Source organism: Phascolarctos cinereus, unplaced genomic scaffold (assembly GCF_003287225.1).
Source record: "Phascolarctos cinereus isolate Bilbo 61053 unplaced genomic scaffold, phaCin_HiC Scaffold_4;HRSCAF=312, whole genome shotgun sequence".
In the NCBI taxonomy this organism is placed as follows: domain Eukaryota; kingdom Metazoa; phylum Chordata; class Mammalia; order Diprotodontia; family Phascolarctidae; genus Phascolarctos; species Phascolarctos cinereus.
In genome coordinates this window covers 536,493,440-536,565,528 of record NW_027555847.1, presented here as the reverse complement: position 1 = coordinate 536,565,528, position 72,089 = coordinate 536,493,440, and positions in this window count along the sequence as shown.

Below are 72,089 nucleotides of genomic sequence, written 5' to 3'. Positions count from 1 at the left end.
TTTGTACTTGGTAGACTTTTATCAAGAGTTTGTTGTTCAGTCATGTCCGACTCTTTGTGACCCCACAGACCATATTGTCCATGGGGTTTTTCCCCAAAGGTACTGGAGTGGTTTGCAATTTCCTTCTCTAGTGGATTAAGGCAAACAGAGGTTAAGTGACTTGCCCAAGATCACACAGTTGGTGAGTAAGGTCATATTTGAACTCAGGTCTCCCTAAATCCAAGTCCACCATCTATCCACTGAGCTACCTAGCTGGTTCCTAGGCAAACAAGTTAAATGACTGGCCCAGGGTTCCAGAGCTATTAAGTGGCTGAGAAAGCAAATGAACTTGGCACTTCCTGACTCTAGACTCAGCACTCTATCCACGGTACCACCCAAGTGACTCCAAGAGTTATCAAGAGTTACTCTCACCAAAATATTCACCATTTCAAACCAAACTGGAAAAAAGCCTTTCCAAATATAACCAAATTTAGCTGACTCTCTAGTGACAGGTAATTATAACTGTCTTATAACTGTCTTGTTATTTAAGTGTTTCCAATGCAGTAGGACCTGACAGAGTTTGTGGTTCATTAGCATCACCTTTGAGAATGTAGAGTCACCTAAAAATGGTACGGAGGCAATGAATGAACAAACATTCAGTAAAAATAAAGCTAAGAGAAAGAAAATTCAGCTAATGTGTATGATCAGACAGAAACTCTTGGAAACTGCCAGAACACCATGTAGATGATCCTAACAGAAACACTTGGGCTAATAGATTATAGACTGTTCAACTTACTGCAAGACTAGAACCTGAACTTTTTTTTTAATTTTTAATTAATTTTTTATTTTTTGGGTAGGCAATGGGGTTAAGTGACTTGCCCAGGGTCACACAGCTAGTAAGTGTTATGTGTCTGAGACTGGATTTGAACTCAGGTCCTCCTGAATCCAGGGCCAGTGTTCTATCCACTGCGCCACCTAGCTGCTCCCCCATTTTTTAAAAATAGGGATTGGTATTACCTAAATTTGAGTCTCAGTCTTTTCATCTGTATGATGAGGATCATTTGATAGCTACCTTAAAAGGTTGTTATGAAAAAAAAAAGATTGAAATAGTGCATGAAATGTGCTTTAAAAACCTTAAAGCCCTTTGTAATATGATCTATTGTGTTCTTCTCTTTTTCCCTTTTTCCTTCTTTCTCTTCTTTCCTCCCTTTCTCCTTTCTTCCTTCCTTCCCTCCCTGATTCCCTCCCTCCCTCTCTCCTTCCTTCCTTCCTTCCTTCCTTCCTTCCTTCCTTCCTTCCTTCCTTCCTTCCTTCCTTCCTTCCTTCCTTCCTTCTTTCCTCCTTTAGTATAGTGGAATCAAAAGAGACCTAAATTCATATGCAATTTCTAAGATGTATCTTTGTGACCATAGGCAAGTAACATCATTGGGTCTCAGTTTCCTCATACCAAAACCTGATGATAATATTTCCTCCTATTGCCTGTCTCACAGAGAGGTTTTGAGGAGCAAAGGAGATAATGAATGCAAAGTACCTAGTAAAATTTAAAGTACTACATAAATGTCAGCTATTATTAGACAAATGTTTTCCTCAATTTCTATCTACCAGGCTTAAAATAAATTGCTATAATAGGAGCTAGAATTGTACTTTTTCCAAAGTCTCTTTATGCTGTATAGTGAACTGGCATAGAAGTCGTAGAAATGAGCATAATAAATATTTTAAAGTCACATTCAGCTCATTTCTGCCTTGTGGTTATGTGGTTTGGGGGGAAATTAAGATATCTTTGGTTGTGTCATCTCAGTCTTGTCTGACCCTTTGTGACCGCATTTGGGGTTTTCTTGGTAAAGATACTGCAATAGTTTGCCACTTCCTTTTCCAGATGAAGAACTAAGGCAACTAGGGATAAATGACTTGCCCACGGTCACACAGCCATTAAATGTCTGAGGCCAGATTTGAACTCAGGAAGATGAATCTTCCTGACTCCAGGCTCAGCACTCTATCCACTGGGCCACCTAGCTGCCCCAAGACATTGGGTTGAAAGGCATGTGGCAGGATTGACCCTTCATGATCCCATTGCCATTTCCTTCTCCATCTCATTTTACTGATGAGGCACTGGGGTAAACAGGGTTAAGTGACTTGCTCAAGGTCACACTGCTGGTAGGTGTCTGAGGCTGAATTTGAATTGAGGTCTTCCTGACTCTAGGCCCAATGCCCTACCCACTGTGCCACATAACTGTTTTATCTTTAAGATATCTTTAACTTTCTTTTAATTACTAAATACAGGCTTAGAAAATTCCATAGAAAGATTCCTCAGTCTAGAACACTAGAATAAATCTGATATTAACACTGGTTCTGGGCTCATGCTTCCACTCAGTCTAAAAGATTTGTTCCCCAGAGCTCACTGTTACTTCTCCCCTTATGCCTCTAGAGGTTACCGTGAGGATTTGAGGATTCTCTTGCCATCAGTCACAAACCCTCATCTAGTGTGCTCCCCAATATCATTTAACCAGTTAGCATAAATTAGTTTTTACTAATCAGTAAACTAAATCAATTTAGTAAACTAATTAGGCCTAATTGGTTTAATATTACTATTATTGTTGTTGATTTTTTAGAATATGAGGGCCTGGTATCAATTCCTGTCTCTAACCATTTACAGCTCATGGTAGTATAAGTGGTGGCTAGGTGGCACAATGAGTACAGTGCTGCTCCTGGAGTTAGGAAGACTCATCTTCCTAAGTTCAAATCTTGCCTTTTGACACTTCCTAGCTGTGTGACCCTAGGCAAGTTACTTAACCCAGTCTGCTTCTGTAAAGCAAAGCTTTAAATAAACTGGAGAAGGAAATTGCAAACCACTGCAGTATCTTTGCCAAGAAAACCCCAAATAGAGTCATGAAGACCTGGACATGACTGAAAATGACTAAACAACAACAAATAGGCAAGGATATCCCACATGGGCATTTTCTATACAGCCTCTTGTTTTGTGACTAGATGTGAGTGTTAAAAGAACAGAGCACAAAAATACCAGGCGATACTCCTCCCCTCCTCCCACCCCACCATTTTTTTTTCTTGGCATAGCTGTGTAGCTCTTGGGAGTCTGGTTATCTGGGCAACTTTTGTTGTGTGGTTTGTTATCCTAGGGAAAGTATTGTGCATCAGGCTACACTGTAAAATGCCTGAAAACAGACACAGAGTAAATCAAAAGGTCAAGTGATGACTGTGTCACAAAGTCAGTAAGAGCTGCAGCCTGCAAAACATCTAAGTTTTCCTTATTTCTCATAATGTTCTTGTGTCAGATGTCTTAGGACCCTGACAAGTTTTTAAAGAGTTATTGTTTCTCAGAAGTCTGTCTTTTTAGGCTATCTATCCCGCAGTTCTTTTAAATGTCCTTCCCCCAATAACCTTACCATCCTGGTTACCCTCTTTTGGATTAAAAACAGCTTGCCAAAGTCATTTTAAAATATGTCAGAACTGTACTCAATATTTTAGATACTTTAGATATGATTTGACCATTGACTTTTTATTCTGGACACTGGAGCCAGTGACATTATATTGGTTTAGAACAGTGCTTGGCACATAGTGGACACTCAATAAATGTTGATTGATTGGTTTATTCCTCAAATTTGTGCCGTCTCACTACTGGTTCATATTGAAATTATAGCCAAGTAAAATAATCAAATTTCTTTTACATGAACCATTATTTCTCAAATTATAACAAATAAAAGAGCTACAATATAAAGCAAAACATGTAGTTTTGTAAATATATCATTTTTATAATGATTTGTTTGTGGAATTATTTCTTAGGCTTTTGCCTAAGATGTACCTAGATGAAATTATTTATAGAGAGTGTTTGTGCTAGAAGCATTTATTTAAAAAAAAAACAGTGAAAAACATCAACAGAGGATACATTATTATGAAATATTTGCAAAATCCTTAAGGCAGATATTTTAATTATATAACAGGGGGTTGTGGAGATTAACCCTCTCAGTGCTGCTTTGAGTTGTTCAAAAGTCCCAAGATACATGAGGTATGGACATAAGGATTGTGTTTGCCTGTCAGCATAGATTATACTGATTGGAAAATCTTCAGTATTTCCAGGGGCATCATATGAGACATGAGATTTGGGAAATTTCAAGGAGTGAGACGCAGAGTAGGTGAAGGAGAAGAGTAAAAATAGAGAGACACAAGGCTTCCCTGCTGGTGTTAGGTAGGGCTACAGAAGCAATAATAGTGGCAAGCAGGTTAGATTCAGATTTAGATTTTCCTTTGGCTTCTGAATGAGAACCCAGGGTAAGAAACCTTCACAGCAAGATTTATTGTTATTATGGGGAGGAGTCAACACCATTCTTTTTAGGGCTAGAAGCAGCAAGATGGTTCAGTGCATAGAGACCTGGGCCTCAAGAAAAACTAAACCAATAAACATTTATTAAGGGTCTCCTATGTGCCAGGCTCTGTGATAAGCACTAGGGATACAATTAATAAAAAGTTCCTGAAACCAGTCAGAACAGCCTGTACAGAGTGGAGCAGGTGGAAAAGTCCAGTTCTGTCCAGTATAAAGAAAGACACTGAGAGGTGTTTGGCACTCCACCCTCCAGACCACTAATCAAAAGGAGAGAAGATTGAGGGAAGGTGGTATTTGTCCAGGCTGGAGTTAGCAGTATGGTGATAAGATCAGAGGAAATGAGCTTAGCCTGGGAAGGGCATCTTGTTCCCAGCAGTTGAAACCAGGCTGGGCAGCAGCTTTACTAGCTTTGTGACTTTTTGGGGAAGTCACTTAAACTCTATCTGCCTCAACTGTGAAATGTGGATAATAATGGTGCCTAATTTCGAAGGTTTGAGAGAAATAATTATTTCTCTCACATTAATAACTAATTATTCATGGTGATTAAGATTCTTTTCTATTTCCTTTTTAGAACCTCATTGGGACCTTGCCCTAAAATTTGCCCCACCTAGACCTTCTTATCTAGGTGGAATTGTTACCAAACCCAACTAGAGAACCTTACAAAGAGAATCTAATCTAGGTTAATTTTGACCCATTGTGTTCTGTTCAGGCAAACTGGGGGGAGGGAGAGGGGTAGATCCCTTTGTATTGATGGCCCAAGGCAAAGTGACAATCAAAGTCATGTTCCCCAGCTCATCATTAGAATAGGTCTACCTCTCATTATAATATCAACTCTCACTAATTATTAACCAATTAGAATTGATTGCTACCCTTGGGAATACCCACTCTTCCATGGACATATAAACATTGAGACGCCTCCATGATTGATCTTTGGTTTAGGAAAGCAGTCCAAATGGCCATCCTTTTACTAATTATTCACTAGCCATAATTAATAAAATGACTAATCATCTAGAAATGAAGTCTCTCAAACTTTTACATGTCATAGGTTGTTATGAAGATCAAATAAAATAATATTTGTAAAGCATTTAGCCCTCCCTATGCTTGGCACATGACATGCTCTTAATTTTTTTTTCTTTTCTTTCCTTCCTTCCTTGTTAATTTCAGTGTTTAGAAACCTACATCCCCAACAGAAAGAGAAATATCACCCTTAATGCTCATGTTCCTAGCACCTTCCTTTGAATGAAATGATGGATCTTTCTCTGGTTATAGTGAAAAATACACGGGAAAAATGGAGTAGTCTCTGGAGACACAGGAGATAGTTTGTGAAAAAAAATGTTGATGAGAATGCTGTCTACTTACTTTAATTATCATTCACCTTACTTTTTGTTTTAAATAAATTTCCTTTACTTTCTTTTTTCCGAATAAATTTTTATTGATGACTTCTATTTTTCACATCATCATAGTTATCCCAGGCATCCCTCCACCTCCCAGAGAGCCATATCATAAAACAATAATTTTTTTAGAGAGGAAAAAAAATAGTGTAACTGATTAATATGTTGAAAAAGTCTGAAAACTTGTGCAGTGTGTAACACTTGTGGACCTCTTAGCTACACAAAGTGGTGGGATTAGGGCTGTCCTGTCAAATCTCTTCATTTGAGTCCTGCTGGATCTTTGTAATTTTGTTACATTTACTTTTTTTTTTTTTGGTATGTAGTTGTTCCTTTCGATTTATATTGTTGGAGTTATCATTTATATTATTTTCTTGGCTCTGCTTACTCTACTGCCCATCAATTTATATAGATCTTTCCATGCTTCTCTGTATTTATCACACACATTATTTCTTCCAGTAATATTCCATTATGTTCATGTATCACAATCTGTTTAATCTTCCCCATTTGATGGGCATCTACTTCGTTTCTAATTCCTTTCTATCACAAGTTGTACTATTTTACAGCTCCACAAACAATGTGCTATTGTACCTATCACTTCACAACCCCTTCAATATTGACTATTGCCATTTTTTGTTATTTTTGCCAATTATCAGGATATGAGATATACTATTAGGGGGGTTTAACTTATATTTATTTCTTTTGTTATTCATGATTTGTAGTATTTTTTCATGTGGTTGTGAATATTTTGCAATTCTTCTTTGGAGAACTATTTGTCAATATGCTTTGACCACTTATCTGTTTGAGAAATGGCTATTAGTCATACATGCATGCACACACACACACACAATTTATATATTAAACTCTTACCATAGAAATTTGATTACAAATATCCCCCCTCTCCCCACCTTTGACCACTTTTCTTCTTATCTTAGGTGCATTAGCCTGTGGAAAAGCTTATTGATTTCATATTATCAAAATTACCTATATTTCTATTATAATTTCTTCTATTTCTTGTTTGGTTAAGAATATATTTCCTTCCCATGGCTGTGAGGGGCATATTATCTGCTTCTTTTAATTGTTTTTGATAGTATGATCTTTAACATTAAGGTCATATACCCACTTAGAATATATTATGGAATATTGTATAAGGAATTGGTCTAAGCCTAATTTCTGCCAGACTACTTTCCAGTTTTCCCAGCAGCTTTTTTTAATTTTTAAATCAAATCAGGAGTTTTCTCCTTATGTTTTTTTTTTACTTTATTAAACACTGGATTATTGAGTTCAGTTATTTCTGATTCTCCTTTGTCTAGGCTGCTCTATTGCTCTGTCTCTTATTTTCAAGATGCTTTTGATGACTGATGCTTTATAATATAGTTTGGGGTCTGGAAGGGCTAATCTCCATTTTCACTTTTTTTTTGTTATTTCCTTGATAGTCTAAATCTTTTTTTTCCCAAGTGAATTTTGTTATTATTTTATGAAGTTTTAGGAAGCATTTCCTTAGTAATTTGATTGATATGACATTAAAAGTGTAAGTTTATTTTTAGCATTGTTATTTTTATTATATTGGCATGGCCTAGCCATGAGCACTGAATGCTCCTCTCCAGACATTTAGATTATTTTTTATTTCTTTAAGGAGCACTTTGTAATTGAATTTATACATTTATACATGAATTTTTTGTGCTTTGGTAGGTTGATTCCCAGATATGTTACACATTTTGTAGTTATTTGGAATGGAATTTCCTTTTCTATTATTTTTCCTTGGGTTTTGTTATTATAATTTAGAAATACTATTGAATTTTGAGTTTTTCTTTTTTGTATGCTGAAACTTTGCTCAAGCTATTAGTTGTCTCAGTTAGTATCATTGCTGATTCCCTGGGATCTTCCAAGTATGCCATCATATCTTAAGCAAATAGGGATAGTTTTATCCCTTCTTTACTTATCTTTATGCCTTTGATTTATTTCTCTTGTTTTGTTGCTATTGCTAGCATTTCCAGAACTATATCAAATAATACTGAGAGTGGGAATCCTTACTTCATTCCTGTATTTACCAGGAAAGGTTCTAGTTTATTTCCATTGCAAACAATACTTCCTTTTAGTCTTAGATGCTTTCTATTAAAAAAAAGTCCTTCTATGCCTATATTTTGTAATTTTTTGTTTGTTTTAGCATAAAAGAGTGTTGCATTTTGTCAGAGGCTCTATTGGTATCTATTGAGATGATAATGTGGTTTTTGAGGTTTTGATTTTTAATATGATTACGTGCATTGTCTTTATAATGTTGAATCATCCTTGCATTCTTGGTCATAATGAATGGTTCCTTGGATAAATTGTTGTAATTTGTTAGACAGGATTTTGTTTAAAAATTTTGAGTTAATATTCATTAACAATATTGGCCTATATTTTTCCCCTTTTATATTTTATTTATCTGCAGTTTAGGTAGTAGGACTATATTTGTCTCATAAAAGGATTCTAGTAGGAATCTTTCTCAATTTTTGAGAAAAACTTTATGAAGTATCAGTACTAACTGTTCTTTGAAAGTTTGATAGAATTCTCCTATGTTCTATCAGGACTAGGAGATTTTTCCTTTGGTAGTTCAATAGCTAGATTAATTTATTTTTCTGAGATTGGGTTATTTAAGCTCTCTATCTGCTCTTACATTTTGGGCATTTTATATTTTTGGAAAATTTTTAAAAATTTCTTTTGTGTTCTCAGTTTTGCTGGCACATAACTGGGCATAAAATGTCCTGATTATATTTTTTTTATTTCTTTCTTCCCCCCTGTGATTTTACTTTGCTCATTTGCTATTATTAACTTGATTTTCTGCTTTCTTCTTTTAATCAGATTAACTAAGGATTTATCAACCATATTAGAATTTTCAAAGAACAGCTTTTAGTTTTATTTATCATGTCTATATTTTTTTGTTTCAGATTTATCTGTTTCCTGTCTGATTTTTAATATCTTTTCTTTTGTACTTATTTAGGTTTATTTGTTGCTTATCTAATTTTAAAAATGCACATTCAGTTTATTAAGCCCCTCCTACCCTATTTTGTTAATACATGTTCATAGGAATATGATTTTTCCCTAAGGACTACTTTAGCTTCATCCCAGAAATTTTGGTATATTGTTTTATCATCATCATTTCTTTTACATAGTTATTAAATATTTCTGTAACTTATTTCTTGCCTCATGTTTATTTAGTATTTCATTGTCATGTCTCTACTTGGGTCTATATCAGGGGTGGGGAACCTGCAGCCTGAAGGCCACATGTGGCCTTCTAGGTCCTCAAGTGTGGCCGTTTGACTGAATCCAAACATCGCTGAACAAATCCCCTTAATAAAAGGATTTGTTCTGTAAAATTTGGACTCAGTTGAAAAGCTGCACCCAAGGACACAGAAGGCCACAGGTTCACCATCCCTGACACTGTATATCTTCTGTTTGGGGTTCCTGAACCAGTTACTATTTTTCTTTTGTTACTGCTGTAAATTATGTAGTAATTATTTATATCTTCACATTTATTTATGCTATCTCTGTGTTCTAATACATGGTCATAATCCCATTTAGAAGATACCATTAGACCTTTAATTCTATTTTTTTCCGGAAATTTGTTAGGTTCCATATTTTCCCTTTAATTTATCTTTCCATTTGTTGTTGTTCAGGTTTCAGTTGTGCCCAACTTTTTGTGACCCCATTTAGGGCTTCTTGGCAAAGATACTAAAGTGTCTTGCCATTTCCTTCTCCAGCTCATTTTACAGATAAATAAACTGAGGCAAACAGCGTTAAGTGACTTATGGAGGGTCACATAGCTAGGAACTGTCTGAGGTCACATTTGAACTCAAGAAGATGAGTCTATCTGACTCCAGGTTAGGCACTCTATCCACTGTACTGCCTAGCTGCCCTATCTTTCCATTGGACTTATTTAAAACTGAGAGGAATACTGAAGTATCCTGTCACTATTGTGTTAGTATGTCTTCTTGTAGCTCAGATAATAATTCCTTTATGAATTTAGATGGCAAGGCATTTGAAGCATATAAATTTAATGCTAATATTGGTTTATTGTTTATGCTTCCTTTGAAGCATTCCATTTGAAGCATTACTTATTTGTCCCTTTATATATTTTGAAAGTTTGTGTTTGTTTTGTCAGATAGCATGATTGTAACTTTTGTTTTCTGGATTCAATCGATAGTACATTTTCCCCATTCCCTCAGTTTAATTTTATGTATTTCTTTGTTTTTCAAATACGTTTCTTGTAAATAACAGATTTTAAGGTTTTGTTTTCTTTTCCAATCTGACACTTTTTGTTTTATTGGATTATTTAATCCATTCACATTCACAATGAGAGTTAGGTTTATATTTTCTTCTCTCTGGCTCTAATGCTTTTTTTAAAGTTTTGATTTTTTTCCCTTCCACTGCAAATACAGTACTACATTCCTTCAGCTACTTTACCTTAATCTTTTTTTTTTTTGTTAAAGATGGCCTTTTTCCTCTTGGTTCTCTTCTCTTAACCTCAGATAACTGTTTTGCTTATCAGTTCCTTTTCTTTTCTTCTTTTATATGGTTATCTAATTCTTCTTAACTTTTTTCCTCTCAATTATTCAAGTAGATTCCCCCTTCTTTCCTCCTTTTCAACTAGTCTTGTTGATTTGTTTTAAAAATTTCGTCTTTTTTGTGTCTCTTTAAAAAAAAATTCTCGTACTCCCTGTATTATCCTTCCTTTCTTTCTCTCTACTCTAGACCTTCAATATTTGGTTCATAGCCTTCATAATTATCTATGCTTTGTATTCCTCATGTTATTAAAACTTCCAAGATATCCATACATTCCAGGTTCTCCCCTTTGGATAGGTTCTGCCATTGCCTTGTAGAGTTTGTCCTGCAGAGCTCCCTTTTCCCTTGTGCTTCACTCCAAGAACAATGGCACTTCTTACAGATGTCAGAGAGGGCAGTGGCCTATGGTAGGGCCATCCCCCTACCCCCAACACATCCTTGATTATGCAGCTTACCACTGATCTATACCTTCCCTGGTTACCTTTTTTTCTCATTTGCCTCAAAATCTCTTTTCTGAGTCTATGCCCTCCCACTTCCCCAGGTTCCTGTTGCCCCCAGGAGTTTCATATCGCCTTTCTAAGGCAGTATGAATGAAATTCTTAAGCAACAAATACACCAGACCACAATGGAAGATCGTCATTTCCCTTCACAGAACATTTCTCTTTACTCCTTGCACTACCAAAGCAAGGTCTCATTTATTTTTCCCCTTATCATGGTTGCATTTGTTAATAGTTGTGGAGGAAGGTCAGTGATAGCAGGGACTCAGTGATGAGAATTTGGATAGAAACTACACTCAAATGATTTCTGGAACCTGGATATAGCAATAGGGTACTATATTTATTATAGGCATCTGTGAAACTCTGTTTCAGGTCTCATGTAGAGAATTACACAAACATACCTCCTACCTTCTGGGAACTCTTAATCCACATGAGATTTGAATGAAAAGTAAGGAGAACACAGTAACAACAAAAATAAACCTTCCATAGCAAATGGGAAGAAAGAACTATTTAGCATGACAAAGTACAGGGCCAAGGGGCCTACTTTGGCATGGCCTTTTTCAGTTTTAAATTGTAAAGATGGCCTCATTGTTCTAAGGCGCTAGTTTCTCACAATGTGTCTGGCACTATTTCGGCCTGTTCTAAGTCCTAAGGGGTATAGCTTTGGCAAGCAGTGATTAGGAAGGAAAAGAATGGGTATAAACTGATATCCTATCCATATCCCAGGCTTGGTTATGGTGAAGAAAGTTTCAAAACCATGCTTTGTTTCTTCTAAGTCTTTCTAAGAAATTGGAAGAAAATATAATTGGAAGTAGAGCAAGATAAACTGCCACGTCTCCTTCTATAGCAGCTAACACACAAGTCTCTCCAAACCGCTCACTGCTGTTATTGTGGCTGGTTCTTCCCCTGGTATCTGTGAATGACCTTCTGGGACCACCTGGGACATTTTACCCCCAAGCAAAATGGAATAAAATCACCCTACATCTCCCACAGGTTGCAAGCTGTAATAGTAGAAGCCTGAAGTTACATCATGAAGTGATTTAAGCAACTTAAAGTGTAGAATCTTTGACCTTTAACTGACTATGGCCATTGAATGATAAGGTAAGTTGGTAGAACTCAAGGACAGACTCCTCAGGTTTGAAGGTATTGATAAATTTTAACAATTTTCCTAGCACACAAAATTAATTTATTATTATTTTCAAATGAGATATTTTTAAAATTTTATTTTTAATTTACAGAATAAAAGAAGCATTTCCATAACATAGTACAATAAAAAAAAACTGATTGCAAGTGAAACTGCAGATCTACTGTGCACAACTTGCTATTCCTTTCAAATATACAACAAAATTATCATGTAAATTTCTTTTTTTTTCTTCCCTTCACCCAGCCCCCATCATAGAGATGGCTAACATTAGACACACAAACAGGTATATACACACATACATTCATATACATATACATATATATAATAGAATAAATATTTATCAGTGATGTCTCTGGATGGATATGTCCTTTATAGTTAATTTGGGTATTTATAATAGTCAAAATAACTTATTCACTCAAAGTTGTTCTTAAAACAATATTACTGTTACTATATACAATGTTCTCTTAGTTCTGCTCATTTCAGTCTTCATTATTTTCATGTTTTTCTAAAATCATTAAGCTCATCATTTCTAATAGCATAGTAGTATTCCATCACAATCATATATCCCAACTTGTCCAGCCATTCCCCAATTGCTGAGCATTCCTGCAATTTATAGTTCTTTGACACCACAAAGAGAGCTGCTATAAACATTTTAGAACATAGAAGTTCTTTTCCTTTTTTCCTAATTATTTTCGGAAATAGACCAAATAGTGGTATTGCTGGGTCAAAGGGTATAGGTAGTTTAACAGCATTTTGGGCCTAATTCCAGATTGCTCTCCAAAATGGTTGAATCAGTTCACAATTCCATCAACAATGAATTAGTGTTCCAATTTTTCCACATCATCTCCACCATTTATCACTTTCCCTTCTATCATTTTAGCCAATCTGATAGCTGTAAAATGATATCTCAAGGTTGTTTTCACTTTCATTTATCTAATCAATAACGATTATTTATTATTTTGGTCATTCAATTGTTTTTAAGTCATATCTGGCTGTTACCCTGGAGTTTTCTTGGGCAAAGATACTAGAGTGCCTTGTCATTTCCTTCTCCAGCTCATTATATAGATGAGGAAATTGAGACAAACAATTTAAGTGAATTGCCCAGGACCACAGAGCTAGTAAGTATCTGAGGCCAGATTTGAACTCAGGAAGAAGAATCTTCCTGACTCTAGGCCTGGCACTCTATCTACTGTTCTACCTAGATGCCCCTTATTATTTATAGGATAAAGTTATAAATCTTTGAATACATAATTTTCACCTAATTTTTATATGCAGATTAGTATAAATAATGTGTATTGGGGTGAGTATGTTTTTAAATGAATTATTATTATGCATAATCTGGGAAGTGGTGAGTTCAGTGTATCCAAACAGCCAAACAATGCACAGTTCAAGTAGCAGTCTGAGGAAATTTGCAGTAGATAGGTTCCTTTAAATTTTACTGCTTGGTTGGTATTTCAGTTATTTTAGAGCTAAATTTACCTGTATCATGCACAAATCCTTTGTTAACTTGCTGCCGGTGACTCCAAATTTCTGATACCAGAATTGATGCCAAGAACCTGAGCTATCAAAAGCTTTCAATGCCTTACAGCCATTAACTATTATTCTATGCTTCCCCCCCCCACCCTGGCCCCCCACCTTAGTTGTGTCTCATTAAAGGTGATACATTCAGGCTCTGAAGAGTTGAGAGCTATGACTTAAGAATAAGAGTAGGTGAAAACATCATCTTCAACTGGTATTGTTTATTTTACATGGATTGAATCATTTTGAGGAAAGTATTACATTATTTACTTATTCCTCTAAGGAGCTTAGAGTGTCTTATGTAGGATTTTCAAATGATGAATATTTTCTGAACGGCTCAACTTAGAAATAGTTTTATAAATCAGAAACTTTGGAGAAAGAAAGGAGCATCCTCCTGCTTATTTAGAGCCAGGTTATGAGTCTAGGACCTTATTTTTCCTAAGGAGACTTAGGAAAATGGATGTTGGATTTTTAGAGTAGGTGCTCTTGGAATTGTTGAGAATTCAGTTCGATGGCCATGTAATAAGGACTCAGTATTTGTCTTGTAGCTGGGACACACACACAAGTATACGTATATATACACACATTATTTATGTATGTCTGTATATGTATATACTTATACATACCTATGTGTGACATTTAATATATACATACATACACACATATACTAATATATACATTTCTGTATAAAATTATTGTCTTTGACTTGATGGAGCTTAAAATGTAGTAGAGGTAGTAACAACAAGAATAACAACAACTAGCATGTATATAGCACTTAAAATTTTTGAAAGTACTTTAGAAATTTGCCTTATTTTATCTTTGCAATGATCCTGTGAGACAAGTACTATTTTTATCTACATTTTACATTTGATAAAAGCAAGGCAGATAGCAATTAAGTGACTTGTGCAGGGTCACATGATTGTGCATGTATTTAAGAACAGATTTGAACTCAGGTCTTCCTGACTCCAGGTTGATTGCTATAACCATTGTACCACTTAATGATGTGTGATTTAAGATAGTTTCATGAGGACCCATTAAGGGTTAAGACAATGTACTAAAGACATTTGAGTGGAGTCAAAGATGGTTGTAATGTTAGTCTTGAGCTAGATTGTGGAGGGGATTAAATATCAGGCTATCAAGGTTGTACTTTATCTTATAGGCAGTAGTATGTGAGTATTTTTTTTTCTGAGCAGGAATGATAAAGTTAGACTTTAGTATTAGATTAATTTCCTGGTTTAAAAGGATCAGCTTAAGAGGAGAGAGACTGGAGAGGGAAATATGTTGGGAAACTATTACAATGATCTATTCATGAGCAATGGAGGGTTTGGACTAGGAGGAGGTTGCACTGTGACTGGGGAGGTTCAGAAGAATTGCCAGAACTTGATAATTAATTAGATATGATGGAGAAGTACAAGGGAAAAAGTCAAGAATGATGCTGAGATTTTAAGTGACTGTGAAGAGAATGGTACAACAGAAAAATTGCAGTTAGGATACAGGACATAGTTTGTTTTTGTTGTTTATTTGCTTGTTTATTTTAGGTAGAGGATGGAGATGATGGTATAGTGGAAAGAGAGCTGTCTGTATGAACAATATCAATCAAAATAGTTCCTTTCACACCTGTGTGATCTTGGGTAAGCCACTTAACCTCCCCAGGCCTCAATTAACTCATTTTTTTTAAATGAGGGGGTGGCTCTTGATGGCTTCTGAGCCTGATTATGAGTCTAACTTAGCATATCATGAATTTAAGATACTAACAGAGAATAAGATAAGCCAAAGGAGGAGAGAAAGGACATCCCAGATATAGATCAACATGTACAGTTTTTGGACATGTTGTGTCTGAAGTGGCATCCAAGTAGAGATTTCCAAAAGGTCATTAGAAATTTGGGAACAGTGGAGACGTGAAAGCTGTTATAAATTTTGGAAATATATTCATAGAGGTGAGACAGGAGGGGCACTGATGTTTAAGAAATAGGAGAAAGATGAAACAGCAAAGGACACTAAGAAGGAACAATCAGCTAGGCAACTAGGGAAGAATAAATTAATGAGTGTGGTCAAAAATACACAAAAGCTGAATGAGCTTGAAGGCTGAAAGAAAGCAATTTATGCCTTAGTTATCAGGATGACCTTGGTGAAATCAGATTCATCAAAGAGGTAAAGAAGGGAGTTGGATTGCAGTGTATTTGGAAGTGGATCATGATGGAATAGAGGTAATGAGTAAAGACCCTGTTCCTAGAAGTATAACAATAAAGGGCAAGAGAGAAATAGGATGTTGGTTTAAGGAGTTGATAGGGTCAAAGGAAAGTTTTTTTTTTTAATTTTAGTATAGATTCAAGAACCTCAGCATATTTGTTGGGAATGTATGAGAGAACAATGAAGAGTAAAAAAATCTTCAGGGAGATAGGAAGGGAAGCATTCAAAGACACAAGTGAAGGGGTTAGCCTGCTTGGCAAGTTGGACAGTGCCACTTCTGAAACCGGATGTAGGAAAGAAAAGATAGAGGAGGATATAAGGACTTTTTAGATTTAGAAAGAAGAGAGACGAGAAATCTCATAACAGATGATTTTAAGCTTCTCAGAAAAGTAGGATTTAGGGTCATGTGATGTCCATTATTTTTTGCGGTAAGTTTGTTTTCATCCTACCCTGGTGCCCAACGTAAACATTCTGGAATAATAATGTATCTGAGCAATCCCTGGACTGGGAGAGAGTACTCTTTTGTAAAAATGAATTGCCAACTCTATTAGAAGTCAGATGTACATGTAAGTTTCATTGTGAGCTTGCAACCTTCCTGGAGTGCCTATTATTATTCCATGATAAAGTACTATATCTAATTTCTAAATGAACCTTTGTATATAAAGTATAAATATGAAAGAAGAATGTTTTTGTTCTCATATCTTATTTCTAGGACTTTGGATTTTGCATGGAAGTGATGAGATAATAACAATAAGGAATATAGGTCATGATTAAGGAGGAAGAATGGTATATAGGAAAGGGCTCAAGATTTGGAGTCAGAAGTCCTAGGCTTGAATACTATCTCTTCCACTCACTGCCTAGGTAGCCATGGAGAAATCACTCATTTCTTTGGGACATAATCACCTCATTTTATGTGAAGAGGGGCCCTGACCAATAAGTCTAATCCTTATGAACATGTACAGTATGCTCGGCTGATATAATCTCCACACAGACTTCAGAACTTTTTCAGGTAACATTTCCAATATACTTACAATGTAAGTAAAAGTCTTGTGATTGAAGGCTGAACCAGAACTAAAAATGCTTATAGAAGGCACTAAACAGTTGATTCAGATATTCCCTCCAAGTTGTTTATATTTGACAAAGCTCCTGGGTGGAAAGAGAGGTTTTGGGCATCAGAATATCAACATGTGAGTGTGAATATGGTATTTGACCTTTCGAATCTTTTATTTTTTTCTACTCTTAAGTGATGCAGTATTAGACTGATCTGTGATCTTACGACCTTCAAATGTTAAGGAGAGAAAGCTGCTAGAGATCTAGGATATGGAGTCTATACTTAATTTTATGGATAGCATAGCCCAGTGAGGATTGAATTCCCAATGGACTGCTTCATCCAGAGGATGAAGGAATGTTAGTGACTCATTCACTGGCTATTCATAAGTGAACTTGGGTAAGGTGAATGCGTTGTAGAAATGACTTTAAACTTGACACTATTTTCTCCAGGTGCTGAGGTTATGCCTCTATGTGTTTGTAGAAAAACGCTTGTATTTCAGTTCTTGCTATATCTTGGCAAATAGGCTTTTATAAAAGCCAGTTGGTGTTAATTGGTGATAAAGAGGCATTGATCATTGGTGGTTAGTATAGTATGTGGAGAACACACCAGTACTGTATCCCTACAATCCTATCTTGGAGGCCTAAATCATTAGTGATACCTGAACTTGGGATACTGATCCCCGGAGTTCACAAAGGCTTCATATAAAATGAAGGAGCTGAACTCAATGTCCTTGAAGTTCTGTTCCAGTTCTAAGTCTACTGCATGGTCCTATGCTCATAGGATTACATTTATATGGGGCTTTACTGGCCCAGTTTCAACTTGGAACAATGTCATTATTGGAACATTCCTAGGATTTGTGCAGCCTTGTACTGGTCAGCATCTTTTATCCATAGCTTGGATGAAGATCCAGAGGTCATGCTTATCATGCCTGAAGAAGACATAAAGCTGATCAAGATAGCTACTATGTTTGATGATAGATACTATTAGGAAATTCCCTGTTTTCCCAAGCTAAGGCCTAGCAAGCAAGCTGTGCCCTAAGCCTGGCATAACAACAGTCCTTTGCACTCACCTTCTGTATGCTCTCACTCTCTGGCAAAATCACATAATTATTGTATTGCTTTGACCAGCACCGGGTATTCTCTGAGCTTGGACAAGCTCTGGACAAGTTCTTGTCATGAAGTGCTGCTGTGAATCAGACTTGTCACATTGTTGCTGTTACCCTCATTGTCGGGGCTACAGTTCACTGCATAGCCACTAGTATGAGTATTGAGATCTGCCCACACTAATGCAAGTCCTCCCACTAGGGGTGGAGCACTGCCATGTGTGTCTAGTTTCCCTACGTGCTTGCAAGTTGTTTTCCTTACATTGAAATCAAAGTTCTGTTTGATTCCTGACTTTCCTGAATCTAGCCTGCTCTGTTCAGCTCCAATCATCCACAGGCGAGAGGCCAGTTTGACCTGGTTGACAGTAGGCAAAAACTATTAGTGTTAAAGAGATGAGTTTTTGCAGTAATAAGGAACATAGGGTCATTGAAAAGAGTGTGAAGTTTTCCAAACATTATCCAGCCTGATTTTTACTATTTTACTCTTTGTTGTTCACTCATGTCTGTCTCTTCATGACCCTATTTGTAAGTTTTCTTGGCAAAGATACTGGAGTGATTTGCCATTCCCTTCTCCAACTTATTTTACAGAGGAGGAAATTGAGGCAAACAGGGTTAAGTGATTTGCCTAGGGTCACACAGTGTCTGAGGCCAGATTTGAACTCACAAAGATGAATCTTCTTGACTCCAGACCCAGAACTCTATCCACTGTGCCAACTAGCTGCCTTACTTTATGCATATAACTAAATTAATTTATCAGCTCTAACCACACATTTTGTTTGGCTTGGCAGTTTCTAAAATCAAGGGCATTTATTTACCAGAATGCTCAACTTACCAAGATGTGAGGTCCTTAGCAATGTCTATATCTGAAATAATGTAAAGGAATGTTTTGTTTTAGACAGAATGTTAGTGCAGAATCCCAGCTGCTGTCAAATCGGTTATTATTATACAGTCAGCACCTAAAGCAATTCTTAAAGCCTGTTACTGAGAGACTAAAGAGAGGGAAAAAGCAACATACGGGAAAATCAATATTCTTTTGCAACATGGCCAATCAGAAAAACAGTATTGAATTGGAGAGCAATAAAACATTTCACGAGCTTTTTATGTATGTGCCAGTTGAAGAAGAAAATAAAAAGCAAATGCTCTAAAGGAAGATTGAAATAGGAAGGAGCAATTCCAATTTTAATCACAGTATTCTGATGACCTTTTATAGAAGTAATCCCAACAGTATTATGCGTAACAGTGACTTTTCAAGGATGTTCAAAAGAAAGCATGTTCAAATACTATGCCATGGGATTGTATTCAATAGAGAAGAGAATAAATAGTATAGCAGGTTTTTACCATAACAAATTAATGCATATTTTAACATCTTTATTTTTAATAAGAAATCATCGAAAACTGTAAAAATTTTAAAAATTAAAAAATCAACAATTTAGATTAACTATGTCAAAGATGAGTCAGGATTAATTTCTAATGTCTGAATTAGAGAATGCTGATTGATTCGAATACAGCAAGGTTGATGGAGTTAAATATGCCTCCTGGCCTCATCCGGTGACTCACATGTTCTGGCCCCTGGTTAATGTTGTAGACATTAAATGCTTGCTGTACCCATTGTATTCGATGGCTTTTTATAGCTCACAGAATCTGGAGTTCTTCCTGTCTTTATCACCAATTCTCTTGGCAAAGTCCCCAATCATTAGGATAGATGCAGATCAACCACAAACTTTAGGCCCTGCATATACCCTTGGAAGGAACTAGATAGCATATTTCACACCTCAAGGAGTCAGAGGTAGCAAGATCACTTCAATAGGAGATTCCCTAGCCAGCAGATTAGGGAGTTCTCTTGATACCCATTATTATACATGTTTTCATCCCTAGCTAAAGGACATTCACAGGCCAGTGACTCCTACTACTCTGTACCCAGTTCATGTATATATATATAAATGTATATATACATCCTGTAATAGCAGGAACAGAAAAAGATGGGCTGAAACAATCTTTTAGTTCAAGAAACTCAGAGGGTTGGCAAGAAAGGTCCATCTCACTCGGGTGAAAGAGAGCACAGTCCAGGATGAGAAGCGTCCCAGCAAGCCAGCAGCAAGCTCCACCTCAGCAAGCCAGTAGGAGATCCTGAGCTCCAGTGTGGCAGAGCAGGCAAATGCCAACAGGACCCCCTATATACTTTAGCATAGGCAGGGAACCAGCAGACTCTGGCTTAGAGAATTACCATGTGCTTGATTGTAGCCCTGGGCAAACAGGTGTCCTCCAGCAGCCATACTTTCATATGCTTCAGCACAGCCCCTGGCAGCCAGGTAGATACATACTGTCTGGGTACCTAAACAAACAGGAGGCCACCAGAGACCTGATCATACCTACTTTTACGTAGCCACTGGGAAATGCAGAAGCACTCCACTGGGCCTCGGCATATTCCAGACACCACCAGTAGGACTCCAGATCAACACCAGATAAGCTGCCAGACCCCTACAACCTCCAGCAGTGTCATCCAACCCCGACCCCACCAAAGCACTAAGAACAAGGGTCCCTTGTTGACCTCAGGGCAACCAACATCAGTACAGCATCAGGTAAACAGTCAGGGCCTGCAGACACTAGCACAAGAAGCCAGAAGCAGTGTTCCTTCCATCCTGGGAACAGAGCACAAATTTAAAAGAAAGGGAAAAGGCCTGAAAAAGAAAGAAAGAAAGAAAGAAAGAAAGAAAGAAAGAAAGAAAGAAGAGAAGAAAGAAAGAAAGAAAGTGGGGGAGAGAATGAGCAGAAATAAAAAATAAAATAATAATTAAAATGATAACAAAAAGAACAAAATAAACAATAAAAATAAAAATAATAACAATAAAATAAAAATAAGGATAATAAAAGTATAAACAATAAAAATAACAATAAAAAAAGGAATCTGACCATAACAAAGTTATTATGGTGACATGGAAGACCAAGAAACAAACTCAGAAGATGACAGCAATGTCAAAATATCTATGGGTGAAACCCCAAAGAAAAATGGGAAGTGGTCTCAAGCATAGAAAGATCTCATAGAAGAGTTTAAAAAAAAACCTTAAAAATCATATAAAAGACATAGAAGAAAAATTGGGAAAAGAAATGTGAGTGATGCAAGAGAATTATGAAAAAAAGAGTCAACACTCTGGAAAATTGCTTAAAAAGTAGAATTGACCAAATGCAAAAGGAGACACAAAATCTAGTGAAGAAAAAAAGCTCCTTAAAGAGTACAATTGGCCAAATGGAAAGTACAAAAACCGATCGAGTAAAACAATACTTAAAAGTTAGAATTCAGCAAGTGGAAGCTAATGACTTTATGAAACATCATGAATCAATCAAACAAATTAGGAAGAAAAAATGAAAGAAAATGTAAAATATCTCTTGGGAAAAACAACTGACCTGGAAAATAGATCCAGGAGAGACAATATCAGAATCATTGGATTACCTGAAAGCCATAGTCAAAAGGAGGAGCTGCAGAGCATCTTTCAAGAAAATATCAAGCAAAACTGCCCTGATGTCCTGGACCCAAAAGTCAAAATAGTCATTGAAAGAATCCATTGACCACCTCAGCAAAGAGATCCCAAAATAAAGGCTCCAAAGAACATCATAGCCAAATTTCAGAACTGTTAGGTCAAGGAAAAAAATACTACAAGTGGCCAGAAAGAAACAATTCAAATATTGGGGAGTCACAATCAGGATCACACAGGACCTGGCAGCTGCAACATTAAAGGATCAGAGGTCATGGAACATAATATTCTAGAGGGCAAAGGAGCTAGGACTACAACCAAGAATCACTTACTTGGAAAATTAAGCATAATACATCAAGGGAATAAAATGATCATTCAATGAAATAGAAGGATTTCAAGTTTTCATCAGGAGAAGACCAGAACTAAACCAAAAAAGAAATGATCTCCAATATTCAAACCCAAGAGAAGCATAAACACATAAAAAGCGAAAAGAAAGCATAAGGGATTGATTCCATAGAGCTAAAATGGTTACATCCCTACATGGGAAGATGATACTTGCAGCTCTTAAAATTTGTGTCACTAACAGTATAGATAAAAGGAAAATACACTGACAGAGGATACAGATATAAGATAAATTTGAGGGAATGACATAAAAAAAAGAGATGAGAAAGAGGAGTACAAAGGATACAGAAAGGAGGGAGAGGTAGAATGAGGTAAATTATCTCACATGAAGAGGCAAGAAAGGCCTATTACAGTTTTGAAAGGCCATCATTATACCAAAAACTCTACAGTGCAGAGGTCTAGACAACTGTGGTCCACCAAGGAAAGTCAATCCTATTATTATAATCTCTTTGATTTCAATTTCTGCTGATATCACCCTTTTTCGAGCATTGTGTACGTCCAGATATCCTGCCTATCACTGCCTATCACTGTGAGAAATTCAAGAAAAAATATTTGTATCATTTTTATCTCAGTTATTTCAGGTAACCCATTTCCACTTGTAGAGAGGTAACTGATAAGAGGTGCTTTTCTCCCCAGGCAGTTTCAGGCTGTATTGCACATAAAGTGGTTGGAGCAGTGAAAATGACAGACCAGTTGGTGCTAGAAACCTGGGACCATGAGAATAACACCATTGGTAGGTGGCCTTCATTGATAATCAAAGATCTACTCAGTTACTGTCCAGCAAAAGCACACTTTAATGTTTCTTTAAGACTTTATGCAGTCTGTCAGGTGGCAATCCCATAAAGTTCCAGTATTTCTTTGTCTCTATATTATTTGGGAAATGTGTTCCTCTCAACTTTAATGAAAAGAAAAATAATCTATGCCCAATTTTTGACATGTTCTTAAAATTAATAAGATAAACAATTTACAACTATGTACATTTAAAGAAGGCTTTATAGTTAATAAAGTGCTTTCAAGTACAAGATCTAATTAGATTTTTGCCACAATCCTATGAAGTAGATGAGGCAGGTACAATAGTATTGTATTTGAATTTGGAATTAGTGGAGTGGCTGGGCTCAAAGTGTAGTCATTAATGGACTGTTGTCAATCAGCTTGAACAGAGGTCTCTAGTGAGGCATTCTTGCGACCTCCCTATGATCCCACTTTTTTTTTAAATGTTTTTATCAAGATTTGAATGAAACCACATCAAATTATCAGATGATATTCAGTTAGATTGTTGGAAGACAAAAATGTAATGCAAAATAGATCTCATAGGCCAAAATAATAATAGCTAGGATGTACACAGCACTTTAAAGTTTGCAAATCAATTTACATGTATTATTTCATTTTTTTCTCCACAATGATCCTATGAGGAAGATTCCTACCATTTTACAAATCTGGAAACTGAGGCTGAAAGAGTTTAAGTTACTTACCTAAGGTCATATAGATAGAAAACATCTGTGGCAGAATTTGAATTCAGGTCTTCCTGATGCCAAATACAGTGTGCTACTGCCTTTGCTACCTAGCTTCATAAATGAGGGGTCAAATCTATTAATATTAACTTTAGTATAGATAATTGTAAAGATTTATGCTGGAATTCAAAAACATCTCTTTCCTAAATACAAGATGGAGTAGATGTAAGTAGAAAATACAACCAGTTAAATCATCTGGCACATAACATTGTGATCTTTAAATGAATGTTTACTTTGGTGAGGGCATACATTATATAGGATATAATGATGCCTACTAATTTTCATAGAATTTGGAGTAAAAAAAACTCCCTTGGAATACAAAGCAATGGAAAGGAAATAGTCTTTCTTCTTTAGAATTATAGGATACATAAATGAAAGGGAAGACAATCTCATTGATAAAGCAAAGAGGCTTTAATGTAATTTATACTATACATTTTACAGAATCATAGAGGTTGAGTTAGAATAGTCTCAAAGTTCATCTAGTCCAATTGGACCCTGAACAAAAGGATAAAGGGATGACAGAGGATAAGATGGATATCCTGGAACCAATGAATATGGGCTTGGACAGAGTTTGAGAAATAGTGGAGGGTAGAAGGGGCTTGAGTGCTATAATCCATGGGGTCACAAAGAGTTGAACATGATTAAATAACTGAACAATAATAACTAGGGTCATATAGCTAATGTCTGAGGCAGGATTTGTGTTCTTGAATTCAGTTCTAGTGCCCTCTCCACCATGAAGAGGCCCAAGTTCATAGTAAATCTTTGGAAGTGTAGCTCAGTGTTTGGGAAGCTCTGAAGGAAAGTATGGGAGAGAAGAGGTATTAGACTGACTACCAAACTGAAGGTCTACAGAGCTGTTATCCTGACCTTGTTGTATGCCTGTGAAACCTAAACAGTATACCAGCACCACACCAGGAAACAAATGCTTCCATTTGAATTGTCTTAGGAAGATCACCTGGCCTGATAAGATAACAGACCCTGAAGTTCTTTCTCAAACTATTCAAACTCTACTTCAGAGAAGAGAGCGTGGCTCTGATAGGCTAGCCATATTGTTTGAATGCAAAATGTACACTTGTCAAAAAGACTGTTTTATGGAGAACTCACATAGGGCAAGTGTTCACATGGTGGTCAGAAGAAGCAATACAAGGACACTCCTAAGGTCTCTCAAGAACTTTGGAATTGATTTTGTGTCATGGGAAACACTGGCACAGGACCACTCAGCACAGTGTGCCCACATCAGAGAAGGTGCTGTGCTCTATGAGTAAACCAGAACTGAAATAGCTCAAAAGAAATGCAAGATGTGCAAATTTAGAGAATCCGCCCCACATGTTCACATGGACTATTCATGCCTGACCTGTGGTAGAACATTCCAAGCTCATATTGGTCTGATCAGCCACAGTTGGACACATTGAAACTTGACTTTAACATAGTGATGTCATTTTGGTCCTCTTTGAGAATGAAGGACAACAAGCAATCCATTATCAATAATGTAAAATGGGGTTAGATTTCCATTCCAGTCTATGTCAAACAGTGTAAAAATTCAAGATCACCTGAAGATTTTAGGCTATACCATTAATTTACTATTTATCAATCAGCAAGAATTTCTGATTGTTTTTCTTTCTCTACCAGAGCTTTATTCTTTTTATTTAGTACATAGAAGTGATATATTTAATATAAGGGAAAATACACGTTTATCCTAGATTCAGTATATAAATAGATGTATTCCAGATTTCTTATATTTATTCTGTTAGCTACAAAATTCATTTCCTTGTGATTTGTCTTTTTAACACTAATACTTTTAAATAAATACCTTCTAAGTGTCCTTTTTTCTTTCTTTCTTTTCTTTTTTGTTTTTGTTTTAGGCAATGGGGTTAAGTGACTTGCCCAGGATCATACAGCTAGTAAGTGTTATGTGTCTGAGGTCGCATTTGAACTCAGGTCCTCCTTTATCCAGAGCCGGTGCTCTATCCACTGCGCCACCAAACTGCCCCATAAGTGTCCTTTTTTCAAAGTCACTTTTCACTCCTTTCATTTGTAATCAAAATTTATTTTTTTAAAAAAATAATTCTCATGAGTTTCTGAAGCTTTCAGCATTCCACCTCTTAGAAATTTAGGGGAAAGATTTTATTTATCTCTCTAGAATTACTCTGCTTTGATAAAATATGAGAAACAATTTAAACTTTTTTTTATGGAAACTTTTTTTTTAATTGTAGGGTCTTCTTTGCTCTAAGTGAAATAATGTATTCCCAAGAATCTATATTTTAAAGAAGGATATGAAATAACTGCATATAGCTGAACTTAAGCAACTTTACTGTAGAAAAGGGCTATAAATATCTTTTCTCCTCTCTAGATTATTGCTTACCTATAGTCAAATAATGTGTCTATGTGCAAAATCCTAGAGATACGAAGGGACTTAGAGGTCTTTTCCCTCAAGGATCTTAGATTCTAGTCGGTGGATACCCCGATGTAAATAACTATAAATCTATGCAAAATGAATTCAAGATAGTGAAGTAGGAGGGTCAAAAAGGCCTTTTCCAGGTCATGGCACTTGAGCCATCATTAGATGTTAGCTAGGGATATGGAATTTCCTCCTTCCTAATCTCTTCCTCAAAATACCATGGTTGCAGGAGAGAATGTCTTAAAATGAGAACTGGTAGTAAGTCAGAGTAACTGTTATTCATCTTTATATCCCTTTGAAAGGGTATAAGAATGCATTGCATGTGGTGGGAGCTCAAATGTCAGAATGATGGATGAGATGGTGATTTATCAAACCAAACGGAGCAATCAAACAATCTCAATTCTAAAGACATAGAAATAAATGGCTTTGCAAACCATAAAAATAGGAATATAACAAAAAGAAAGACTTTCGATGAAAATGAGTTCATCCTTTGGAGAAAACTATAATTCTGATACTGGCCTTGTTTTAATAATCACATTATTGTCCATTAAGCTAAAAAGCAATAGCTCATATCAGGAAAGCAGTATCCTCCTTTAGGCCATTACATTACTAACAATGCTTCTATCAGCAACTTCTTAAATATGTCCCTGACTACTTTCCTTTACAATTGTCTCTCATCTTTAGAGTATTGACCTTAGAGCTAATATTTAACATTCTTTGAGTCTTCTAACTGATTATTGCTACTTACTTTATTACAGTTATTGAGTTAGTTTCCAGATTTCCTTTTGAATCACAATATTTTAAGTTGAAGTGGTATAGCAGCTTTTTCATTAAGTAAGCATTTCTCTGTCTTAATTAAGTTCAAAATGAAGGAAGGGAACAATGGATAATACATTTTTAATCATAATCTGAGGCCTATGAAGTTGTTTAATGCAATGAGGCATCTTAAAAAGTGCACTGAATAAATCCCATTACTGATATAAATTTCTCCAGGTACATAGAAAGTTTTGAGTATGTTTAAAAACACACACACACACAGTCTTTGCACACTTAAGATAATATTGAAAATTAAAGTAAAATTCAATTTTGTTTTCTTGCTTAAGATTAACAATTCTTTTTTTCATCAGCAATTTTTTAAAAAAATTTCCAATATACTACTAAATATAGGAGTACTTAAAAAAAAAGATAAATACTTTTCTCTATTAACCTGCTAATCCTATAAAACTTTTATATGAAATTTTAAAATGTTGTTAAAGGGGGCTCCTGATGTCCATGATCAAAATATTGCTTTTCTCTCCTTTAAAAATGAGTGTATTGATTTTACCAACCTATATGCTTTCCTTGACTATATTCTGTTATTTTACAGGGGAATGGCACTCAATAAAATAATGGAAGGTCATTTCTTGCCCCATAATAATTTTTTGAGGGCCATATACTACAAAGTAGAAAATAGGAAACAAGTAAATAGTTTTTTTACACTGCCATTGAAGTTGAAAAAGAACCTATTTAAATAAGAATTTTTAAAATCCTTTTAATGTTTGTACATGATAATATGTTTCTAGATTTTGAGTTTTTAAAAATTAGAATTGTTTATACAAAGATGGCAGATTAGAGGCAACAACCTGGTAAATTCACTAAAAACTGCTCTCTAAACATCCTTAAAATATTTCCTCAAATTGAATTTTGGAGCAGCAGAGCCGACAAAAGGTCTAGGTGAGATATTTTTCCAGTCTAAGACAAGGTCAGCAGGAGAGGTCTGTGACACCAGGACGGGCCCTAAGGGTGATGGCAACAGGAGCTTTGGGAGCTCTCAGTCCAGATGGTAAAGGAGTTACACAAGTGGTCAAAAAGAGATTATAAGAAACCATTTTTTAGGTGCAGTACGTGGTACCAATTCGAAAACTCTGTTACTCATTAGTGGTTCTGGGTCTTAATTCCAGAGTGGAGAGGAGCACTGGTGCTTGTGGCTGCAGGACAGCCTAAGACAAGGCCATAGTTCCAGGACTGAGAAGAGCACTAGCTCTTGTAACTTCAGGGGATCAGGGGCCCAAGTTTGGAAAAGACTAGAGCTAGGACCAGGAAAGCAGTAACCCTACCACTTTGATCACACCAATCTGGAAGCACCAAACACTTATAGACGCCCCCAGAACTAGCTTTGCATAGCAACATGAAAAAAGCCCTGAAGTTTGGGACAATGCCTTCCTACCCTTAGGTGAGCAGACCTCAACTTTAACATGAAGTTCAAAGTCAAGAAATAGACCAGAAAAAAATGAACAAATAACAAAAAAAAAATTGCCCATAAAAAAGCTACTGTGGTGACAGGGAAGACCAAAACATAAACTGGGAAGACAACAATATGAACAGCCACATTTATAGCCTCAAAGAAAAATTCTAATTGGACACAAAATAAAAAAGGAATTCTTAAAAGAATTAAGGAAAGAGATAACCCTATTGGGAAAAAAAATTGGGAAATGAAGTGAGATAATTAGAAAGAAATTTATTAAAATAAAATTATAAAAAGAGAATTAACAGTTGGGTAAAATAGGCAGAAAAATATTGTAGAAAATAATATCTCAAAAAAAAGAATTGGCCAAATAAAGATTCAAAAATTAACTGAAGAAAAGGGAAAAGGTCTTATGTGTAGAAAAATATTTATAGCACTTCTTTTTGTAGTAGCAAAGAATAGGAAACACAGAGGATGCCCAACAATTGAGGAAGGGCTGAACAAGTTGTGGTATTTGATTGTCATGAAATAATATTGTGTTACAAGAAATGACAAGGGGGATAATTTCAGAAATGCCCAGAAAGACTTACATGAACTTTGACAAAGTGAAGTGAGCAGAAACAGGAGAACACTGTACACATTAACAGTAATGATGTGACTATGATCAACTGTAAAATACTTAGCTACTCTGTTTAAGACAATGATCCAAGAGAATTCTGAAATACCCATGATCAGTTCACAACTCTACCAATGATGCACTACTGTCTCAATTTTCCCATATCCCCTCTAACATTTGTCATTCCTTTTTCTGTCATGTTAGCCAATTTGATAGATGTGGGGTGGTACCTAATAATTGTTTTAATTTGCATTTCTCTAATCAATGGTGATTTAAACCTTTTTTAATATATGGCTATAGACTTCCTCTTCCAAGAGCCACGATGGTGGAGTGGGAAGTAAGTTGCTCTTACCTTCCCTTATCAATCTCTGAAAGCCCAGAAAATATAGCCCCAGGAACAACAGCTGAAAGAAGAGGAAAGACAGGATGCAGCAGCCTGGTAGTCCAGGTAGCTTGAGGAATTAACAGGAAAGGCCCCTCTTGCTCTGGGGAAAGGGGAGCAGTACAGAATGTGAGATGGCCCAGCAAGCTAGCAAAAACCACCACCTCAGCATATGAGGAGGAGATCCTGAAATCCAGGTGGTGGAGCAGGCAAACACCAACACCTGGACCCCACACCCCCCAGTGCCTCAGTGAGGGTGGGGGAACTGGTGGAAACTAGCTCAGAAAGCCACCAGGTGCTTTGGCATTCTACAACAGTCTCCCAGTGCTTCAGCAAAACTCTGTGAAGTGCTCCAAGGGGCCCCAGGTGTATAAACATCCTGTAACATCCATCTGAAAGGAGCTGAAGAAAGTGAAAGGAAAGGAAAAGCAGGCATCCTCCAGGGGCCAGACTCCCCACCCCTACCCCTAGAGCAGCAGTGTTGCTGATTCCAGCCCAACACCAGGTAAGCTGACAGAACCCTATAGCCTCCAACTTTCAGCACCTGAGGCCCTAGCACACAATGCCAGTGACCAGGCCCCAGGCTCCCAACACAAGAAGGTCAGTGCTCTGCACTCTCCAGAAGGAGAGCTCAATTTTTAAAAAGTCATGAAATAAGCAACCATCATGAGCAAAAAGAAATGGACAATGACCATAGATTCCTATTATGGGGACAGTGAAGATCAAGGCAGAAACTGAGAAGAGGACAACATTGTCAACAAACTCACATCTGGAACCTCAAAAGGGAATATGAACTGGTCTGCGGCCCAAAAAGCTTTCTTAGAAGAGCTCAGGAAGGATTTTAAAAGTCAAATAAGAGAGGTAGAAGAAAAAATGGGAAAATAAATGAGAGGTATGCAAGAGAGAGTCAATAGCTTAGAAAAGGAAGGACAAAAATTAACTGTAGAAAACAAGTCCTTAAAGAATACAATTCATCAACTGGAAAAAAAAAAGGTACACTGAAGAAAACAAGTCCCTAAAAAATACAATTGGCCAAATGAGGAAGGGGATACAAAATCTAATAGAAGTAAACAATTTGTTAAAAATTAGAATTGGGCAAATGGAAGCTAATGACTCTATAAGAGAGCAAGAATCAGCCAAACAGAAACATGAGAATGAAAAAAAAAAGATGAAAACATAAAATATCTCACTGGTAAAACAACTGACCTGGAAAATCAATTCAGGAGAGACAATTTAAAAATTATTGGTCCACCTGAAAGTCATGATGAAAAAAAGAGCCTGGACAATATCTTTCAGGAAATCATAAAGGAAAACTGCCCTGAAGTCCTAGAACCAGAAGGGAAAATAACCATAGAAAGAATCCACCAATCACCACTGAAAGAGATCCCAAATTGAAACAAAGGAATATAATAGCAAAATTCCAAAATTACCAGGAAAGAGAAGGTGCTGCAAGCAGCCAGAAAGAAAAATTTAAATATCATGGAACCACAGTCAGGATTACACAGGACCTTGCAGCTTCTACATTAAAAGACTAGGGCATGGAATGATATTCCATAAGGCAAAGGAGCTTGGATTCAGCCAAGGATCAACTACCCAAGAAAATGAGCATGATTTTCAAGGGAGGAGATGGATATTCAACAAATAGGGACTTCCAAACCTTCCTGATAAAAAGACCAGAGCTCAACAAAAAATTTGATCTTCAAGTACAGACTCAAGAGACATAAAAAGGTAAGGACAGAAACATACAATGTTGTTAATAAGGGCAACTGTTTACATCCTACAAGGGAAGATGACACTTGCAACTTTGAGAACTGTATTGTTATTACACCATGTTAAAGGAGTATACATAAAGGGGTGGATATAGTTGACTTTGATGTAATGATAAAAAAAAAATCTAATCAAGTGGGTTAAATGGATCCAAATAAGTGGATTAATCTGATCTTAGAAAATGTACTGAGAAAGGAGGAGGCAGACAAGGGTAAATTACATTACAGGAAAAGACACAAAATCCTATTACAGCAGAGGGAAAGAAGGGAGGGGAGATTGCATTAACCTTACTCTCATCAGATTTGGCTCAAGAAGGGATAATAATCAGTTAGGTATAGAAATCTAACTTGCCCTATAGGCAGTAGGAGGGAAAAGGGGAAAGAAAAGGGAGGGGAAGAAGGGAGGGAAGAAGCAGTAAGGTAAAGGGGAAGAAAAGGGAAAGGATAATAAGGAGGGGACTGAAGGAGGGTGGTCAAAAGCAAAACACTAGTGAGGGGAAAGGAAAAAGGAGAAAGAAAAGCATAAAGGGGGGAAAGGATGGAGAAAAAGACACAGATAGTAATCATAACTGTGAATGTGAATGGGATGAACTCTCCCATAAAACAGAAATGGATTGCAGAATGGATTAAAAACCATAATCCTACAATATGTTGTTTACAGGAAACACATTTGAAAAAGAGTGACACATACAGGGTAAAGGTAAAAGGCTGGAGCAGAATATATTATGCTTCAGCTGAAGTAAAAAAAGCAGGGGTAGCAATCCTGATCTCAGACAAAGCAAAAGCAAAAATAGATCTAATCAAAAGAGATAAGGAAGGAAACTACATCCTGCTAAAAGGCACCATAGACAATGAAGTAATATCATTACTAAACATATATGCACCAAATGGTATAGCATCCAAATTCTTAGAGAAGTTCAGGGAGTTACAGGAAGAAATAGACAGCAAAACTATACTAGTGGGGACCTCAACCTCCCCCTCTCTGACTAGATAAATCTAACCACAAAATAAACAAGAAAGAAGTTAAGGAGGTGAATAGAACATTAGAAAAGTTAGGTATGATAGACCTCTGGAGAAAACTGAATGGGGATAGAAAGGAATATACTTTTTTCTCGCAGTACATGGCACATACACAAAAATTGACCATGTACTAGGGCATAAAAACCTCACAATCCAATGCAGAAAGGCAGAAATATTAAATGCATCCTTTTCAGATCATGATGCAATAAAAATTATATGTAATAAAGGGCCATGGAAAGATAGACTAAAAAAAATTGGAAACTAAATAATCTAATCCTAAAAAATGATTGGGTCAAACAACAAATCATAGAAACAATCAATAATTTCATTCAAGAGAATGACAATAATGAGACAACATACCAAAACCTATGGGATGCAGCAAAGCAGTTCTTAGGGGAAGTTTTATATCTCTAAATGCTTACATAAATAAAATAGAAAAAGAGGAGATTAATGAATTGGGCATACAACTAAAAAAAAAAAGAAAAAAATTAAAAATCCTCAATTAAACACCAAATTAGAAATATTGAAAACCAAAGGAAAAATTAATAAAATTGAAATTAAGAAAACTATTGAACTAATAAATAAAACTAAGAGCTGGTTTTATGAAAAAACCAATAAAATAGATAAACCTTTGGTTAATTTAATTAAAAAAAAAGAAGAAGAAAACCAAATTACTAGTATCAAGAATGAAAAGGGGAAGCTACCACCAAGGAAGAGGAAATTAAAACAATAATTAGGAATTATTTTGCCCAACTATATGCCAACAAATTTGACAATCTTAGTGAAATGGATACATATTTACAAAAATATAAATTGCCCAGATTAAGAGAAGAGGAAGTAAAATACTTAAATAACCCCATCTCAGAAAAAGAAATTGAACAAGCCATTGATGAACTCCCTAGGAAAAAATCTCCAGGGCCAGATGGATTTACATGTGAATTCTATCAAACATTTAAAGAACAATTAATTCCAATACTATATAGACTATTTGGGAAAATAGGTGAAGAAGGAGTCTTACCAAATTCTTTTTATGATACAAATATGGTGCTGATACCTAAACCAGGAAGAGTCAAAACAGAGAAAGAAAATTATAGACCAATTTCTCTAATGAATATAGATGCAAAAATTTTAAAAAAATATAGCAAATATTACAGCAACTTATCACAAGAATAATACACTATGACCAGGTAGGATTTATACCAGGAATGCAGGGTTGGTTCAATATTAGGAAAACTATCAGCATAATTGAGCATATCAACACCAAAACCAACAGAAACCACATGATCATCTCAATAGATGCAAAAAAAGCTTTTGATAAAATACAACACCCATTCCTATTAAAAACACTAGAAAGCATAGGTATAAATGGAGTCTTCCTTAAAATAATAAATAGCATCTATCTAAAACCTTCAGCAAGCATTATATGTAATGGGGACAGCTAGAAGCATTTCCAATAAGATCGGGGTGAAACAAGGATGTCCATTATCACCACTGTTATTCAATATTGTACTGGAAATTAGCTTTAGCAATAAGAGAAGAAAAAGAAATTGAAGGCATTAGAATAGGCAAAGAAGAAACAAAGCTATCACTCTTTGCAGATGACATGATGATATACTTAGAGAATCCTAGAGAATCAAGTAAAAAACTACTTGAAATAATAAACAACTTTAGCAAAGTTGCAGGCTATAAAATAAACCCACATAAATCATCAGCATTTCTATATATTACCAACAAAGCCCAACAGCAAGAGATAGAAAGAGAAATCCCATTTAAACTTACTGTAGACATTATAAAATATTTAGGAGTCTACCTCCTGAAACAAACCCAGGAACTCTATGAACACAATTACAAAACACTTTTCACACAAATAAAATCAGATCTAAATAATTGGAAAAACATCAGTTGCTCATGGGTAGGCCAGCTAATATAATAAAAATGACAATCCTACCTAAGCTAATTTACTTATTCAGTGCCATACCAATCAAACTACCAAAAATTATTTTATAGAGTTAGAAAAAATAAGAAGATTCATTTGGAAGAACAAAAGGTCCAGAATATCAAAGGAACTAATGAAAAGAAATGCAGGGGAAGGTGGCCTAGCAATTCCAGATCTTAAATTGTATTATAAAGCAGCAATCATCAAAACTGCTTGGTACTGGCTAAGAAATAGAGGTGGATCAGTGGAATAGGTTAAATATGCAAGACACAGTAGTCAATGACTATAGTAATCTATTATTTGATAAACCCAAAGACCCCAGCTGGGATAAGAACCCACTTTGAAAAAAACTGCTGGGAAAACTGGAAAAGAGTATGGCAGAAACTAGGCATAGACCCAAATCTCACACCATATACCAAAATAAAGTCAAAATGGGTTCATGATTAGATATAAAGGCTGATACCATATAAGTAAACTGGGAGAACAAGGAATAGTTTACCTATCAGATCTATGGAGAACAGAAGAATTCATGACCAAACAGGAGATAGAGAACATTATGAAAAGCAAAATGGATAATTTTGATTACATTAAATTGAAAAGTTTTTGCACAAACAAAGCCAATGCAACTAAGATTAGAAGGAAGGTAGAAAATTGGAAAGAATTTTTACAACCAGTCTCTCTGATAAAGGCCTCATTTCTAAAATATATAGAGAATTAAGACAAATTTATAAGAATACAAGCCATTCCCCAATTGATAAATGGTCAAAGGATATGAACAGACAGTTCTCAGATGAAGAAATTAAAGCCATCTATAGTCATATGAAAAAATGCTCTAAATCATTATTGATTAGAGAAATGCAAATCAAAACAACTCTGAGGTACCACATCACACCTATCAGATTGGCCAACATGACAAAACAGGAAAATGATAAATGTTGGAGAAGATGTGGGAAAATTGGAACACTAATGCATTGTTGGTGGAGTTGTGAAATGATCCAACCATTTTGGAGAACAATTTGGAACTATGCCCAAAGGGCTACAAAAATGTGCATACCCTTTGATCCAGCAATAGCACTTCTAGGGCTATATCCCAAAGAGATCATACAAATGGGAAAAGGACCCACATGTACAAAAATATTCATAGCAGCTCTTTTTGTGGTGGCAAAGAATTGGAAATTGAGAGGATGCCCATCAATTGCGGAATGGCTGGACAAGTTGTGAAATATGAATGTAATGGAATACTATTGTGCTATAGGACACGATGAACAGGCTGACTTCAGAAAAACCTCAAAAGACTTGTATGGTCTGATGTGGAGTGAAGTGAGCAGATCCAGAGGAATTGACATAGTAACAGCCACATTGTGCAATGACTAATATTGATAGACTTAATCCTTCTCAGCAAGACAAGGATCTAAGTTATCTCCAAAGGCCTGTTGATGGAAAATGCTATCTACAAATAAGAAAGTACTATATAGTTTGAATGCAGATTGAAGTATACTATTTGCTATTTCTTTTTCTTCTGTTGTGTTTTGTTTCCTCTTTCTGGTGGTTCCTTCTATTGCTTCTAATTCTTACTTGTAACATCACTAATGTGAAAATATGTTTAATAGGAATGTATATGTATAGCCTATATCAGATTGTGCCCCGTCTTGGGGAGGAAGGTGGGGAGGGAGTGGGAGAAAAATTTTAAACTCAAAAACTTATGGAAGTGATTGTTGATAATTCAAAATAAATTAATTTTAAAAAGTAAATATATATATATATGTATATATATATATATATATATATATATATATATATATATATATATATATATATATATGGCTATAGATAGCTTTGATTTTTTAGAAAATTATCTGTTTATATACTTTGAACACTTATCAGTTATGGAATAACTTGTATTCTTATAAATTTGACTAAGTTTTTATGTATTTGAGAAATGAGGTCTTCATCAGAGAAATTTGCTTTTTATGCTTGTCTTGATTCTGTATTTGAAATTCAGATTTTCTATTCAGCTCTGGTCTTTTCCTCAGGGATGCTTGGAAGTCCTCTATTTCAGTGAATATCCATTTCACTCACCACCCCCCCACCAAGAATTGTACTCAACGTGATTCTTAGTTGTAATTCTAGCTCCTTAGCCCTCTGAAATATCATATTCTAAGCCCTCTGAATCTTTACTGTTGAAACTGCTAAATCCTCAGTTATCCTGATTTTGGCTCCACAATACTTAAATTGTTTCTTTGTGGCTGTTATCAACACTTTCTCCTTGACCTGGTGGCTCTGGGATTTGGTTATAATATTCTTGAGAGTTTTCATTTTGGGATCTCTTTCAGGAGGTGATTGGTGGATTCTTTCAATTTTTGTTTTACCCTCTAGTTCTAGAATATCTGGCAGTTTTCCTTGATAATTTCTTTCTTTTTTTTTTAAATTTTATTAATTTATTTTGATTTATCAACAATCACTTCCATATGCTTTTGAGTTGAAAATTTTTCTCCCCCATTCCTCCCCCCCACCCTCCCCAAGACGGCACACAATCTAATATAGGCTTTACATTTACGTACCCATTAAACATATTTTCACATTAGTGAAGTTGTAAGTAAAAATTAAAACCAATAGGAGTAACCAACAGAAAGATGAAACAAAACTCAATAGAAGGCAAAAATAAGTGATAGTGATTCGACTTCCATAGTTCTTTCTTTGGATGTGGACAGCATTTTCCATCCCGAGGTCTCTGGCAATGTCTTAGATCCTTGTAATGCTGAGAAGGGTTCAGTTTAACAATCTTAGTCATTACATACCGTGGCTGTTATTGTGTACAAAGTCCTCTTGGTTCTGCTCACTTTACTCAGCATCAGACCATATAAGTCTTCCGAGGTTTTTCTGAAGTCAGCCTGTTCATCATTTCTTATAGCACAATAGCGTTCCATTACATTCATATACTACAACTTGCTCAGCCATTCCCCAATTGATGGGCATCCTCTCAATTTCCAATTCTTTGCCCCCACAAAAAGAGCTGCTATGAATATTTTTGTACATGTGGGTCCTTTTCCCATTTGTTTGATCTCTTTGGGATATAGCCCTCGAAGTGCTATTGCTGGATCAAAGGGTATGCACATTTTTGTAGCCCTTTGGGCATAGTTCCAAATTGTTCTCCAAAATGGTCGGATCATTTCACAACTCCACCAAAAATGTATTAGTGTTCCAATTTTCCCACATCTTCTTCAACATTTATCATTTTCCTGTTTTGTCATGTTGGGATAATTTCTTGACGTATGATGTTTGAGGTTTTTTTTTTGGTCATGGCTTTCAGGTAGCCTAATAATTCTTAAATTATCTCTCTCATTCTATTTTCCAGGTCAGTTGTTTTTCAAATGAGGTATTCTACATTTCCTTCTACTTTTTCCATTCTTTTGATTTTGTTCGATTCATTCTTGACATTTCATGGTCATTAGCTCCCACTTGCCCAATTCTAATTTTTAAGGAATTGTTTTCTTCAGTGAACTTTTTTTTAATCTTCTTTTCCATTTGGCCAATTCTGTCTTTTAAGGTCTTCTTTCCTTCAGTATTTTTTTATGCCTCCTTTAGAAAGCTGTTGACCCTTTTTTCATGGTTTTGTTGCATCAATCTCATTTCTTTTCCCAATTTTTCTCTACTTCTCTTATTTAATTTTTAAAATTCTTTTTGAGCTTTTCCAGGAATTCTGTTTTTGGGTCTAGGTTTGCTGAGGCCTGGCCTTTACCAGACTGTGCTTTACTGTCACCTCAGTGTGATAGACCTTTCTTGCCAAACCTCTAAGTTGTGTTGGGCTGGAAAACTGTTTCACCCTACTCTCCTGTGGGTTTTGCCACTCCAGAATTCATTTGGACATTATTTAAAGTCTTTTTAAAGATAATTTTTCAGAGAGACTTTACTTATAAATTCTGAGTAAAAAATGAAGCACACTTATTTCACATTCTTTATTTTTCATACTTTTTTGTGACATGGCTAATATGGAAATATGTTTTGCATGATTTCACATGTATAATTGATGTCATATTGCTTGTCTTATCAAACTTTTACAAGCAGGGCATGTGCTGGAGGAAGGTAGAAAATTTAGAACTCAAATTTAAAAAGCAGAATGGTATAACTAAATGAATAGTAATTTTTAAAAATGAGAAACACCAATATTGGTAAAGATTTAAATAATATTCATGAGATTTTTAAAGTATATTCTTAATGATTCAACATCTTTTAATTCTTCATTAAAATGAAATAGAGAAACAGTGGCATGTTTTCTTACACAACAGAAATACAATATTCTTTTAAAAAAAGAACAAATTGTGAAGTTACATTTTTTTGTAAAAAAAAAATCTTTTTCATACAGAATTCACCATAGTGTTTTATGTGGGAAATGCACAACTGTCTTAGCACTGTTCAATAAGATACTTATTAATAACTTCTACTTAGTTAATTAAGGTTAGTTTGTATCATATCTCCATACTATTAATAGTTTTAGTTTGATTGAGCAATCACCATTTTATAAAATCTGTATAAATCACTTCATATTTTCATTTTTTTTCTTATGTCTTATGATATGGAGGTAATCCTAGATTCTCAAAGGCTATGCCAGAATAGGGTGAGCTTTAGCAGATTTTTTTCAAGATGGAAAGGCTTTAATGGTCATCCAGATGGCATGTTTTAGCTGTCCAAGCACAAGGTTAACAAAGTATAGAGATAATCATCACTTACAGTTTACCACTGGGATGAATTCTTAGGGCCTGGTAACCCATAAAGCAAATACACTTCTTTTTTATGTTTTTTTTTTACAGTTTTTTTTTTAAATTGAGTTCTATTCTTCTTTTTCTCTTGTGCCTCTCCTCCACCTACTGAGAAGGCAGGCAATATCATATTAATTATACATGTAAAGTAATTCAAAATGTATTTCCTTATTAGCCATGTCAGAAAAACAAAAACAAACCAAGAAAAAGAAAGTGAAAAAGAAGTATGCTTCATTCTGTACTCAGAGTTCAACATTTTTCTGTCTTTTTTGGGGGGGGGTTAGGCAATGGGGCTAAGTGACTTGCCCAGGTTCACGCAGCTGGTAAGTGTCAAATGTCTGAGGCCAGATTTGAACTCAGGTCTTCCTGACTCCAGGGCTGGTGCTCTATCCACTATACCGCCTAGCTGCCCCTAGCTCAACATTTTTCACTCTGGAGGAGATTTCATCATGGGTTCTTTGGAATTGTCTTGGATCATTGTTTTGAAAAGAGTGCTAAGCCTTTCACAGTTTATCATTGTTATAAAATTATTGTTTCTGTGTGCAGTGTTCTCCTGGTTCTGCTAACTTCACTTTGCATTAGTTTGCATGTGTCTTCCTAGATTCTTCTGAAACCATCTCCCTTGTCATTTCCCACAGCACAATAGTATTCCATCACAATCATATACTCCAATATGTTCAGCCTCCCCTAGATGATGGGCAGCACCTCCATTTCCAATTTTTTGCTCCGAAGAGCTGCCATAAATCTTTTTTCTATGCATAGGTTTTTTTCTTTTCTTTGATCTTTTTGGTGTATGGAGTCTGTAGTAGTATTACTGGATCATAACTAGTATATCCTGAGTTTAATGCCACTTAGGACATAGTTCCAAACTGTTCTCTACAAAGGTTGGACCAATTCGTAACTCCACCAACAATGCATTAGTGTACCTATTTATTCACATCCCCTCTAGGATTAGTCATTTTCATTTTCTGTCATGTTAGCCAATCTGGTCTGTGTGAAGTAGTACTTCAGAGGAATTTTAATTTAACTTCTCTAATCAATAGTGATTGAGAGCACTTTTTCAGAAAAATGTGCCTATTGTTGGCTTTGATTTCTTCTTCTGAAAGCTGCCTGTTCCTATGAATTGTCATTTTTATTTTATTGGCATGGCTTGTCCATGAGCAATTATTTTTTTTCCAATTGCTTAGATCTGTCTTTATTTGTGCAAAAGTTTTATAATTGGGGTAATATAGTCCCTAGATTTGTCTTGGCATGTAGACTCCCAAGTATGTTATATTATCTGTGGCTATTTTAATGTAATTTCTCTATCTTTTCCTGCTGAGCTTTATTTATAATATATAAAATGGTGATAACTTATGTGTGTTTATTATATATCCTGCAGCTTTGTTAAAAGGATTGAAGACTAGAGAGCAGTGTAAACTTTTATTGGTTCATTCATTCATTCATTTAAGTAGCAGGATTTTAGTGCCTACTATGTACCAGGAACTATTTTAGATGCTAGGAACATAAAGACAAAACTGAAACATTTCCTACATTCAAGAATTTTATATTCTATTGGCAGAAAAATGACATGTACGCAGAAAAGTAAATATTAAATCTCTACAAAATAGATTCAAAGTAATTTTCATGGGGGAGACACTAACAACTGGGGTGATCAGGATAGAGTTCTTGAAGGAGATGGCATATGAGTTGAGATTTGAAGGAAACTAAAGATTCAACAAATTGGAGATGAGGAAAGAGTACATTCTAGACCAAGGGGGACAGTTTATATAAAGGCAAGGAAATTGGAAATATAATTCTGGGTAGATTGAACTTCAAAATTGTCCAGTTTTCATTGGAATGTAGGGTGTCATGTAAAGTTTAATAAACCTAGAAAAGTAGACTAGAGTCAGACTGTAAAGGACTTTCAGTGCCAAAAACCAGAATTTATATTTTTACTATAGCATTAAAATTCTGAAGGGGGAAAAAAAAGTGAGTCAAGAGTACTTTCAATGACCTGGAAGGGATGGGTGTTTTGACTAGAGATTAAGGTAAGGGTGGAGAATCCATTTAGGAAGGGTAAGGTAAAGGACAGCTGGAAGGATAGTAGGTTGTAGTCAGAGAAATTTCAGAGTTTTAACTTGTGGTGATACATTTAAGAGTCTGACCATTCTTGTGAAGATTAAGATACATATCATGAGAATGAGGGAGGTTGATGAAATAGTAAATAAAGGATTATCAACCTGCAAATTGAACTGTTATGCCTTAACCCCCCTCACTAAGTCTAAGCAAGGTGTTGATCTCCTTGAGAAGGGAGGAAGAATGACCTGGTGGGTAGTAGATAGCTGCTACGAGGGTCTAAAAGTTGTTGACTGAGGAAGGTAGGGGAAGGACCTGGAAGTGGCAGTGAGGAACAAGGAACATGCCTACTTCTCCCATGACTTTGTGTGTTTGTTTGTGTTGGCTGGAGGTTAGTGGGAAGGAGAATAAGTGAAGGTATATCTAGTGTTAGAGGGGATATCCAAACATGCAGTATCTTCTGGAAGAAGCCAGGTTTCAATGTGTTCAAGAAATTGGAAGCAGTGTGAGAGGGAGAGGTCTAACATGAAGGGAAGTTTGTTAACAGAATGGAGGTTCCACAAGGCACAATGGAAGGGCTATACTGGAGGGCTAGGGTTAATGCAGATATGTTTGAAGGAGCTAGGGAGTGATTTAGCCTGGAAAGGAAATTTTATCCTAGGCAACCATAACTTAGAATCAGTGGGATCTGGCATACGGGGGGTTTGCTTCTCATAGGACATTTGGTAGTCAGACCTTTTCATTAGAAATGATAACTGCTTTAACCTTGAGGCCTTGAGCTAGAACAGAGTTCAGATTTTGACTTCCTTAAGCAAAAGTTGCAAGAGAGAAGGAGAACGGAAGGCAGATGTCAAATGGGGCAAGAAGATTCAGAGTACCAGTAAAGTAAAACCAGTGATTTAAATCTTAGGTAGGACTGGAGGTGGAAAAGAAAAAAAATAAAAACTGTAATGAAAATTTTCCAAACAATACAAATTTCAGATACTCAGTGCTAATTTTTTTCTTTGCTTAAGTGAAAAAAAATTAAGCTGGATTTGATTTGATGAAGAGGAAAAACAAACTTATTCAAAGAAGGGTGATCCTCTGAGAAAAGGATTGCTAAGCATAGTTAGGAATGTATAATGATTTAGAGAAAACAACTCAAAACACACATTTTGTTGCTTCAATCTTCTATGGTACATAGTGACATTTTGCCAACAGGGAAGATTTGCCCTTATGATGATAATGATAATAGTCATGATATAATTGATATGTAAGTATCATACATCATTTCCCCCATATGCAGTAATGATAATATTCAGAATATTGTCTTTGGAATACTCTGTTGTATATCTTTTCTTCATGTTTTAAAAATGGCCCTGCAGATGTTCATTTTTTCACATTTTAAACTGTAGCTCCAAAATACCAGCTTCATAAAGTCATTAAGTATGCCTCATCTAGTACGCGTTGAATTCTTGCTGAGGAGTGGGACCCTCAATGCCCTGATTTCTGAAGCCTTTATTTAGACAAAAGAACATTAGAGGTTATTAAGCTGCAGGCTTTTGGACTGAAGGGAAGGTCAAAGACCAAATAAAGACTCCAAACCTAAACAAACGTTGCCCTGAAACCAAAGTAGGAAACATTTTTTTCTTCTCCTATACTCACCCTCTACTCTCATTCCAAAGCAGAACCAATATTCTCCAAAATAACATTTGGTTATTTTAAATAATTTCCCCGCATAGATTTACATTTTAGTGCTTAAATGATCTGCGACTTTATCAGTGTGTTTACTTGATTCAACAACTTAGATCAAAATCCCTCTACATCTTTATAGATGGTCATGGGATGTTTTTAGCTTTAAAGCTAGAAGGGACCTGAAAAGCTTTTAACATCTACTCCTTCGTGAGGTTAAGGGAAGATAAATTACTTGCCGAGGTTACATGGGTACTAAGTGTGAGAAGTGAGATTTTGAAGCTGGGTACTTTGATTCCAAATCCATTGCTCTTTCTAGGGTGAGTGTTGCCATGGCCAGCTTGGCACTGAGTATCCTGAATTTAGATAGGCCAATCCTTAGTTTATAGACTCATTTTTAAAGTCTTTCTAACATGACAGTGTCTATCACAGTTTTGAGATCTACTGTTATGGTTTTCAAGAAGGCTGGACTATCTCTATACTATGGAGAACTTTTGTGAATGTGTATTGACATATAGCATTTACACTATAATCTATCAATTTTTAAAAAATAGTAGTGTTAATGTATATGGTAGGAGTTACATCTGTTCAATGGAATTTGAACTTGTTTCTTTTTAAACATGGCCTTCCAAGGCCTTCCTTGGATCTTGATGATTTGGAGGACTGGAGTTTGAACTCCTGGTGTGGCTTTCTGCTTTCCTAAGGCATAAAAAGCCAAGAGAAGGAGCGAAAACTTCCTGGTGATGTAAGAGTCACATGCATCACTGATTGGAAACTCTTGCCATGTTATGCAAAGATAGGAGGAGTTGCATCTATCAGTATCAACATTCTAGTCTTTTTATTATTGTTAATTTATCTTTATTAAATGCTGTGTAGCCCATGAGTGTTTGTGTTCTAATCTTGAACGTGAACTGCTGGGATTGGCCTGAGTTGAGCCTGACCCAGAACAGAGCCTCCATACTGCATGATTCATAATGTTTATTAATGAATCAGTTTAAGCATTCTGAGAGACTTAGCAGAAAAATGAAAATACTGTACTACTGAAAAACCAGCATTCAAAATGGTCTGTTCGTTCATAATGACGTAACTACTGAGCCCTGGGCCTGAAGTCAGAAAGAGCTGAGTTCAATCTAGCCTCATACACTTATTAGCTGTGTGACCCTTGGCAAGTCACTTATTATCTACCTGTCTTAGTTTTCTCTACTGTAAAATGGGGATAATAATAGCACGTTAACTACAATGTTGTTGTGAGGATCAAATGAAATAGTATTTGTAAAGTGCTTAGCACAGTGCCTGGCACGTAGCAGATGCTTGATAAATGCTTATTCCCTTCCCCCATCTAATAGAAAGGCAGAACAAGAGGATACATGGTATGATTTGAGGGGTTGTTGTCCCACCATGACCTTAACCTAATGTCACACTTTACTGGAATACTTCATGCCAAAAAAACTCACCATTAGAGTATTTAGTGTTTCACTTAAAATGGGAGCTATTACCCCTTCCTACTATGTAAGTAGAAATAATACATTAGCATGGATAAGATGATTCAATCAGTTAACAAGTAATTTATCAAGTGTCTACAATGTACAAGCTTCTAGGAACACAAAAGTGAATCCTTACCTCAAAGAGCTATAATACTATCTCTGGAGACAAGATGTGCGTGGATAGATCTATACAAAATAAATGCTAGGTAATTTAGGGAAAGAGGGCATTAGCAGCTTGGGGGATCCAGAAAAGCTTTGTGTAGGATGTGATTGAGTTGAGTCTCAGAGGAAACCTGGGATTTTAAGAGACAGAGGTAAGAAGATATATTCCAGGCATAACATAGAGATCAGAGATGCAATGTTATCTTTTTAGCAGCAATTTGCTAAAACAATCAATTTGACTGGCATATAAAGTTCATGAATGAGAATAACGCACAATAAGGCTGGAAAAGTTAGGTTTGGCCCATGGTGTGAACAGTTTTTAATGCCAAACAAAAGGGTTTATATGTAATCTTAGTAGCAACAGGGAACCAGTAGTGTTCATTGGGTAAGGAAGTGACATAGTCAAACCTGGGTTTTAGAAAAATTATTCTGCCAGCTATGTGGTACGGAATACCAAATAGATATTAGGCTGGAACACTAATTAGGCAGGGCAGCCACTGGAAAAATAGGAATTCTGAGAAGCTATATAAATTTGTTGGGGAGAGATGAGAAGTGTACCAAAGACAAACTTTGTCTACTTCTTGTTTAATTTTGCCCAGAGCCAGCCCACCCCCCAATACTTGTACAATTACTCTCAAGTTCCTTCAGTATCCCTTAGTTGATGTATAGAGGTTTCAAGTATTTTGAATATTTGAGTTTGCCATCTGGTTTTAGCATCTTAAGAGAGAAATTGGAGATTTAACATTCAGTGAACTAAGCTGTGTAAGTCTCTAAGTGATTCTGCTCTGACAGTCATTGGTTCTCTTTCATTTCTTTAGGCAATTAAAACATGTTTTGTGCTTTTTAGTGTAAGAAAGATCTGGAGGATCAAAAGGTTTTTTTGATGTTTAAGAATTTCAGTTCTTTCATGCAGTGATTGCTCAACGGCTTCAGTGGAGAAGCATGAGGGTGGCAGCTGTAGTTTTGATTGTTGACAATATAATATACATTTGCTAGGCCCTACATAGATTGCGCATATGCTTGTATGCCCTGCCCCTTAGCAGCTTCTAGTTTGTTTCTGTGGGAGGGAAACACATTTTTAAGACATGGAAGCTGAGGATAGCAGCCTTTAATGAATAATGCAGTTTAATTCCCAAATTCACTTGTGAAAATGGAAAATTAATTTAGCTGTTATAACTATGGCTAATTTACTGAATCTCTAGATGGCTTATGCAATACCAACTATATGTTGATATCAGATGTTATGAGAAAAATAATGATAAAGACTGGAAAAAAAAACCCAACTTTTGAACTGTTTTGTTCTCCTGATCTTTTATTTAGCATCACAGTTTCTACTGTTGAATATGGGTTGGGAAAGGATGAGTCAAAAGGGGACCATAAAGAATTCTCTCTAGTAGTATGACCTTTTGAGAACTATTTGAAATTCAGAGATATGTCAGACATTTGTCATCTGATAATTTCAATATGTCTTATAAAAGTCTTCTCTTTCATACTGACAGGGTGCCTTTGAAGGAAGAAGAGAATATATACCTTTTCTCCCTTTTGTAGATAGGGAGGAAGTGTGACACAGGGAATGCACCAATGACTTTGGATATTATAATACTTTTCCTTGAATTCTGGTTTAGCTCCTCCTATATGTGACCTTGGACAAATTGTTTAACATCTCTAGGAATCATTTTCCTCACCTGTAAAATGGGTGAATGAGTCATACTAGATGATCTCCAAAGTCTTTTCCTCTTCTGAAATTGTGAACCAAATACTATTAAAAAACTTGAAAGTTAAGGATTTATGTAACATTAAATTAGGCTCATGCTAGGATCCCAGGAGTATCAACTCTGAGATGAATAAAATGAACCTAGCAAATTCTTTTTCCTGTGCTTCATATTTATATGTAAAACACATTAGGGGCAAATAAAAGGGGCTTTTTCTCTGAGGTGGGGTGTTACATATTTTATTATATAATAAAGGAAAGTGAGGAACTAGGGAGAGGAGGCCAGGTGTATAAATATGTAAATACTGCACTTAGTACTCAGCAGAGGCAGTTATGACTGTGGTGTTACTATATTTACATTTCCATATGTCATATTTATGTTGCAAATCTCAGAGACCTAAATCTCCAAATTCCCTAAAACTATAGTGTGGTTATTCTTTGTAAATACTGCATTAACATAGCCATCTAAGAACTTCCCCAGAGGATTTTCCATTGAGTTTACCTCCAGAACAAGAAAGATTATCAGGGAATTTAAATCTAACATAACTTGATGTGGTTATTTCAGTCTTTTTGTAGTTATGCTGACTTTTCCTGACTCTTTTTGGGGTCTTCTTGGCAAAGATACTGGAGTGATTTTGCTATTTTCTGCTCTAGCCCATTTTACAGATGAGGAAACTGAGAAAAACAGGTTTACAAGACCTTCCAGGGTCATACAGCTAGGAAATACTTGAGGCCAGATTTTAACTCAGGAAGATGTCTTCCTGGCTCCAAGCCTAGTGCTCTATTTACTGTACCATCTAGCTGTTCTAGCATAACTGACTATCATTTTTCTGAAATGTTTATTGTGCACTAGGTACTGTGCTCTAGGGTGGAGATGGAAAGACAAAAATGAAAAAAAAAGCTCTTTCCCTCAGAGAGCTTACATTTTACTGGGAGAATACATTAAAGTATACACGTAAGTAAATATAATGAAATTTAAAAAAGAAGAAAATATAGATTTAGAGCTGAAAGAGGCATCAGGTATTATCTAATCCAACTCCTTAATTTTATAGATAAAGAGACTGAGGCTCAGAGAAATAAAAATGATTTGCCCAAAGTCACAAAAGCAACAAATTCAAGTCACCAAATTTAAGCCCCTGGGTCCAGAACAGCTGCAACTAAGGTTCCTGAGGGAATTAGCAGGGTACAGGGTAAAAAACGCTCGAGATTTGGAGTCATAACACCTAGGTTCAGATCCTATCTCCATTGCTACTGTACTATGCTTATGAATTGACCTCTCTGGATCTCAGTTTCTATAAAATGGGGGAGGGGTGTTGACTAGTTGACTCCTAAGTTCTTTACAGATTTTAATCTATGATTCTATGAACTGTTCGAAGCAATGTTTGAACTGTCATGGATGTTTAAAACGTTGGAGAATGGAAGAGGTGCCTGAGGAACAGAAAAAAATCAGATGACTTGATTTTCAAAAAGAGAGAGGGAAATTCAAATGTATTAGACTAATGAAACAGTGGAAGAAAGAAGAGAAAGGAGGTCTGGGTTTGAATTATACCTCTTATTTACTCCTCAATTACCTTTGGCAGGTCACTTAACCATTTGGAGTTTCAATTTTTTCTTCTGTAGCATGACGTAGCTGGACAAACCTCTCTGCTACCTCCAGTTTCACTTTCCAACTGTCTATTAGGCATCTCAAATTATATGTCTCTCAGACATCTTAAACTCCATATGACTAAAACTGAACTCATTCTTTTATTCCCCACCTGCTCCTTTTAAAAAAGTTTTCCTATTAATCTTGAGAGTTGCCACCACTATCCTTCCAGTCATTCAGGCTCATACTCTAGATGCCATTCTGTGACTATGTCACCTTCTGACTCAATAAACTTTAGTGGCTTCCTACTACCTCTAGTGATATCTAGTATCGTATAAAATTTTGTATTGGCATTCAAAGCCCTTCATGACCAGGGCCCCATAACCTTTCCAGTTTTCTTATACCTTATACTTTTCCCACCTCCAAACATATCTTGAAATCAAGTGATAACTGGCCTCCTTGCTCTTCTTCACATGAGAAACACCATCTCCTGATATTGAGCATTTTCCCTGAATGTCACCCATGCCTAGAATTCTCTCCCTGTTCATCTCTGTGAACTGGTGGCACAGTGGATAGAGTACTGGATCTAGAGTTAGGAAGATTTGAATTCAAATCTGGCCTCAAACACTCACTAGCTGTGTGACCCTGGGCAAGCTACTTAATCTTTGTTTGCCTTGTCTCCTAAACTGTAAAATGGAGATTATAATAGTATCTACTTAGCAACATTGTTGTGAGAATCAAATGTGATAATATTTGTAAAAAGCACTTAGCACAGTGCTTGGTATGTAATTGTTGCTATAGAAATGTTTATCCCCTCCTCCTCTGATTCCTGGATTCTTTGACTTCCTTTAAGTCCCAGCTAAATTCTGTCTTTTACCAGAAGCCTTTTCTTAACCTTTTTAATGTTAGTGGCTTACCTCTGCTGACTATCTCCAATTTATCATATATATGTATGTGTATATATACATACATATATATGTATACACACATAAACATATACACACATATTGTTTCTACAAAGCTGTTTGCATGCTATCTTCCCCATTAAACTGTGAGCTACTTGAGGTCAGGGACTGTACTTTATTTTTCTTTGTTTCCTCAGAGTTTAGCACAGTGTCTGGCAAATAGCAGACACTTGATAAATGTTTACTGACTAAATGACTGATGACCTCTAAGGCACCCTGTAGTTCTAAAAATCATACATTTGTTTGGTTTTTGTTTTTTAGCCGGGATGAATGATTTCATTGGTGTAGCAAACTCCAGATAGAGAAATATTTTTCATGAGTGTAAATCAATAACTTTGACTTATAATCAGACAATTGCCAGTGACATTGAGAGGTCTAGTGACTTGCCTATGGTGTCACAGGAAATATATATCATAGGATAGGATTGAATGCATGTTTTTCTAAATCCAAGGATGGTCTTCTACCCACCATGCCAAGCTAGTAGGGTGGATTCACTGACTGCTGGATTTGAAAATTTTGTTTTTGTTAGTAACTACTGTTTTTCTCACCAACTCAAACCAATGTTAATTACTTTTCAAAATGTTTCCCAGCCCTGGTAAGGATGCATCTTAGTTTATTGCTCTATCCTTGGTCCATCTATTTTCCATCATGAGAGACAGTTGAATAGCTTTTCTTTCACATTTGTAAAGACCAATTCAGATACACAGCAGGGAAAATCTTGAATTGATTGATAATAAAATGAAATGTTGCTAATTTATCTGTGAGGTCTGGGTGGTCTACCCCATAAAGAACGTTGATATTCGACCTAGGCTATTCACTAATAATATTGTCAGTTTCTTATCATAGACCTATTTTATTGTAGAAGCTTTTTTTCCTGCATAAATTAAGGATTAAATCTATACTAATTTGTTCAGCTCTATGATTCAATTTATAATCCTGTCTTCTATTCATCTCCATTGACAATGGATAAAAACAAAACAAAACATGCAAGAGGTTTCATACTGGAGCTTCAGGGAGGCAGTAGCTTAAGGGCTGCTATTTCAAAAAACAAAAGAAATTCATCTAGTCCTACATTTTACATGGAAATTATTTTCCATCATTTTAGCTATTATCATAGACTTTAAAAGCTTTAACCTTGTTCTTCATTTATCTTTATTTTAGTGTTAAGCACTTTGTAAATGTTGTGTGTTTTTTACCCTTTCAAAATCATAAAATCTAATAACTTTTTGGAAAATAAAAAAGCCACAAATGTAGCCTTTTTAAGGTTAGGAACCATAGCATGCAGGAAGTTAGAAAGAAAACCTGGTTGCAATCTCATAGGAAACTTGATGCCATCCTCCTTAATTAAACAGAAGGAGATGTTGATATTGGGATCTGTGAGGAATTTTTAACTAAATAAAGCAGCATTGTAATGGAGAAAACTGGCTCCCAAATCAGGAAGATCTGGAATCATTTCCCACATACTGGCTTCAAGATTGGTAAAATGAGGGACAGCTGGGTGGTGCAGTGGATAGAGCACTGGCCTTGGAGTCAGGAGGACCTGAGTTTAAATCCAGCCTCAGACACATAACACTCACTAGCTGTGTGACCCTGGGCAAGTCACTTAACCCCATTATCTAGCCAAAACACAAAACCAAAAAAACAAACAAAAAGATTGGTAAAATGACTTAATCTCTCAATTCCCATGCCTATAAGACTAAGTAAGTAGTAGGACAACACCAGATCTGCATTGGGAATGGGACTCTAAGTCTCATTGGGAGGAATCTACACCATTGAAGTCAGATCATAACAGGTCTCCTCCCAAAAGAAAAAAATAGTCCAAAATATACATTTAAAAATCTATATCTGAGTGTTTACAAGGTAATTATTTATCAGGGAAGGAATGAGGTCAATATGAAAGTTAGAGGAGTCCAGGAGAAGAAAAGGGACTGAAGTAAAGATCCCCCAAATGATGTCATCTTAATCACTATTAGTATCAACTTCCCAAAAAGTATGAATATGGATCTTGTTAAAGGGTAACATTGTTTTGATATCTTAGAGGAGAAGGGCATAACACAGTCTCTCTCTTCAACCCTTTCACTGGTGAGTTCTGCTTTAACCTTGAGACTGGCAGAACACCTACCTTTGACTGACAAGCAGGCCCTACCCCCACTTTTGGACTTGTGTATAAAACAGTCCTTGAAAGACCAAAGAGAGAGCTCAAGGGAGCCAGGGATTCAAAGCCTAAAGGAAGTACTAGCCACGGATAGTGGAAAACAGTACTCTGGGACCAATACTTGCAGGATCCTTTTCATTGCTGAAAATCTCCTTAGGGCTGCAGGTGGAGCCTGGTGATTTTTATTTTTCCTCTCTTCCCCCTTTCCTCTTCTGAGAAGGTGAATCCACAGGAGGCTTAGTTTGCTGCTGGCAATTGTGATAAGCTACTGTTAACCACTGGCATTTTCTTAATCTGCGTCATTGTTCAATGAAGTGGAGAGGAGGCAATTTTGGATAGAACAACCCCAGCAGGGGTAAAGAGAGAAATTTAAAACTCTTATATTTTGCCAGAGATCATCCTCTGGCTTGGGGCTCAGAGATGTGGAAGAGAGTTAATTTATCATACCACTTCCAAGGGCAGAGAGAATAAATATCTATATCAGGATTCCTCTAAGCCAGGAGTTTTTAACCTATGGCTTGTGAACTTAAAAACAAACAAACAACAACTGTATTTTGATATAATTAGTTCTTTTAAATAATCCTTTGAATTTTATTTTGTGTATTTAAAAAAACTCTTATTCTGAATAAGGGTCTGTCCATTGGCTTCATCAGAATGCCAAATGGATTCATGGCACACAAAAAAAGAGAAAAAAACCTCTACCCTAGAGGAACTGAATGAGCCAGCAATGGCTAGTGCTGCTGAGATTGGCTGGGCTGGAATTTAGGCAGGGCCACTTTTGTTTTCCTAGGCTAAACTTGAAAGGAAAGCTACTTTCAGAGAGAAGATTCCAAGGAAATTGAGATCAAGTAGACTTGTCTACAAAATGTAAAGTGATCGACAACTCTGGTAGCTCAGCATGGCACCACATCACCACCTCACTGCTGCTAGATTTGTAAGTCTAGACTTTTAATACTCTGTTTTTTGCTTCCATCAATCCCAATGTAAGAATTCTATTCCCCAAAGAATATATAGATACAACTCTTACTTAGTTGATATCTTCTAGGGAGTTCCCTGAAGCAAAAACAGGTGGCTTGCCTAGGGTGACAAAGCTGATAAGTAAGTCAGAAGTGTGACCTGAACATAATTCTTTCTGACTCTAAAGTCACTATATCAGCGACTAAAGTCACTGACTGTTCACTACATCATGCAGCTTTAACTGTTGATGATATTCTAATATCAAGTCAACAAACATTTAATTTGTTTGATCTGTTAGGCCCTTTGCTTAAGTGCTGGGAATACAAAGAAAGACAAAAACAGCTTCTCCCCTCAAGGGGTTTATAATCTATTGGAAAAGACAACATGCAAACAAGTACATACAAACAAGATACATAAAGGATAAACTGGAGGTAATCTCAGAGGAAGGCATTAAATAGCATTAAGATAATAATAAAGGTAAATTGTCAAAGGCTTCTTGCAGAAGTAGAATTTTAGCTGAACTTAAAAGGAAGCCAGAAAGCAGAGATCAGAAGGTAGAGCATTTTAGTCAGGGAATGAAAATGCCAAAGTTGGGAGATGTAATGACTTGTGAGAAGAAAAAAAAAACAAATCAGCATGTAATTTTGAAATTTTGTGTAATAATTTAACTTAATTGGGAGCTGAGAAAGGAGAAAAATGAAATTAAACTAACATACAATAAACAATGTGTTATAGTACCACTGAACTTAAATTGACTTTTGATTTGTTCATGCTTGGTACTGAAAGAAATTGGTGCTGATGAAGAATGGGAGCGGTGGGAAAACATAAGGTATTTTGTAGCAACATCAAGGAAAGATAAAGGCAAAACTGAACCTGAGACATAAATTTTGTTTTGATTCATACTTTGTTTTAGCTTTAAGGTCAATGTACATAACTCTTAGCAGATGCACAGTTTTTGATGTTTACTTTTAGGCATTATTTGTTTGTTGGCAGATATACTGACACATACGAGATTGGGAAAAAGAAGTCATTCATGGGACTGGATGGATTAAGAGACATGAAACCATATGCTCCTGAATACAACTGTAAATGAGGAAAGATTTGCCTCGCCTTCTCAGCACAGTTAATATAGTCAGGAAATAATCTGAGATCATGAGATATTAATGTTTTAATACCCTATTATCACTGTAAGACTCACTGAAGATGTGCTTCACAATTAATATTAACTTTATTTTTATTAAAGAAAAAATAGTTTACCTCAATCCATCAGTCAATCAATAAACATTTATTCAAGGCATTCTATATTTCAATCACTATGATAGGGTCTGGGGACACAAAGACCCAAATCAAGCAGTTTCTTCACTGAAGGACCTTATGTTCTACAGGGAGAGACAACAGGTAGAACATATACACATACAGGTGGATACAAAATACTGTAACTATAAGGTAATGGGAGGGGGCTGCACTAGCAGCTAGGGAGATGAGGAAAGGCTCAAAAGAATTGGAGAAAAGGAAGGGTGAGAAAAACATAAGGTGAAGGAATTAAAATACAGAAAGTTAAATGAGGGAAAGAAAAGAGAAATATCAGGAAAAAAAGGTGGAAGTAGTATTACAGTAGAGCTATTTGTGAAAATAAAAGAAAAAGTTTGAAGGAAAAAATTAGGAAATTTTTGATAAAGATATAGCTATATAGGTATGTAAAAGTGGAAAAAAGAGTAGGATCACCTTTCCCCCCCAAGATTTTTTGAGCATATTCATATGACAAAAGTACCAAAATAGTTTACTTATCAGATGATTTAATGTATGTCATCTATAAATTATATATGTATATATATGCACCTATACACATGTGTATAGGTGCATATATATGTATCCTGTTGGATAGGTATGCATGTCCTATTATATACGTAGCCTATAATATATTTATATGCATATGTTTCTAATTATAGATTATACATATGTATATATGCATATATATCTTAATTCATCAGAATTTGTCTACTATAAAAAGCTTTAAGTATATTTAAAATAACTTCATGTCTATTAACACTTCTTTTTTGTATTTTCTGAACGCAATAAGTAAATGCCATTCTCTCTTGATTTTGCCAAGTTAACGTTATAGCACACTGTCATAGCAGAATTGGTTTATTGTGATGTAGGTGAAGGTCATTTCACTTTAAATTCATATACTTCATTCAGTCCACTGTCCCCTAGTCATTCATCTATTTATTTCTGCTTCAACAAAAGTGATCCAGGAGGCCTTTCCAGGTCCCTTCACTGCTAATGACTTCCCTCTGTGATTTCCTTCTATCTACAACATCTATAACTTGTTTGTGTAGTGTTTATTAACACTGATTTTAGGAGTCTTATTCTAACTCCAACTTGCATTGACAAGATATTACCACCTGAGCAAGCTTACATTTTGCCCATAGGTGTCTATAGTCATTCCTGATGTTAGGAGTCTGTATCTTCTGACACAACTGAAATGACTGAACAACAAAAAATACTGTTAAAATGACCCCTCATACCAGTGTATTCACCTACTTAAATTTGGTAGGTGATATAGACACTGGATGTGAAGTTAGGAAGACCTGAGTTAAAATCTAGTCCCAAGCACTTATTTGTTTCAATGTCCTCATCTCTAAAATGGGGATAATAATTTTAATTGTAACTACCTAGTATAGATATTGCAAGTATAAAATAAGATAATATTTATAAGATACTTTGTAAACCTTAAAGTTCTACAAATTGCCAGGTCTTATTCTTTAGCAACAGTAGTAGTAGTAAATATCAATGACTAGTTATCTCTGCAGAATCATCTAACCAGTATAATTTAATTTCCTTAACATAATTGGTATCACTGATTAGCTGTCCTTTAACTAATTAACATCAACAGAATCATCTAACCAGTGTAATTTAATTTCCTTAACATAATTGATATCACTGATTAGCTGTCCTTTAACTAATTAACATCAACCCCAAGTAGAGTCACAAAGAATAGGACATGATGGAATAGTGATCACTTTTAATAAAGTGTCATTTATTGAGGAAATATAGCAAGAAAGAGGCAACTAGGTGGCTTGAGGCAGCTAGGTGGCTAAGTGGATGGAGTGCTGGCCCTGAAGTCAAAAAGGTCTGAGTTCAGATGTGACCTCAGACACTTACTAGTTGTGTGACCCTAGATAAGTCACTTAACTTCTGTTTGCTTTAATCCACTGGAGAAGGAAATTGCAAAGCACTCCAGTATTTTCACCAAGAAAACCCCATGGACAGTATGGTCCATGGGGTCATGAAGAGTCAGACATGACTGAATAACAGTAGCAGGAACAAAAGTATATTCCCCCCAAATTGGGGTCACATATTACCCTATACTGCCTTAGTCTCTGGAAAGAGTGGATTCAAACAAAGGACAAAGCACAAACCCCATCAACGTTGCTCCCAAATGAGGAATAGCTAATGGACCAAATCTCTCCCTTCTTTACAGAAACCAGTTTTTCATCTTGATATTGATCCACTACTGAGCAAGATGAAGCAGTTCTCTCAGACTTTTTTATTCCTTACCAGGCTCAACGGTCTGCAAACTCTGACATGACACTAGTTCTTGGACTGTTGGTGTTCTGATCTTTTGAAGCTCACAAGCTGTAGCTTAGTCCATTCCATTCTATACAGAAGGCAGCAAAGCATTTATGCAATAGGGAAGGCACAATATCAGGGCCGTGAACTCACAGGTGATATAGGAGGCTCCTCCCACCACTACTATTATCTTTCTCACTCCGCCCAGATGCTTACAGTAGCTGGAAAGAAAACAAGTCAGGGTCATCTTAATCTTTTGTATACATGCTCACTTTTGGCTCAGAAGCAAATTAAAAAACCTCACCACATTGTAAACAGCCTGGAAACAACACAAAAGTACTTTGGGTATCATCATACCTTTCTGTCTCCTTGTGGTCTGATAATAGAGCACATTGTGTCTATTCTGTGGATGTCTTCCCTTGACCAGTGGTTTACTACATATGTAAATAGTTATTGACATGTTTTCTCCACCATTAGACTGTGAGCTACCTGTGGGCAGGGCAGTAGTTATGCTTTTGTTTTTGTGTGCTTATCTCTTAGTACAATTATAGCCAAGTATGGAATCAACCAATCACCAAGCATTTGGTGTCATTTAAGTGCCTATCCAGTGCCTAGAATCTTTCTAGAAATTAGGTGTATTGGAAAGGGCCAAAGCAACTTTACGAAAAATTGAGAACTATGACAGCTAGTCTGTATTGACGTAGACTCAGCCTGCTTGTGCCTTATTTTACACACTTTTAAAATAGGGACGTGAATATAACTTAAATTACCTTGCAAAATTCATTGAAAGTACAATCAATCAGTATTTTTTCCTTTTTTCTTTTCTTTTTGCATTTTTTACCTTATTAATTCTTGGCAACAATTCCTTGGCTATACTCTTTGAGAAGAAAGGACAAATAGCATACTCAAGTTATTTCTGTTCAAGGATTTCCCTTAACTTTTATCCCCAGTTCTCTAGTTATTATGTGGATTAACTTTCTTGCTTCTAGTTTGAAAAAAAAAGAATTTATTTGCTTAAATGAAATTATGATTGTCCATATTTGAATGCTTTAGTTTCCTGTTAGCAGGGCCTACTATTTCCAGCATGATTTCCTTTTCTTTTCTAAAACCAAATTATTTCAGGTTTGGAAAGGTTGTATTTTTTTTTTTAAAGACAGCAAAATCTTATTTACACATTCATTGCTCCCCTGTGATTCTAATTTCTTATCTGTCATTTTTGTGACTTCATTCTTGGTAAACCAGCATTCATGGTAAAACAGTGCTGGGACCCATTTAAAAATATATCTACATCTATATATACTATACACACATGTGTATATATGTATGTACTATACATGTATCTGTTATATATATAATTTACATATGTATGTGTAGACATACACACATATACACACACATACACACACACACACACACACCCATTTTTTTCATCCCAGTAGGTCCAATTTTAGGAAATGATGTTGAAAAACAAAACCAAGTTGTCACTAGTGAATTAAGAACAATTTTCCAGGTGATTAGATAGTTCCCTCCTGTCAGCCAAGAGCAGGCATTGTAATCTTTTGGAAACAGTGAAGAGATGGAAAGTTTAGGCTGAATGGGAAGTCAGGGGTTGTCTCAAGATAGATAGTCTGATAGTGGACATAGCCCTGAATTAGCAATATAGAAAATATTCTCTGTGCCTGGCTATATTACTAATTTAGGTAGCTGAAGAAGTTATTCCCCTTCTTCAAGTTTCTATTACCTAGTCTAAAGAGCAAGAAAGATAATTAACAGAGGTCATCTGCAGACCTATTGAGATTCTTTCTTAATTGATATTGACATTGACTTATAAGACATAAGACTATATGTATGTGGGAGAGTAAGGGATTTCTAAAGATGAGCTCCCTTAATTCCACAACCTCCTCCTCTCATACTGGTTAGTTCCTCCTCTAGACCTGATCTAAAAATCAGCTTGAATAACAGGATGCTTTTTGCCATAATGTGGTTCTAGGTAGAAGATTCTAGGGTAGGGCCTCGTCCAATAAATCTCTGTGTATGTCTTCCTGATATTATGATGTAAATGGAATCTGATTCATTTGGTTATGTGGTCTACTACTTTAACTGGTCAGATAGTCAACAAAGATTTGTTAAGCACTTCCTATGTGCTGGATACTGTGCTAAGCACAGAGAATACAGGTAAAAAGAAGGACATTCTCTTAAGGTCCTTTAAGGACCTTACATTCTAAGGAGGGAAGAAAACACATAAAAGGAAGCTGAAGAGGGGTGGTGGAATGGAGAAGATACTTACCCAGGTGGCATAATAGAAGACTCTAGATTGCAGCCTGGTGAGAAATGAAGAGACAGCTGGCCTGGAGGACTTTGGGAGGCCGATTAGAGGGAGTGGTCACAGGAGTTCAGGGTACTTCTGGGATGTGAATTCCAGGGCTTGAAGTGACCTTTTAGGATGAAGAGATTTTTGGAGAAGTTAGAATTGCAGCCTGTGAGAAATGACTGATGACTACCACTAGGAATTCTGATGATTTCTGAAACTCATTTTGTCAATGAAATGAGTGAGGAAGATCAACAGAAATCTTGATTTGAGTATAAACTTGATATTTATTTTTATTGCCTAGTTTTCTTCTACTGCATGGCATGTTTTCTAAATTGTATTTATTCAACAAATAATTAAAAGTTCATACTGTATGTAAAGGACCATACTAGGCACTGAGGATGCAAAAATAAAAAATAGAACATTTACTATCCTTAGGAAACCTCTGACCAGACAATATTTTTACTTCTTTTGTAAGGGTAGGAACAGTGTCTTAGCCAGAAGCTTTTTTGAAAAAAGAAAACCTTCCCTTATAGCTAGCACATTGTATTTTGTATTGTACTTAGTATATCTCTCTTGAATATTGAAGAATGTGAATAAATGTTCATTAAAAATCATTTTATGGGATAATTCATACATGGAAAACATTGTTTCTGTTTTTATAATTTATTTTCTTTTGGAAAGAAAAAAATAATTTCCCTCACTATCACCATTTCTGTGAAGCAGTCACTTATTAATCCCTACCCCCTCCTCCCTGTCTTGTTCTTCCTATAATGCATACTCTTTTGATCTCCCTCCAGCTTGCTATGGTAACTCTTCTTACTGAAATGAATTGAGCATATCTCTAACAGTTTGGCATTTGAAACTATTATAGAAATATCAATTCTTCTTAGATGTTGAGAGCAGTGTAGCAGAAATTTTTGTTCCCAGGGAAAACCCCATCCCAGGTCTAGCTCTTCAACAACCAAGAGAACAAAAACAGTCCAGAAATCAGCAAAACCATTCAATCCTTATCAAATGTATAGCGAAATAAAAATTTGTTTTGAAGTCAGTGGATTTAGGTTCAAATCTATACTTTTTTACTTACTACCATGTACTCTCAGAAAAATTGTTTTGCTACACTAAGCCTCAGTTTCCTTATGTGTTATATGAACCAGGTAATCTTCAAGGTCCTTCAGAGTTTTTAAAGCCCATAATTATATGACATGACAGACAAAGACAGCATTCATTTAGAATACAAGTTAATTAGCAAGACATTATAGAAGAGATATTATAAAGGGGCAGCTAGGTAGTTCAGTGGATAGAATGCTGGGCCTGTAGTTAGCAAGACCTGAATTGGAATCCAGTCTCAGATACTACTATGTGACCCTGAGCAAGTCACTTAACCCTGTTTGCCTCAGTTTCCTCTTCTGTAAAACGAACTGGAGGAGGAAATGGCAAACTACTCTAGTATCTTTGCCAAGAAAACCCCAAATGAAGTCATGAAGAATCAGACATGATTGAACAATAACAACATAAGAGGGCGGAGCCCATATGGCCCCATAAAAGCAGTGGCTTGCTTGAGCTCTCCCCCAAACACCTCCAAATACCCATTAAAAAATGGGCTCTAAACAAATTCTAAAGCAGCAGAACCCACAAAAAGACTGAGTAAAACAAATTTCCAGCCCAAGACAGCCTGGATGGTTGATTGGAAAGGCATATTGCACTGAGCAATAAGAGGAGCACAGTTTGGCCTGGGCACACAGGCTGCAGCAAACCTGGAGCAGGCCTCAGAAGAATGAATCACAGGCAGCTGTGGCAGTTTCCAGACACCTCAATCCACCAACGCCAAAGACAACTTAGAAGGTCACTGGGAAAAGTCTGTTTCTGCACTGCTGAGAGAGGAGCTAGGTCAGAGCCAGCTCCAGAGTACAGAACGCAGAATGCGGGTGACAGAGCAGTGGCTGCGTTCTGAGCTTCTGGCCCACAGACTGAGGGGGAATCAAGTGGCTGATCAGAGGGGGACTTCAGGGATCTCTTTGCTGGTGCTGAGGCAGGAATCTCTTGCTTTGCCCATGCTTGGATCTGGGTCACAGTTCTGGGTGGCGGTCCTGGGGTGAGGAGGAGCACTGGCATGGTGGAACTTGTAGTGGCAGAGAGAAAGCCCTCCTCACAGTTCCAAGAAAAGACTGCTTGTGGCCAGTCACTCAAAGACCAGAGCACAGGCCAGGAAAAGAGTAAACACCTTAACCCTTATTGTACTACCTTGGAAGAACTGAAAATTTACAGGTCCTTAGAGGTATCTCTGAAAACAGCTGTACAAACCCCTGAAGCTTGGGACAGTACATTCTCCACATTGGAAGCAGACTCTTATCTTAACAAAGAGTTTAAAACTCAAGCGGTTGGCTGGGATCATGAGCAAGCAGTGCAAAAAGAGTCAGACTATATTATCTTATTTTGGTGACAAAGAAGATCAAAACATACAACCAGAAGAAGACAATAAAGTCAAAGCTCCCACATCCAAAGCCTCCAAGGAAAATATGAATCTCTTCCAGGCCTTGGAAGAGCTCAAAAGGGATTTTGAGAAGCAAGTAAGAGAAGTAGAGGAAAAACTGGGAAGAGAAATGAAAGCAATGCAAGAAAATCATGAAAAACAAGTGAACAGCTTGTAAAGGAGACTCAAAAAAATACTGAAGAAAATAACACCTTAAAAAATAGCCTAACCCAAATGGCAAAAGAGGTCCAAAAAGCCAATGAGGAGAAGAATGCCCTAAAAAGAAAAATTGGCCAAATGAAAAAGGAAGTCCAAAAGATTACTGAAGAAAATACTTCCTTAAAAATTAGAATAGGGCACTTGAAAGATAGTGACTTTATGAGAAATCAAGGCACAGTAGAATAAATCCAAAATATTGAAAAATTAGAAAACAATGTGAAATATCTCATTGGAAAAACAACTGATCTGGAAAATAGATCCAGGAGAGAGAATTTAAAAATTATTGGACTATCTGAAAGCCATAATGAAAAAAAGAGCCTAGACATCATTTTTCAAGAAATTATCAAGGAAAACTGCCGTGATATTTTAGAACCAGAGGGAAAAATTAAAATTGAAAAAAATCCACTGATCTCCCCCTGAAAGAGATCCCCAAAGGAAAACTCCTAGGAATATTGTAGCCAAATTCCAGAGTTCCCAGGTCAAGGAGAAAATATTGCAAGCAGCCAGAAAGAAACAGTTCAAGTATGGTGGAAACACAATCAGGATAACACAAGATTTAGCAGCTTCTACATTAAGGAACTAGAGGGCATGGAATATAATATTCCAGAGGGCAAAGGAGATAGGGTTACAACCAAGAATCACCTAACCAGCGAAACTGAGTATAATCCTTCAGGGGGAAAAAATGGCTATTCAGTAAAATAGAGGACTTTCAGCATTCTTGATGAAAAGATCAGAGCTGAATAGAAAATTTGACTTTCAAATACAAGACTCAAGTGGAACATGAAGAGGTAAACAGGAAAGAGAAATCATAAGAGACTTATTAAGGTTGAACTGTTTACATTCCTGCATGGAAAGATGATATTTATAACTCATGAGACCTTTGTCAGTATTAGGGTAGTGGGAGGGGAAAAATTATATGTATGGATGGATACATAGATAGATAGATAGATAGATAGATAGATAGATAGATAGATAGATAGATAGAGGTCACAGCGTGAGTTGAAGATGAAGGGGTGACATGAGGAGAACAAAATTAAGGGGTGAGAGAGGATTATACTAGGAGAAGGAGAAAGGGAGAGGTAGAATGGGGTACATTATCTCGCACAAAACAGACAAGAAAAGGTTCTTACAGTGGAGGGGAAACAGGGGAAGGTGAGAGGAAATGAGGGAATCTTATTCTAATAGGATTTGGCTTAAGGAGGGAATAACATAGGCACTTAATTGGGTATGGAAATCTGTCTTGCCCTACAGGAAAATAGGGGAGGAAGGGGACAAGAGAGCAGGGGGAAGATAGAGAGAAGGGCAGATTGGGAAAGGATAATCAGAAGGAAGTACTTCTGAGGAGGGACAGGGTCAAAAGAAAGAACAGAATAAATGGGGTGGGCAGGATAGGATTAAGGGAAATAGAGTTAGTTTTTCACAACATGTCTACTGTGGAAGTGTTTTGCATAACTGCACATGTATGACCTGTATTGAGTTGCTTGCCTTTTCAATGAAGGTGGGTGGGGTGGGAGGAAGGGAGAAAATTTAGAACCCAAAGTTTTTAAAACACGTGTTTAAAAAAAAAATGTGTCCACATGAAGCTGGGAAATAAGAAATACAGGAAATGAGGTACAGAAATATACCCTGCCCTACAGGAAAATAGAAGGGGAAAGGGGTAAGAGAAGGGAGGGGAGAGATAGAAAGGAGGGCAGACTAGGGGAAGGGGTATTCACAATTCATGCTGTCTTGGGGTGGGGGGAGGGCAGGATGGGGTGAAAATTTGGAACTCAAAATCTTGTGGAAGTAAATGTTGAAAACTAAAAATAAATAAATGTATATAAAAACGGTTAAAAAAAGAACATAAAAGAGAACATTGAAAGGTGAAGAACAGTACTATTTCACAAAATAGCAAGAAGTTATTATTTGTCCTTCTTCTCAAAGAGTACCACGACATCAGGAAGGTGATGCCATGACTTACAAATGAATTGGATTTAAGTGAGGGAGGGCTGTGCAAAGTCACCAGTCTCACTCTCTCCTCCAGAGTCATCTGGGCCTAGTGGCAAGATATAGATCAGTGGACTTGAAATGGCCCTGGATGCAAGGAGACCTTGGGCTTTTTAAGTTAAGGTTTTTCCCAGGTCTAAGTTTGACTGAGATAACACCCATTCCATAATTAAGGTTCGGTAAAAAATGAGGAAGAAAATGACTTCTTTTACCTAGTTTAAAAAAACTCAATCTGACAGGGGAAGACCCTCAGAGTTTCTGGCCCAAGACAGACACCATTTGTGTTTACACTCATTCTGAGTCATCAGGACCTAAAAAATGGTAAAGTGAGATTTGGGCTGTGACCTATTGTTGTCTAACTAATGAAAGCCAGAGTGATTTGGGTTTAAGCCTTGGTTCTTAAAAAAGAAATCTAATGTATAAACCCAAGATATCTTGTGAGGTTTCAGCAATCAAAATTTTTATTCCTTTGGGCAGAGCATATGGAGCTAAGGCTATGATACCCCATGTGGACAGAGGGAGAGTAAAGGGGGAGAAAAAAGAGGAAAGGTAGGAAAGAAGGAAGGAAGGAAGGAAGGGGTTACATTGGAATGTGTTGGAGAGGAATGAGCTCAAGGAAACCTTGGGGTGAGATTCAGTTAAGCCACATTAATACCAAAGTATTCATGAATCAAATAAACAGAAAAGAGAATAAAGAATAGCTATTAAATGGAAGAGATCTGCTAGAAGTTCCATAGTGATTTATCTCATCAACAAGGAGAAGTAAACCACTACATTTAGATTCTAATATTTCAACTGTGTGTATGTGCAGTTAGAAATATAACTCAGAATACGAAATTTTGAAAAATAGCTGGGTATGGGCAAATATATATAGTAAAAGAAAAACCCATGTTAGAAGAGACACAATCTTAGAGGTACCAAGCAATAAAATTTCAATACATTTAAAAGAATGGGAGATTTCAAAAGAATACAAGTGATAAATCATGGTGCTAATGAAAAGGAGCCTTTGAGAAGACATCATCAATGACAAATCCATATGACTACTTCCTTACTTCTATAAAATAGTCTGTGAATACATGAAGGATATCAGACCAAAATGTAAGAGTTCAAGCAAACTTTTATAGCCTACCACATTTAAAGTGATTCAACTGATTAAGAAGCATAAAGAATTTGAGATCCCACTGTGTTCAGTGGGTGTAGAAGACAAGATCATTTATAATTGTAGAATTTCCATCAACAAGCTGCTGCCTATGATTTGGCTAAGGTCATCCAAGAATCTATGATAGATACAGCCACAGATGTAATTATGCTTAATAATCCTTGGAGTGTCAGTGTTGCATGAGACATTAAACAGGGCAATATTTTCATCAAAGATGTTTACCAATGCCATCAGGATGCCTAATGGAAAATTTAAATAAAAGGATTATCTGAAGATGCTTAAGTTCTCCAGATGTTTCTGTTTGTGAATGGTACTGAAGGGATTTCACCAGACTCCAAAATGCTTCAAGGCCTCCTCCGTGAGGTTGTTGGCTACTCATGAAAGATCAACTTAGCTATGAACAAGGGGGGAAAAGTTAATAAAAAAATGCATATTATAATTAGGCATGATAGGGCACACTTGTAATTCCTGCTTCCTTCTCACTGAAGCTGGTGGATTACTTAAATTTAGGATTTCTGAGCTTCAGCAGGCTAAGCTAATCAGGTATCCAAACTAATTCTGGTACCAATATATTGAACCTGTAAGAGTAGGGGTAGGGGTGAGACAAGATTAAGGACAGGTGAATTGGTTCAGGTTGAAATGGAAGATCCAAAGCTCCTATGTTGATCAATAGTGAGATTAGGCTTGCACGTGGCTGCTACACTGCCAGCCTAAATGAGATAGAAAGACTGAGTCCTTAAAAAAAGAAAAAAAAAAGATGCATTCTATTCATATTATGATGGCATTTAAATGAGTATTTCACTGAGTTGATCACAAGTAATAAAACTGATCAAAGTATTGTACTGGCACTCCTAAAAAAGAATATATATAGATATAGATATAGATGATATAGATATAGATATAGATAGAAACTCATCCAACCTATTAGGTATGTCTTTGTAGAACTATAATCGAAAGGATTACGTACTGCACAGATTCAATTTAGGTTCGGATATTAAGATATAAGGATAAACTTAACAAATAATCACATTTATTTTACAATGATTAATAATGATTAAAAACCACACAAGCAATAAAGATAGGAATAACATTCAATGCAATAAATAATAATCAACATTAAGGAAAGTAAGAATAAGAAAAGAAAGGATACACACTCACTGATCAGGTGAGCTCAAATACCTAATAGACAGGGAGACTGGAGAACGGCCAAAAGGTCAGGTCAGGGAGGCAACAGGAAGCGTCCTACCCTGGGATAGAAAGAAGGTCATGCACACAGTCCACCTCTGGCATAGAGTCAGTGTCCCTATCTCTGCATCAAAGTACTCCAAAATATCCCTTTCCAATGACCTTTTTTATATCCATGTAAATCAGGGAAAAGCAATCTTGATATTTTGTTTTGTGTGTCTCCTTGGTGAGCACTCAGATCCAGGGTATGTACACATTCTAACAATGATTGGAGCTTGATCAGAGCTCCAACTACCTGTTTGTTGTGTAATTGTCCAAGGAGTGATCAGTTCCTTGGACAATTATGCACTTTTCTCAAGAAAAATGTTCCTTGAGATAAATTGGTTTCCCAGGTAACATTGTTTAGTTGTTACTTAATGTTCCAGTCTGCTTGATCCTGGCCACGCTTTGATGAGTCCATTTTATCTTTATGTCAGGTCATGAGGCAGTTACACTGTTAGGTCATAAGACGGTACACAGGGGGCTGGGGAGGATCTATCCTCCTCAGTTTCCCTTACAAGAACTTACAGGAGAATAGAGACAAACAAAACAGGAGCTGTGAATGAGTTGTATCTGCATCAGTGAAGGCAGTTTCCCATAGCAATCAGATCATAAAATAATAGAGTCAAGATTTTGCCAGTTAGAAAAGTGGATTAAACTTAAGAAGATGACATTTTTCTCTATTAGATATCCAGTCCTACATTTTGGGTTTTGAAAAATGAACTTCTCAAGTACAAGATTAGAAAGTGAAGTTATTCAGGAGTTCCTTTGAAGATATTTTTTTGTTTGTTTTTAGTGGACTTTAAGCTCAATAGGTATCAACTGTACAACATAATAGTTAGGAAAGCTGATGTAACCTTAGTTTGCATCAAGAGAAGAATGTCCTCAGCAAAAGAAGTGATAGTCACAACTTACTCTGTCCTGGTCCATTCACAGATGTAGTGTCATATTCCACTCAAAGCATTTTAGGAAGAATAATAGTGAGAGGACTAGCGATTATGCTTTATGAAAGCTGCTTAGACAAACAGGGGAGATCAAACTTTAAGAAGAGAATGATTAGGGAGATATGATAACTGTCTTCAAGTGACTAAAGAGTTATCACATATTTGGATGAATTGATTTATTTTATTAGCTTCCAGAAGGTGAAAATGGAAACAATGAGTACAAGCTGGAGAGGCAGATTTTGATTCCATGTAGAGAAAAAAAAATCTTCCTAAAACAAAAAATGTAATATGATTTTGTACATTGTACATTTGGAGAGATCTTCCACAAAGCATGAGAAATTTGAAATCATGCAAGGATAGGAGATGTTACCTCTTACATATCACCACTAGATAGCTCTAGGGGTCAAGGAAGGCATCCTGAAGAAGGTATCAACTGACCTGTCCCTGGAAAAAGGAGTACTTTATTTTATTTTATTTTTTAATTTTTAGGCAATTGAGGTAAGTGAGCCCAGGGTCACACAGCTAGTAAGTGTCAAGTGTTTGGTCTGACGTCAGATTTGAATTCAGGTCTTCCTGACTTCAGGGCTGGTGCTCTATCCACTGTGCCACCTAGCTGCCCCGAAAAGGAGTATTTTAATAGATGGAGGCGAGGAAGGTAGATGCAATTGTGTGGACATAGTAGACACTACAGGAAGATTGAGGAATGAGAAATAAACTAGTTCAGATAATACCTAAATTGAGTAAATGGAAGTGCTGTGAAATAAGGTTGAAAATCAGGTTAGAGTCAGATTACAAAGTGCCTGAAAATGCTAGGCTATTTGTATTTCACTAGTAGGCAATGGGAAGCCATTAATATTCTTTAGCTGGGGAAAGGCAGATCAGATCAGAAGAATCTAAATATTATTTTGATAATAATATGGACAAATTACAGGGGAAAGAGTGGAATGGTTGAATGAATGCATGTATTTTTTTTTTTACATTTTTCCCTTCCTTCCACTATCCTGTATTTTACTTTGGTTCTTTGGAAATACTAGATGGAGCTCTTCAAGGTGTTCTAGGAGGTGATGGACTAGAGATGCAGAATGATATAGGGATTCTCAGACACAGTTTGTGTGTGTGTGTGTGTGTGTTAAGTTAAGGCAGGGCTTTTATTTCTATTTTCACTAGGGAAGTCATAGATATACAAAAAAAGGCATCAATAAAACATAACTCTAAAATGTAGAGAAGAAAAGCAAAAAGGGAAAGGAATCAAAAAGGGAAATTTTATTAGTGTGATATATATATGAATATGCATATGAATATATATGTGCACATATATGCATTTATATGTACATAAATTTGTATACAATCATAGCAATATGCATTTCTTGAAGAATTGTAACAGGTTTGTTTCTTATACCTTTTCTTTTCTTGTTCTGCTTTGTATATTAAATGCTTATTTGTTACATTTAAAATAGTCTGGGAAAGTAATACTGAGCCAACATGGGAAGGTGAGAAAATTCAAGTCAACATGAAATTAAAAAAAAAAAAGGATTCAGAAATTTGTGGTAGGATACAGAGGTAGCTTGTAATTTCTAGTATGCAGCAATTATTTACACATCATTTATTTGCATGGTTCCTATTTATATGTGCACTAGGTTGGACCAAATTTCCCAAAAGGCCTTCAAGCTATGGAAAGAGTGGGGCCACATATATGGTTCAGTTTAAAATAGAAAATCATTGAATGTTGAAGTTGCAGTGTACTGAAGTGATTATCTAGTTCAACCTCTTCATTTTTTAGATGAGGAACCTAAAGTCTAGAGAGATTTACATGGCTTTGCCAGGTCAAATAGTAAATTAGTGGGAGAAAGACACTAGAAATCAATTCACCTAAGTTCTAATCCATTTTCCTCTTCTTTTCTCTTCATGCACTAATATCTACACAAACTATAAGTATAGTAAATTTTGGTAGACATCTGGAAATTATAAATGAATAGAGTACTATAAAAATCCCTAAACATCCTGGGACAGATACTATTTGAAGACAGGTTTAGATAATATCTGAGCCAGAAGAAACAATATAATATAAAGACAAGGGATGTTATACTATCAACAAGGCCTGAGCATTTTCAATTTATTCATTGAAAAATTGCTGACCAGAAGCTATATGTCTTTTCCTTTTTCATGATATTTTTTCTGATCCTCATCATAACCCACTCCAAAATAGAAAATTATGCACCAAAATGAAATAAATTTCAGTTATGTCTGGTCTAGGAAATTAAGAATCCAAGCAAGGTTAAAACTTCATGAACAAATAGACCAATATTCCCTAAGCCCCAGTGAGCGCTCACTCAACATTCCTTCTGTTATCATTCACCATACTCTCTGCAGTAAGGGTACACAAGAAGTTACATTAAATTGCAACAGATATCAATTCCATATCTCAGCCCATCTTTCTCCTTCTAGTGTCCCAAACTACAAATAGCAGAAATGTGTTCAGATTGCAATAGCAGTGAAGCAATGTTTTAGGCCTCAAGAGAGTTCTGCAGGGGAACAGAGGAAGAGAGGGTACTATGAAAGAAAGTTAGCTCCTGGGAACAAAATTTAACTGCATACCTCAACTCCTCTCCTCCTAGAAGGATGGATGAGATACCAAACAGCAGAAATTTGCTCAGACTTCTATAGCCAGAATGATATCACTATATGCCCCTGGGAGAACACATTATTTGACAAAAACTGGGAAAACTGGAAAAGAGTATGGCAGAAACTAGGTATAGACCAAAATTTTACACCATATGCCAAAATAAAGTCAAAATTAGTTCATGATTTAGATATAAAGGCTGATACTATAGGCAAACTGGGAGAGCAAGGAGATAGAAGATCAATCAAAAACCAATAATGAAGGAAAAGTAATTCCTGTAGTTGCTGAAGAAGAAGAAAGTCTACAGGAGAAATGGTAAGGAGGCAAAGTGAGGTATTAAAAATGGGGAAACTTTATTTCAGTGGTGGTGGGGAGTGCCCTGATGAATATTCCTACGAGAGAAGAGAGATGTTACATAAACAGAGATGGGACCTTATAATGGTATCATCTGCAGGAATTATGTGCTTAGAGTTAGAGAAACCACTCCTCTTGCCTCATCAGAAGGGAGGATGCTCTCTGGAACAGTTCACTCCCAGAGAAGTGAGAAGGCATGGATCCAGAGAAGAAATTTTGAGGCAAATGAAGAAAAATGACAGGAAGTGGGTAAAAGTAAATAATTACTGGCATAATCAAAGACACATGAAACAATATCCATTCTAGTCTTTTCAGGAATTAGTATTTTTCTAAGAGTTGTAAGATAAGGAATACATACCAGAAGAACTGCTTCCACAAATATTTCCAAATAAGGGATTTGTTAAAGAATACAGTGTTACCAGACAAGCATACTCTGTTTTGCAAGATTAATGATCAGGGTCTCCTAGCTTCAGGGAACAAGAGGGGTTGAGAAAGTGCAAAACAGCTCAAACCCAAGAGGTTGTGCTGGCTCACAGAGTCCTAACAATGGTGCATGCTTACCTAGCTTCATGAATATTAACTTCTCCACCCAGGGAGGGGAAACAATTACATAATGCTAGGCACAATTTATATGAAGGAAGGGAGGAGTAACATATCAAGGGAAACATGAAGTGGGAGTGTTAGAAAGAATATAACCTGGAAGAGTCTGGACCAGTTCTGATTCTGGTGGGAGAAGCAGGACTGAATTAACTGTATAAAGCTTGCTCTTGTTTCTGCACAAAGTGTGTGTGTGTGTGTTCCTATGGGGTACCATACACTTGCATCTCATGAGAACTATAATAAACGTTTCCTTCACTCACGCCAGTCTAAGTTTCATTTCTTAAAGGAGAAAATAGAACTCCACATGGTATGCTACTAGGGGAGCAGTGAGCTGCAGAAGCATGCTCAGGCTAATCCCCTAACCCTACCAGGGAGTGATTGAACCCCATTTCCCATAGAATGAAGCACAACAAAGAAAAGGAGGCTGGACATAAGTTATACAATCTAGATAGAGAAATTATTTGGAAGAGGGAACCTTAAAAAGGTGCATCAAATGTTTTAATTCCATTAAAATATAGAGAAAGAAGAACTAAATAAGTATAAGATCTATAAATCAAGCAATAAAATGAATAAAAACAATGAAAGGCAATGAAGGAACAAATCTTTTCTGGAAAAAGTTTCAGACAATAAATTTACAAAAATAATGAACTAAATAAATTAAAATGAAGGAAAGGAAAGAGGATTCTACTTCACTAATTGAGAGGAGAAAAAGAAGGGAAGAATTAAAAAACTGGATAAAAGCAAGAAAAAAAGGAAATAAAAAGAAAAACTCCACAGGCAGGGGGAAAAAAAGGAAAATGGAGTGCAGGGAAGCATTTGAAGGTAAAGGAAAGAGAGCTAGTAGGGGTAAGGCCATCAAAAAAAAGATTAGGCAAAAATAACTAGAGGTATAGTACTGTGATTGTGGTAGAAAAGGGAAAAGTACTTACTTGAGAAAATAACTCAATGTTAGAGACAAATGGGAGAAAATATAAACCTAGTTTTCATGAATTTAAATGTGAATAGATTAAACAATCTAATAAAACACAAAAGAGTGACAGATTGGATAAGAAATCAAAACCTTACAATCTGTTGCTTACATAAAACACATTTAAAAATGAAGACATGAATAGAATAAAATTTAGTGGATGGTAATAATTTACTATGTATCAAGTGAATCCAAAAAATCAGGAGTTGCATTCTGATATCTAACAAATCAAAAACAAATATTAAAAAAAGGGATTAACGGGGAAACTACATAATCCTGCAAAGAATCAGATGACAGACCAACATCAGCATTGAACATATATGGTACAAATGCTTTAGCATCCAAATCTGTAAAGGAATCAATAATTGAACCACAAGAATGCAGTGATTTAATATTGGTAGGAGACTTTGATATCCCTCTCTCTTTTTAAGATAGGTCCAACCAAAAGATAAACAAAAAGGAATGTATGGAACTGAACAAATAGCTAGAGAAACTAGATAAAAGACTTAATGGACTCTTCTAATTGGTATTGCAGAAGAATATACATGTTTCTAAGCACCAGATATAACTTTTACAAAAAAAAATGACAATATGTTAGGCTATAATGATATTGCAAATACATGTAAAAGAGCAGAAATAGTAAATAATCCTTTATGGACCATTACACAATAAAAATTGTGGCTGGTTCTGAAATTGCAAACAAAACACACAGACTAAAATGTTGACTTATCAGTGAAATCATAAATCCTTAATGCATCCCAGAATAAATCACAGAAATAATAATTATGTGAAAGTGATAATGATGAGACAAAGTACCAAAATTTCTGGCATACAGCTAAAACATTCCTCAGGTTAAAAATCATATCTCTACAAACATATATTAACAAAATAGAAAAAGTGAGGATTAATAAACTGAGTATACATTTTAAAATTAGGAAGCCAAAAATTAAATCAAGCTAAAATAAGCACAAAGGGAGAGATATTAAAAATTAGAAAAAAAACCCTAAAGAAACTGGAAACAAAAAAACCCAATAAAACTAAAAGCTGGTTCTTTGAAAAGACTAAACCTTTAAGTCAATCTGATTAAAAAGAATGAACAAGATCAAATCAATAAAATAGCAAATGAGCAAGGTGAAATCAACACAATCAAAACAAAATAAAAAGAATAATCAGGATCTTAAGCATATTATGTGCTTATAAAAACCTGAGAGCACAACAGAAATAGAGACTTTTATCCAGAAATACAAAATACCCAAGCTGACAAAAGAACAAACAGAAATCTTGAATAGCTCAATTTCAGAAAAGAAAATACAACTAACTATAAAAGAACTAACAAAGGGACAGGGACCTTCTGTCTTGATACATTTCATAGGAAAAATTGTCAGACTTTTAAAGAATAATACCTACAAATTATTGTAGAAAATTGAGATACCACCCTATCAGAATTCTTTTTGCATTAAATATATTTCTAACCCCTAAAATGGGGAAGGATAAAACACAGAATGATTACTATTGATTTAAAAGTTTAAAAAAAATCCTTTCAAACAGATGTTAGTGATTTATCCAAGAAACTATTCATTATGATCCAATTACATTTATGTTAGAGATTGCAAGAATTGTTTAATGGTAGGGGGAAAATCAAATAATCATATTAAAAAGAAGAACTTACAACACCACATGATTATTTCAATAGATATAGAAAAGTCTTTGACAATGTACAAAACTTATTTAATCAAAATATCCTACAAAGTATAGGCAAAGAGGGACCTTTCTAATATAAAAAAAGCTCTATTTAACAGCAAAGGTAAACATTATATGCAGTGGAAATATACAATGGAATGAAAAATATGCAACACTAGAACCTTTCCCAATAAATACAGGAATACAGCTAATATGCCTGTTTTCCCCAACATTATTTGATATAATTCTAGAATTGCTAGAAACAATAAGAGAAGATAAAGAAATTAAAATTTTAAAGACTTAGGAAAAGAGGAGAAAAACCTATTCCAATTTGCTGATGACATGATGCTATACTTGAAAAAACTTAGGGCATTATCAAAGATACAAATCAAGACAGTTAATGGCTTCAGTAAAGTTGTAAGCTACAAAATAGACCCGTCAATATTCAACTGCATATCTTTAAAATAATAACAAAATCCAAGAGACAATAATAAAAAGGAAAGTTTCATTCCAGATAATTACAAAGTACACAAACAATCTACTAAATCACATAAAAGTGTTGCAAGGATTTGATTACACAGTGCCTTTATTTTTAAAATAAATTCTTATGAATTCATTTATTTATATGTATTTATAACATATAATATTTATTTTTATACTTTATTTATATTATATTATTATTTATATATTTACACTATCATGTCATTATATAATTATTATATATAAGATATTATTTATATTATTAAATATATTTATGTTATTATTTTTATTATATTATGTTATATTATTGATATTTATAACATATTTATATATAGTTATTCTTTAATAAATTTATTTATTTATTTTTAGTTTTCATTTGTTTGTTTTTTGTTTTTGCTAGGCAATGGGGTTAAGTGACTTGCCCAGGGTCACACAGCTAGTAAGTGTTATGCTTCTGAGGCCAGATTTGAACTCAGGTCCTCCTGAATCCAGGGCTGGTGCTCTATCCACTGTGCCACCTAGCTG